Below are 72,089 nucleotides of genomic sequence, written 5' to 3'. Positions count from 1 at the left end.
CACCACATGGCTTTTTAGTGAGGAACCAAGTATATTATTCAGCTGAACATACAGTCTGGAACCAGTGATTTTTCTTTAAAATCTATAAAGGTAACCCTTTGGGCCTCTGCTTATCCTCTCTAAAACAGAAAAAGTGAACCAAAAGATCCTAAGATTCCTTTTAGCCCTAAAATTCTATGACATCTGAATCTCTTGTTGTTGTTCAGTCAGCAGGTGTTTTGTTGAGAGCTTCCCCTGGAACCTGTGGATCATATAAGGGAAAGTAGGTGTAATCTACCTGGGAAGAGAAAATGAACAGAATCATCTGGCGGGCAATAGCGAATCCTAGAAAGGCCAGGTGGAGCATGGGCTGCAAGTGGAGGAGGAGTTGAGAAGAGTGAGACCAGTGGGTGCCAGAAAATTGCTGGTGCCCGAGACTTAGGAGGGGAATTAGATGCTTGATAGGACTTTGTTAGACACAAGAGAAGGGTTCAGGAAATGTGTGAATCCTGATTTTTCTCTTTTTTTTGTTGTTATTCTTTATTTTTTCTTGGCTGCACTGAGTCTTCATTGGTGCACGAGGGCTTTCTCTAGTTGCAGCGAGTGGAGGCTACTCTCTAGCTGCAGTATGTGGACTCTAGGCCGTGCAGGATCAATAGTTGTGGATCACTGGCTTAGCTGCGCCAAGGCATGTGGAATCTCCCCGACCAGGAATGGAACCTGTATGCCCTGCATTGGCAGGCAGATTCTTAACCCCTGGACCACCACGAAAGCCCTGAATCCTGATTTTTCAGTCTTCTGAAAAATTCTATAGGTTTTAAAATTTTATTTTATGGCTCTCTTCTATTTTCCTTTTCTTTGTTTGCTTGTTTTGACCACTTCATTGGCCTGTGGGACCTTAATTGCCCAACCAGGGATTGAACCTTTGCTTTCTGCAGCAGAAACACAGAGTCTTAACCACTGGACCACCCGGGAAATCCCCTCTACTATCTCTATTATCTAGAAATTCTGAGATCATCTGTCACTGTTATTTGAGGGTCCTAGTAGCCCAAGGGGCAGTTAATTAGGAGGGAGGAGAAAATGGTATTCTTGTTCTTTTTCTCTAAATTATAAAAAGTGTCTACCTGTGATATATGATATTCCCTGGTTAGTAGCAAATATGGCATTTTCGGCCTTGAGGTTGTTGTTGAATCAATTATTTCAGTCTCCATTTTGCCTGCCCTTTGAAAGAAGAATTTGAGAGTCTAAAAAAAGAAAGGAAAACAGATCTGTTGGAAGCATGAAACCAGCTCCTCATCCTCCTCCACAAAAGCGAAGAAATAGCCCTGAGCTAGTTTCTAAATAGGAATAGTGCAAGAGAATTTAGAAAGTGCCAGGAAGAAGGGAAAACATGGAGCCCGATTTTGAAAGCCCACAGAGCACAGGGTGGGCGCCAGAGAGACAGTCACACCTGTTACCTGCTGTCTCTTGCTTCCTGGCTCCAGCTTGCCCTCCTCTGCCAAACCTTCTTGGTCGAGTTGTCCCTTCCTCACCCATTCAGATAGATACACATGTGACTGAAGCTCAGGAAAACACCTCTCCACTAATACGTAAATACACTCACATGGTAGCGATACATCCAAAGGATATTCATTTGTCACAAGCATATTCATTCCTTCCAGCAAGCTTGAGCACCTGTAATATGCCACATACAGCACTCTGCAGTGGAGAAGTCAAGGTGAATAAGACATAGTTTCTGTCCTCAATGGTATATAACAACAAACCTATACACTGAGCTATAAGCCCAGAGGTGCACATATGCAAACATATATGTAACGTACACCCACTGGTATGTGAACTCATGAAATAAAAAAAACAGAGCTACTCACTCATAAATTTCACAAGTTCTAATACTAGTCATGCTGAAATATTTGGAGGGAGGTTGTCCGTTTTCCAATTTTTCCTTTGTCAGTTTTGTCATTGCCTTTCATATTCCAAAAATGATTTCACTTTATAGTTCCATTCTTTTCTTATTTCTTGCCTTTAAAAAATTATTTATTCTCTAAGATGAATTGTCTCACATGGAGAAACTGAGAAAAAGGAAAGTTTGCCCAAGTTATAAATAAAGTTACCCTTTCAGGTACAAAATCTGTCTCTTTATACTCAGTTGATAAAATGGAAAAGACTGGCAATATTTAGTGATTGATCCTTTAATGATGTCTTTTTAAAAATTCATTTATTTTATTTTTGACTGTGCTGGGTTTTCATTGCTGTGCATGGGCTTTCTTTAGTTTTGGCAAGCAGGGGCCACTCTGGCTGCAGTGAGCAGGCTTCTCATTATGGTGGCTTCTCTTGTTGGGGAGCAGGGGCTCTAGGGCATGCAGGCTTCAGTTCTCGTAGCACTTGTGCTCAGTTGCACCTAGGCATGTGGAATCTTTTGGAACAAAGGATTGAGCCAATGTCCCCTGCATTGGCAGGCAGATATTTAACCACTGGACCATCAGGGAAGTCCTAATGATGTCTTTTTAATGGGTATTTTGAACCACAAAATATGAAATCATTCCATCTTTATTTTTTTAATTGTAGGTATTTGAAGAAAGAAGAGCTCTGCTTGGAAAATGGGTACCTATTTAAAGTATACTTGATTCTAAGTCAGAAAGAGAAAGACAAACACCATATGAATATCACTTATATGTGGAATCTAAACTGTGGCACCAATGAACCTACCCTCAAAACAGAAACAGACTCACAGACGTAGAGATCAGACTTGTGGTTGCCAAGTGGGAGGAGAGGAGGGAGCAGGACAGACCGGGTGTTTGGGGTTGGTAGATGCAAGCTATTACATTTAGAATGGCTAAGCAACAAGGTCCTACTGTATAGCACAGGGAACTATATCTAGTATCCTGGAATAAACCATAATGAAAAAGAACATAACAAAGGAATGTATATAAATCTATATATCCATATCTAAGTTACTTTCACACTTCCTCAAAGGAAACACAGTCTCAATGACCATTGTCCATGATCAAAGTACAGTAAGTCCGCTCTGTATGAATGAGTTCTGTTCCAAAAGCGAATTCATAGGTCCAATTTGGTCGTAAATCCAACACAGTCAGCCTCGGTACCCAACTAACACAACTGGCTACACCCCGCTGTTTGTAAGCTTGCTTCCAGACATCCTGGGCTTGAAATTAAAAAACTGCTCTGCTGTACTGTAAAGTACACAAAAGCACAGCCACCTGTAGTGGATGGACACACATGACCGTGCACGCCAGACGCATGAACTAATGTGATTGGACATGCGAACACACATTCGCATCTTTGAAAGTTCGAAACTCAAATGTTTGTATGAGGGGACTTACTCTATTCCTCTCTGGCTAATGTGTATTACTCATCAAATTCCTCTACAGTTCTCATTGAGAGTCTCTTCCACCCAAGAGAACTGGAAACATGGTCATACAAAAATGTGTACACTAATGTTCACAGTGGCATTATTCATAATTGTCAAAAATGTAAACACCCAAACGTCCATTTGGTGAGAAATGGATAAACAAAATGGGGTCTAGCCAAACAATGGAACAGTGTTCAGCCTGAAAATGAAAGGCAGTTCTGTTTCAAGCTACTCATGAATGAACTTTGAAGATATTGTGCTACGTGAAATAAACCAGACACAAAAGGACCAATATTGGTTGACTCCACTTTTATGAAGTTCTTAGAATAGGCAAATTCACAGAGAAAGAAAGTAAAATACAGGTTACGAAGAAATAGGGATGTTACTTAACCGGTAGAGTTTCAGCTTGAGTTTTAAAAACAGTTCTGCAGACGGATGTGGGGATGTTGCACAACAGTGTGAGTGTGCATCATGTCACTGAACTGTACACTTAAAAATGGTTAAATTTTAAAAAGCACGGGCAAGAAAAAAGAATGAAGTACTGATATATGCTACAACATAAACTTTGAACGTAGTATGCTGAGTGAAAGAAACCAGACACCGAAGCCATCTAGCATACGATTCCATTTACATGAAATATTCAAAATAGACAAATCCATACAGACAGAAAATAGCTGAGTGGTTTCTAGGGGCCAGGGAGCAGGGGGGGAGTGACTGACTGTAATGGGTGTGGACTTTATTTTGGGGGTAATGGAAACGTTCTGAAATTAGACAGTGGTGCTGGCTTTACAGCCTGTGAATAGATGAAAATGCTGGGTGGGGTGGTGCATGAATCGTACCTTCATTTAAAAAAACAAATCAGGATCCCTTTTAAAAAATTATGCTTTGATTTCTTTAACTCTAGATGTATATAATGAACTTGAAATAGTCCATCTTTAAAGCATACAGTCAAAGCCTTCTTTCCTTTTAATGGAGCATCTTTGCCCCAGAATACAGCAGTAGACAGAATATCCTACCTTGTGAGTTACTGAGATTCATTTTCCCGTATGTCTTAGTCCATTCCAGGTGCTATAACAGAACACTGGTGGGGGTGGGGGCTTATAAACAGCAGAAAATTCATTTCTCATAGTTCTAGAGGCTGGAAAGTCCAAGATCAAGGTGCTAGCAGACTCGGTGTCTGCTGGGAACCTGCTTTCTGGCTCAGAGACTCTCCATGTGTCTTCACATGACAAAAGGGCTAAAGGTCACTCTGTAGTCTCTTTAATAAAGGACACTAAACCCATTCATGAGGGCTTCCCTGGTGGCTCAGTGGTAAAGAATCCGCCTGCCAATCAGGAAACTCTGGTTCGCTCTCTGGGTCAGGAAGATCCCCTGGAGTAGGAAGTGGCAACCCACTCCAGTATTCTTGCCTGGGAAATCCCATTAACAGAGAAGCCTGGCGGGCTACAATCCATGGGGTGGCAAAGAGTCAGACACAACTGAGCGACTGAGCATGGATGCTCGCAATCCCATATGTGAATGCTCTCCCTCATGACCTAATCCTCTCAAAGGCCCCACCTACCTCCCTGGGTCATTACCACAGGGTTAGGGTTTCAGTTTCGGAATTAGGGGTGACATAAACATTCAATCCATCATAAAGCTCTGTATCTTACTGGTGTTGTTTGTCTGATTTAGTCACCACTTCTTTTCTGTGCTGGTCTACAAGCTCCAGTCTAAAGATATTTACTAACCTAAAGAAGGAAAAAAAAAGTCATGTACACAATGTTTCTGGAAGACTTTGCATATCCTCTGGAGAAAGAAATGGCAACCCATTCCAGTATTCTTGCCTGGAAAACCCCATGGACAGAGGAGCCTGGCAGGTTACAATCGTGGGGTCGCAAAGAGTTGGACATGCCTGATCGACTTCACTTTACTTTTACTTTTACAAGAAAAGGGGCAATATTGATTTCCTTCAGACAGGAAAACTGTCTAAAGGGTTGAAGAGACTCTTACCTGGAGAGTGTTTTGTGTCTTTTGAATTTTTAATCATATGAATGTTTTTAATCATGTGAAGGTAATATCTATTCAAAATAATAATAAAATTTTATAAAATAAATTCACTAAAAATGGCAAAATGAGACATACCCGAAATTTAAAATCTAGCTAAGTTTTTCTCATATTGTATTTGTGTTTTTAAACTAACTTTCTTACCAACAACTTAAAAAAGAGACTTATAAAAAAAGCAAATAGATAAAATAAAAAGGGACATATTTAAAATGACTATCTTTGCATTTTCATTCTACTTACTATGAATGTGAATCCCTAAATTAATATAACCAGGGCTAATGTTCAGGCAGAATTCATTGGTATGGCTGAGCAGCCTCTGCCGATTTTGATTGGTTGATAGCATTGCCAGTTGTTAAACATTTTTAAGATCACCCTGGATAAAATTGAAGGTCTTCAAACTTTTAAAAAGATCTTGTTAATTCTTTTCTTTTACCATAACTAATAGAAGCATATATTTCAAAGGTCACTGATATTTGCAAAGATCACTAATTATCTCTCTACTCCAATCAGCCAAACTATAGGGTCAGGCATGGTTTTACCATGCTCCTTGTTGTGCATTGCTTGATGCTGTCAGGCATCTAATAAATATTTTCTAAATGAATAAATGGTACTCACTGGTTTTTCTCTTTTGCCCAACAACAAACTTATTCCATAAATTCACTAGATTATATGGTAATCTTTACACCTCCATGAAAGCCACAGGAATTAAGTTTGAAGGGGATATTTCCGGTTTATTTTTATTCAGTTTTCTCTCTCCAGTTTGGGTTTAGGCTTTATTTGTCTGTGTGTTTTATGAACAGCATAACAGATTGATAGCATAAGGAATGCATTTTCAATAAAAAAAAGAAAGGAGAGAAGTAAGCAAGCATACAGGTTTTTTTTTGTTTTTAATTTTCCTTTATTTATGGCTGTGCTGAGTCTTCCTCGCTGCACAGGCTTTTCTATAGTTGTGGTGTGCAAGCTTCCCATTGCCAGGGCTTCTCTTGTTGCAGAGACTGGGCTCTAGAGCCTTCTCATTTAAGTTGTGGTGCATGGGATCAACACAGGCTCAGTAGTTGTGGCACACGGGCTTAGTTGCTCCACTGCATGTAGGATCTTCCCAGATCAGGGATCAAACCCATGTTACCTGCGTTGGCAGGTAGATTCTTTACCACTGAGCCACCAGGGAAGCCCAAGGATACTGATTTTTAAACTTAGCATTACTTGGGATTTTCATTGTACGAGTCAAGTATTGGCTTTAAAGCTCAATCTCATATTAGAAGTAAAGTCAGCCATTAAAAAGAATACACTTGAATCAGTTCTAATGAGGTGGATGAAACTGGAGCCTATTATACAGAGTGAAGTAAGCCAGAAAGAAAAACACCAATACAGTATACTAACGCATATATATGGAATTTAGAAAGATGGTAACAATAGCCTTGTGTACAAGACAGCAAAAGAGACACTGATGTATAGAACAGTCTTATGGACTCTGTGGGAGAGGGAGAGGGTGGGATGATTTGGGAGAATGGCATTGAAACATGTAAAATATCATGTATGAAATGAGTTGCCAGTCCAGGTTCGATGCACGATACTGGATGCTTGGGGCTGGTGCACTGGGACGACCCAGAGGGATGGAATGGGGAGGGAGGAGGGAGGAGGGTTCAGGATGGGGAACACATGTATACCTGTGGCGGATTCATTTTGATATTTGGCAAATCTAATACAGTTATGTAAAGTTTAAAAATAAAATAAAATTAAAAAAAAAAAAAAGAAGTAAAGTCACTTTTAAAAACAATCTGGATAGTAAAGGGCAAGATGTAATGTGAAACCTATTCAATGATAGACAATCCAAAAAGTATTTTATATTTAGCCATGTGTGCATGCTCAGTCGTGTCTGACTCTTTTGCGACCCCATGAACTATAGCCCGCCAAGTTTCTCTGTGCATGGGATTTTCCAAGCAAGAATATTGGCGTGGGTTGCCATTTCCTTCTCCAGGGGATCTTCCCAACCCAGGGATCAAACCCAGGTCTCCTGCATTGCAGACAGATTCTTTACCAGCTGAGCCACCAGTAAAGCCCAGGATAATATAACCAAAAAGCAAAAAAAAAAAAAAAAAAAAAAAACAAAAAAAAAACAGCCTCTTCCTTCATCTTGACCTCACTGCCTGAGAACTTTCCTCTCCTTGCCATTTGGTGTGCGATGAGTGGCGCTGATGCCCTAGCAATGGTCCTCACATCTTGAAAGTGCAGCAAGAATCCTCGTAACAACTACTCTGAAAATGGGATTTTCACAATCCTATTGTCAAGAAATCCGGAAAGGCATTAAAAGTAACTATAAAATATAATTATGATATGATATAAGATAGTATTGTTGCTGTTTAGTAACTAAGTCATGTCTGAGTCTTTTGCGACCCTGTGGACTGTAAACCCACCAGGCTCCTCGTCCATGTGATTTCCCAAGCAAGAATACTGGAGCCAGTTGCCATTTCCTTCTTCAAGGGATCTTCCTGACCCAGGGATTGACCCCCTGTCTCCTGCTTGGCAGACGTATTCTTTTCCACTGAGTCACCCGTGATGGTCATAGCATATAAGATAGTGTAGCATAAAATAATGTAGCACAATGTCGTATACTAATTACATGGTATTAATATTAAAAAGGAACTAACTGTAAAATGAGGTATCATACATGGTACTAGGATAAGAAAACGGTCTTAGCTGCTCCCCTACCTCACACATTAGATCCCTGGCTGTGATGGTATGGCTCTTTTTTCTTGAAGAGCTGAAGCAAGAGATGTGGGACAGATATATATACTACTATATATATATAATAGATTTGAAAAAAAAAAAAACAAACCCAGGAACCTACTGTATAGCACAAGGAACTATATCCAATATCTTATTATAACCTACAGTGGAAAAGAATCTAAAACAGAATATGTGTGTGTGTGTGTGTGTATACATATATAAATCAATATGCTAGATACCTAAAAGATTGTAAAATAACAATGCTTCAATTTAGAAATTTTTTTAAAAAAGAGAAAGATACTGGGCGATTACCAAATTCATGTACAGTTAATTCTTCCATGGATTATCTACTTTTTGGATTATTCCCAGCACCTTTTAAATTCCAAGGGTTTTCCCCCAGCTGTTAAGCATTCTTCTCAGTCATCTACCCACCTTCAACTGGTAGAAGTTCAAGGAATGCAAATTTGTTTTCTATTAGACTAAATAAACACAATTAGAAAGGAGAAACCCCCAAGACAAGAACACCTATCAAAGCCAAATATAAATTATCTTTGACTGTTATAATCAGGGAAATAAATGAGAAACCAATGTAATTATCTTTTTAATCTCTAGAGGAAAAGGTTTGAATATTTTCTTTTATAGATTTCTTCAGCGCTTTATAATCCTAACGTTCTTTTATATTCATTCTAAATCACTGTTCTTCAATCTGAGCCTGTTCTCTTCTTCTGGGCATCCGTGACAATAATTGAGCTGACCTCAATCCTTGCAAATGTGCTTCCTGTCCTTGTTAATGTACAAACATGGTAACTTTATGCTTTGTAATTTAATTATTATATATCTAATGATTTACCCCTCATGCTTATTATTTTTAACATCACTATGATATTTTCTAACAGGGGTCCCCAACCTCTGGGCCACAGACCCATTGGTACCTCTCATCAGATCAGCAGTGGCATCACATTAGAAATAAAGTGCACAATAAATGTAATGCTGTAGTTTTTCCAGTAGTCATGTATGGATGCGAGAGTTGAATCATAAAGAAGGCTGAGTGATGAAGAATTGATGCTTTTGAACTGTGGTGTTGGAGAAGACTCTTGAGAGTCCCTTGAACTGCAAGGAGATCAAACCAGTCAATCCTAAAGGAAGTCAGTCCTGATCGTTCATTGGAAGGACTGATGCTGACGCTGAAACTCCGTACTTGGGCCACCGGATGTGAAGAGCCGACTCATTAGAAAAGACTGATGCTGGGAAAGATTAAAGGCAGGAGGAGAAGGGGACGACAGAGGACCAGAGGGTAGGAAAACATCACTGACCCAATGGAGGTGAGTGTGAGCCAGCTCCAGCAGATGGCGAAGGACAGGGAAGTCTGGCATGCTGCAGCCCATGGAGTTGCAGAGTCAGACATGACTGAGTGACTGAACTACAATAAACTGCAATGTGCTTGAATCACCCTGAAGCCATCCCTCCCTGCCTGTTCCCCCTGTCCGTGGAAAAATTCTCTTCTATGAAACTGGTCCCTAGTGCCAAAAAGTTTGGGGACCACTGTTTATAACATTAGCTACCATGAGTTCAAAGAGTCATACACTCTTTCAGGAATTTTATACATATTTTCATTTCTTTAATCTTCCCAGTAACTCTAAATTTTGATATAATTATTCAATGTGTAAAGGAAGGAATTAAGAGATTCTTAGTGAGACTCTGAATGGCCTCACTCCCAAAGCCCCCATGCATCCTTAATGCTGTATTTTCTCTTATCATGTTGCTGAGCTGATTCACTATTGTGAGGCATTTGGGGTTATTTCTGATTTACTGTAGTGATAATTATATCCCATAAACATTTCTTCCCTCATCATCCTGGGTCCCCACATAGCTCAGTTTCTACAGAGTAGCACGTAGCACTGCCCAAAGTAATTTTAAAGATGAATACCAATTTTCATGTTGTCTCTCAAAGAAAAATCACAGGGGATCCAATTCAGAACTCATAACACTACTTACCAGATCCCCTTTCTTCACTCCCCAGTTCTCTCACACTGTATAACTGCTGGAAGGGCAGTTACAGTCTGAACCGCCACAAACTGCCTATACGCCAAAACCCTGCAGCTCTCCTATCTCCATATGCCCCCCACTGGCTCCTTGTTTTACAGATCACCGCAGCATCGTGGGCTGGTCCTTCCCCCAGCCCTCACCACTCTGGTCTGCCTTCTCTATCATTCTAATAACCCATCCCCAAAGGAAAGAAGTCTCATATTACGTTAGTTAGAAATATGGACTGTGCAGAAACAGGCGGAGAGGAAATCTGGGAACATTCATACATGAATACATTTTATTCACTTATTTGTAAATTAAGGTTTCTGATGTTTTTTTTTTCTTTTTATTTCATTTGAGAGTCCCCCCTCCCCCTTGAATGATAGTGTTCAAAGTGAGATTGATGAGCGCTGAAAAGATCTTGTAACAGTGAATAGTTTTTGTTTTATTTAAAAATCTTTGGTTTGGCTGCACCGGGTCTTTGTTGCAACACAGGCTTTCTCTAGTTGTGGCATGTGGGCTCTTAGTTCCCTGAGCAGGTTATCAACCCTAGTCCCTTGCATTGGAAGGCAGATTCTTTTTATTTATTTGTTTATGGCTGAGCTGCGTCTTCGTTGCTGTGTGCGGGCTTTCCCTAGTTGTCGTGAGCATGGGACCACTCCTCCCTACTTGAAGGACGCAGTCTTCCTACTGCAGTGGCTTCTCTGGTTGCAGAGCACAGGCTCTAGGGTGCTTGGGCTTCAGGGGCTGTGGCATGTGGGCTCAGTAGTTGTGGCTCTCAGGCTTACTTGCCTTGCAGCAGGTGGAATCATCCCAGACCAGGGATGGAACCCATGTCCACTGCACTGGCAGATTCTTAACCACTGGACTTCCAAGGAAGTCCCACAGTGAATGGTTTTAATCAAGAAGTACTCCAACTAATTAAAAAAAAATAGATCCTATGATTACAAAGAAGTTGACTTGTCATAAGGCTTAAAATACATTTTTACTTTATATGCCTTTTTTTTTTTTTTAAAGGGCCTCCCTGGCGGCTCAGATGGTAAAAGCGTCTGCCTGTAATGTGGGAAACCCAGGTTCGATTCCTGGGTCGGGAAGATCCCCTGGAGAAGGAAATGGCAATCCACCCCAGCACTCTTGCCTGGAAAATCCCATGGACAGAGAAGCCTGATAGGCTACAGTCCATGGGGTCGCAAAGAGTTGGAAATGCCTTTACTTGCACTTTCATGCCTTTTTAGGTGGTCAATGTATTTTATGATTAAAACTAAAGTATTATAAAATTCTGATTACTTTATACTAACTAGCAAATATCTATTGGTGAAATGCAATAGTGTATAAAATACAAGTAGCCCCAAACTTTCCTGTTTTCTCTCCTCTAATGGACTAAAGAAGAAAACCAGAGGTTTAGACTCTGATAACAGCTCCTTCCACTGCTAGCTGTTCCCATAAGAACCTTTCTTTTGATTTTGGCCAGCTCTCACACTCTCATCTTTGATTAGTCACTAATCTTGGGACTGGTTGGGGGTCTTCACTGGGGAAAATTGTGAAGTAACCCAAGCGTTTGTTTGGTATGCCCCAGATTGCTTTGGCATGTACTTCCTGTCTCTGGCACTCTTTTTTTTTTTTCCAGGTCCTCCTATCAACTTTTCCTTTCCAATCATATCAATCATTTACATATTAGTAGGACTTTAACTCAGAGAAGGCAATGGCACCCCACTCCAGTACTCTTGCCTGGAAAATCCCATGGGCTGAGGAGCCTGGTAAGCTGCAGTGCATGGGGTCGCTAAGAGTCAGACACAACTGAGCGACTTCACTTTCTTTTTTCACCTTCATGCATTGGAGAAGGAAATGGCAACCCACTCCAGTGTTCTTGCCTGGAGAATCCAAGGGACGGGGGAGCCTGGTGGGCAGCCGTCTATGGGGTCGCACAGAGTCGGACACGACTGAAGCGACTTAGCAGCAGCAGCAGCAGGACTTTAACTGGAGCTTCCCAGGTGGTGCTAGTGGTAAAGAATCCACCTGCCAATGCAGGAGACCCAAAAGACACAAGTTCGATCCCTGGGTCGGGAAGAGCCCTTAGAATAGGAAATGGCACCTCATCCCAGTATTCTTGCCTGGAAAATTCCATGGACAGAGGAGCCTAGCGGGCTCAGCAAAGAGTCAGACAAGAGTGAGTGACTGAGAACACACACACACACAGGACTTTAACCCTATATACTCCCCCTTCTCAGAGATATTTGCTTGTATTGCCTTATCTCTAATTGTGAATGCAAAGGTTTGTTTCTGGTCCTGGAGTTTTAATCACTAATGAGCTGATGTAAACTATGGGGGAAGACTGACTGCCCGGGTGTCTTCTCTTAAGGTTGTACAGACAGTCTGTGGCTTAAGATGCTTTGGCTTAGCAACTTTTTGGCTTTACAGTGATGCAAAAGTGATAGACATTCAGTGGACACCATATTTAAAATTTTGTATTTGGGTTTTTTTGGGAGGGGTGGCTAGCCATGTGCAGTAGGATACTTATTTATGGTTCTGGGCAGCCAGTGAGCCACAGCTCCCAGTCAGCCACTCAGTCACAAGAGTACAGGCCAAATACACTTAAAACCATCAGTACCCAGACAGCCATTCTGGTTTCACATTCAGTGTGCTTGTATATATGCTAAGTTGTGTCAGTCATGTCCAACTCTGTGCAACCCCATGGCCTGTAGCCCCCCAGGCTCCTCTGTCTAGGGAACTCTCCAGGCAAGAATACTGGAGTGGGTTGCCATTCCCTTCTCCAGGTGTAGTAGTCAATAAATTACATGAACTAGTCAACGCTTTCTTCTAAAATAGGCTTTGTGGTAGATGATTTTGCCCAACTATAGGCTCATGTGAGGGCTTCCCTGGTGGCTCAGTGATAAAGAATACTTCTGTCAATGCAGGAGACTCAGGTTTGATTCCTGGGTCAGGAAGATCCCATGGAGGAGGGCACGGCAACCCACTCCAGTATTCTTGCCTGGAGAATCCCATGGACACAGGAGCCTGCTGAGCTACAGTCTATGGGGTCGCAAAACAGCTGGACATGACTGAGCGACTAAACAACAGCAAGGAGCATCAGGGTTCATGTAAGCGTTCTGAGCACGTTAAGGTAGACTGGGCTAAGCTAGGATGTTTGGTACGTTAAGTGTATTATGTGCATTTTTAATTTATGATACTTTCAACTTAGGATGGATTAATTGGGATATAGCCCCATCAGAAGTTAAAGATCTACATTTTACAAGTCTGTATATATTCTCAGTTTACGACTATGACCAGCTCCCAAATTTTTCTGTAACTCCAAGTTTTGAGGTCAAGTGCATGTCTATGTCAACACTGGCCTTGCTTGGCCTCACACACACACATGTGAGAAAGAACAGGTAGGTGGCAAAACATGGGGTGTACTTGTTAGGGAAAGAAATGCATGCAATTCGTTAAGAATAAGTTACTAAACTCACTTTCTATGCAGTTCTTTATCTCTTTCATAATGCGTCTCTGGTGTCAGACTAAACCTGGAGCTTTTTTTTTTTTTTTTTTGCTTTGCTTTTTTTTTCCTCCAGTTTGACAAATGGATGGACACTCAGAGGAGAAGAATCCTGACAGTCCTGTTAGAACACTGCTCCCTGTCACAGCAAAAGTTCTGCTGTTGAAAGCTTCAGGAGAAAATTCCAGCAGAAGCTCTGGATTTTACGACCAAGCTCCCAAAGGTGTTATCTTTATACATCTTTTCTTTCCTGGACCCCCAAAGCCTTTGTCTCTGTGCACAGGCACAGATAAAGAAGCAGGGTTCAGTGTTTTGTAAAGACAGCCTAGAAAACACTGAACCTTGAGGGAAAAAGGAAAGCACGCATACAAAACCGAGCACCGACAAGACGCTCACCGCGTTTCGTTTGCACGGTTTGGATTGGCCCCAGCTCTTTGTGTCTGGCTGTGCACTTAGTGCTCAAAGGGGAGAAAAAGTAAGCCATCGCTAAGTGTCCGTAAAATAGTATTAGCCAGTTGGGGAAATATATACACATGTATATAATGGTTCATCATCAGAATAGCCTTATATTGCACAGCAGAGGACCATAGTAAAACTTAAGAGTGTAGAGTGCAGGCCATTCATAAATAGAAAAGCATGAAATAAGGTGCTAATGTGATAAACACAGAAGCATGTGAGACTAAAGGAGTTCAGAGTGGGCAAATGTGCTCACAGGTTGGAAAAGCATCTGACCATTATTTTCTTACAAATAATTTCACGGTGTATTCAAGTATATTTTTTAAGACATAAAATTGATAGTCATTTTGTTGATTTCTTTTCATAGTCTAGAAAGACCAGAAATTCCCTGTTACTGTGCATTCACAGGGTAACTTTAGTTTTTAAAATTAAGAAAATGAAAAAAAAATTAAGAAAATGAATGCAGTAAGATAGATGACGTATTTAATAATTGGTGCTGGGACAATTGGGCAGTATCTGGAAAAAAATTCTAGAAGGATAAAAGATTGATATGAAATTATGGAAAACCATTCCCTACTCAAAGGAGGGAATTCCCTGGTCCAGTGGTTAAGTCTCTGCTCTTTTACTGCTGAGGGCAGAAGTTCAATCCCTGTTTGGGGAACTAAGATCCTGTAAGCCACCAGGCATGACTAAAGGGGGAAAAAATGTAATTAAAGGAAATCTAGGGAAGGAAGACTTTGTGAGTAATCTATAATATTCAGAGCCTCAAAAGAAAATGTATAACTTAAAATCTTTCTTTATTTATTTTATATATTTTGTATATATATTATATATGCTTTATAAATAAAGAAAGCAAGATTTTAGGTTGTGATTATAAAAGTTAAAATTTTCTCCATCGAGAAGAAAACTGTAAATAAATACAGACAGTAAACAGGAGGGAGCTCCCTGGGAGTGGTTAGGACTCAGTGCTTTCACTGATGAGGGCTCAGGTTCAGCCCCTGGCCGGGAGACTATGAACCCACAAGCTGCTGCAGTGTGGCCCCCCAAAATTAAAATAAACTGGGGGAAAACATATTGCCAGCAAAGGGGTAATTTTCTTATTTTTTAAAGGACAACTATAAATCTACATTAAGAAGAAAAAAAAAGAGCAAAGCCTAGCAGAAAAATGAGCAAAGGAGGCGAACAAATAGTTCACAGAAAGAAAAGCAGATGTTTCTAAAATAGATAAAATGCTTAGCCTCATTTTCATGCCATCGTTTGTGACTCAGATGGATTGAGTTTCTTTTTTTCTTTTTTTTTTTAATGATAACATTTTATATTGTTAGGGGTGTGGGGAAACAAGCACCTTCATATGTTGCACCTTCATAGATAAATTGATGCAAACACCAAGGAGAGCAATTTGGTAGTACCCAATTTTTAAATAAAGATTCCTGGACATTCCCTGGCGATCCAGTGGCTTTCACTACCAAGGGTGTGAGTTTGATCCCTGGTCAGGGAACTGAGATCCTGCAAGCCATGAGACATGGCTAAAAACTTTAAAAATCTTTTTAATTAAAAAAAAAAAAAACAAGATTACCTTTGGCCTGTAGTTCCACTTCTTGGAATTTGTCTGATGGGTATACTTCAACACATGCAAAATGTATGTCTATATAAGAATATTGCATCATTGTTTGTGGTAGCAAAAGGTTGGAAACAATGAAAATGTCTGCTAATAGCAGACTGGCTGCAACTATCTCCTCAATATATCATCAATAAAACAACAAAGGTGCAGAATTATCCTACCACTTTGGAAGAATAAAAGAATGCATCCATATTTCTTGCTCTTCTGGAATGGCACACAAGAAGCCAGTAACAATGGTTACATTCACAGAGGGAAATGAGTGGCTACATGACAAGGATGAGAGAGGCTTTTTTTTTTTTTACTTTTTTTACAGTGTGCCCCTTGGTATCTGTGATTTTAGTATTGATGTACACATATTATTCTAAAACTGAAACAATTTGTTTTTAAAAAAAAACATAGTGTTTTAAATGCCCAGTAATAGAGTATCATTCTGCCATATAAGGAATTATTAGGCAGTCATTAGAAAACATGTTTTGCAAGAACAGAGATGCTTATTATGTGTAAAATGAAGAAAGCATGATTTTAAATTGCATGCAGTTTCCCAATTTTGCTTTCATATATACCTGAAAAACAGAAAGGAAAATAACTCTACCAGCTTGTTGATAATGTTTGGTCATCTCTGATTGACAGGGTTCTGGGTATTGTTTTTCTTCAGGTTTCTCAGAATTTTCCATGTTTTTCACAATGAGAATGTTATCATTCCAGGGAGATGTGATACGAAATAGATAATCTTATCATCTATGTGTACCATATGTCAATCTTGGTAGATTTCAACATTTTATTTTATTTCCCAGAACTGACTGTGAGGCAATTGTTCTTTAGCTAGATTTAAAGTAAACAATAAAGTCATTGCACCAAGATGAGCTTTGAGCTGTTTAAAAATGTGGTGGCGGTTGTCTTACAGTTTTGAAAGAGCTTCCCCACCCTCAACTTTCCTCATTCCTGTTTAGTTTTAAACAAACAAAAAGCAGCAAAAATCAAAAACAAAGCAAAATTTTATCTATCCCCAGTGCGGGGGTGGTGGGAACCCCAACTTAACTACCCAGGTCTAAACCCGATCTAAGTCAAAAGAGGAAAAGGATGAGAGTTGAGAAAAACTTTCTCCCCATCCCCTCCCTCCCAAACCCCACATCTTGATTGAATTAACTAACCATATGAGGTTTAAGGGCAGTGCAGTTTCATTCTGGGTTGCACAAAGTGGTTGTGATCTCTGTTTCTGCCTGCAGTGTTGTATAAGATCCTCTAAGCCTTTTCCTCCATCTAGATCCTGAACCTACTGTTTCTCCTATTTGTGCCTCACTTCTGCTTCCCTCTCCCCTACATGTCTTATCTTCAGCCCATAAAATAATCCTGGACATAACACATGGGCCACCTGATGCAAAGAGCTGACTCATCTGAAAAGACCCTGATGTTGGGAAAGATTGAAGGCAAGAGGAGAAGGGGACAACAGAGGATGAGATGGTTGGATGGCATCACCAACTCAATGGACGTGAGTTTGGGTAACTTTGAAACTCCGTACACAATGGATGGAAGGAGGGAGGAAGACAGACAGATAGATAAACAGATGGATGGGTAGTGAGTTCCATTACAGAGTGTTCTGCTCCTTTTGGGGGCACTCAAACATTATTTATTATTGAGTTAACCTTGAAAAAGAGGCCAGTTTTCCAAAGATGGAATGAATGTGAAGACTAGCTACCATCTCTGCAATTCATGTTAAGAGATATGGAATGCCTAGTCTGAACTTTATCTATGGACTTGATTCTAGTTTCTACTAAGACTTATTTAAAACCTGGAATAAATTATTTTAAAAACTACTACACATAATAGGGTCACCTCCACCATTTGCTGGATATGTAGGATTGACCATAATGCTATGAAAATGGAATGTACAGAATACTTTTTAAAAAATGTATTAATTTGGCTGCACCAGGTGTCAGTTGCAGCACGTGGAATCCAGTTCCCTAATTAGGGATCAAACCCTGGCCCCCTGCACTGAAAGCATAGAATCTTAGCCACTAGACCACCAGGGAAGTCCCCAGGACAAATACTTAATGCTTCATTGAATCTTAAAGGCTATTTAGGACACATCAATATAGTATTAGTCATTGTGTTCCCTTTATATATTGAGTTAAATCATAAGCATGGAGGGAAAACAGAAGCATATCATGAAAAAAATAAGCAATGTGCCAACTGGAGTTTCTGTAGCCTTCATACAACGTTCATATGCAGACTCCCAGAGATCCTTCAGTTCAATTCAGTTCAGTCACTCAGTAGTGTCTGACTCTTTGTGACCCCATGAATCGCAGCACACCAGGCCTCCCTGTCCATCACTAACTCCCGGAATTTACCCAAACTCGCGTCCATTGAGTTGGTGATGCCATCCAACCATCTCATCCTCTGTTGTCCCCTTCTCCTCCTGCCTTCATTCTTTCCCAACATCAGGGTCTTTTCAAATGAGTCAGCTCTTTGCATCAGGTGGCCAAAGTAATGGAGTTTCAGCTTCAACATCTGTCCCTCCAATAAACACCCAGGACTGATCTCCTTTAGGATGGACTGGTTGCATCTCCTTGCTGTCCAAGGCACTTTTAAGAGTCTTCTCGAACACCACAGTTCAAAAGCATCAATTCTTTGGCGCTCAGCTTTCTTTATAGTCCAACTCTCACATCCATACATGACTACTGGAAAAACCATAGCCTTGGCTAGATGGACCTTTGTTGGCAAAGTAACGTCTCTTCTTTTTAATATGCTGTCTAAGTTGGTCATAACTTTCCTTCGAAGGAGTAAGCACCTTTTAATTTCATGGCTTCAATCATCATCCGCAGTGATTTTGGAGCCCAGAAAAATAGTCAGCCACTGTTTCTCCATCTATTTTGCCATGAAGTGATGGACCGGATGCCATGATCTTAGTTTTCTGAATGTTGAGCTTTAAGCCAACTTTTTCACTCTCCTCTTTCATCAAGAGGCTCTTTAGTTCTTCTTGACTTTCTGCCATAAGGGTGGTGTCACCTGCATATCTGAGGTTATTGATATTTCTCCCAGCAATCTTGATTCCAGCTTGTGCTTTCTCCAGCCCAGCGTTTCTCATGATGTACTCTGCATATAAATTAATAAGCTGGGTGACAATATACAGCCTTGATGTACTCCTTTTCCTATTTGGAACCAGTCTGTTTTTCCATGTCCAGTTCTAACTGTTGCTTCCTGACCTGCATACAGGTTTCTCAAGAGGCAGGTCAGGTGGTCTGGTATTCCCATCTCTTTCAGAATTTTCCACAGTTTGTTGTGATCCACACAGTCAAAGGCTTTGGCATAGCCAGAGATCTTTACGAAGTTCCAAAGTCTTATCTGAAGCTTAGTTTCCCCATTTGCAAGGGAAGAATATTAATTATACTACCCTTCAGGTTGTGACGAGGATGGTTAATAGGTGCTTGATAAATATTAGTTGACTTGGATTCTGTCTGAATTAACATTAAAGAAAAGAAAAGAAAAAGGGGTACCCAAAGCCAGTGCTCTGTGAGAACCTGGAGGGATGGGATGGGGAGGGAGGTGGAAGTGGTGTTCAGGTTGGAGGCGACACATGTATACCTATGGCCAATGTATGGCAAAACCATCATAATGTAATTATCCTCCAATTAAAAAAAAAAAATATCTTCCTGCCTTGTTAAGAAGCACTTCAGGTAAGAGGTAACTTGGTTGTGATTTGGAAAAAAGGACCAAAAAGAAACTACTTGTGAATTCCAGGTCTGGTTTATCAAGTTAAAATTATGTTTGCTCTGATTCATTCATGAACGAATCCATGAATCCACTTCCCCAGTGGCTCAGTGGTAAAGAACCTGCCTGCAGTGCAGAGAAGTGGATTCGATCCCTGGGTCAGGAAGATCCCTTGGAGGAGGGCATGGCAACCCACTCCAGAAAAAAAATAAAGAAGTTCTCTCAGTACCAGGGTGATGGCTCAAAACCTAGAGAAAGTGGACATGTAAGCTGAATATTTTTAACATTGTTTCTCCAGGTGAGCTGGCATTGGAAGAATTTAACTGAACTGGATCAGCTCTGGATGCTAAAATGTTTACAGTTTAACTGGTATATCAATGTCTCCCCAACTCCCTATGAGCAGGGTGTATGGAAGAAGCATTATATTCAAATGGTGAAAGAACTCCATGTTACCAAGCCCAAGGTAGATTTGGGAAAAGAAGAATTACTAACATCAGCTACTTAAGAATTCTAGAACTAAGTTGGAGAAGGCCATTGTTTCAAAAGAAATATACCATGACTTCAAAATTCCCTTGTTCTAAGAACTTAACAGCTCTTTTCAAGATATCCATGTTAGTTGAAAGTAATCTGACACTCACAAACCACAGTTCCACCAGGTTATGACTTGGAGCTCCTCATTCTCTCCAGATTCCTGGATTTCTGTGTCTCTGATGCCTACAGTACACAATTCTGACACTGGGATTCTGTGGGTAATGTGCAGTATTTATTACCTATGGGTCATCAAATTTTACTTAACTAATTCAAATTTTCTATGATTCTCCCAGGCAAATTGAAGTTTATGTTTCTATCATTAATAAAGAAAAGTTTGCAAAACATTAGTAACTAGGAAATGGCATAATGGGCATATTAAAGTTCTTTTCACTTTAGAAACTAGCAATGTAAAGTCCTTACATAGAATTGTAAACAGTAAACAGTATGAGCATAAATTTTTTATAGTGGTTTTCTATGCATTGCAACCAATGTTTATGTTCATTCTTATAGTCAGAGTTAATTAGATAACTTATGGGAAATTTGTATGAGCTTTTTCTTTATGGCATGATCTATATACATGCAGAGTTGTGCATCGTTTTGTATAATAGAAGAGTTCCTGAAAATTATGTGTAAATTACAATTTTAAAATTATTTTTAAAACCACAGGGATTTTTTTTTTTTATAGAAAAGCTGCAGTGAGTCCTTTTTGAATTGGAGAATCCTTTTGAAATATGAATAGTTGGCTCTTAACATGCTGATTTACGTTTCATTTTATTGTGTTTACTTGAAGTAGAAACCCTCTACATTTAATATAGTAATAAAGTGCATAATACTATTGTTATAATTACAATGATAAAAGCAGTCTTTCTGATTTCAATGATGGCTGTTCTTCGTGAGAATTTCTTTTAAAAAGAAAAATGTAAAGTGCAGTGGTGGAAGAGTTATTTTAAAAATTACAATAGCTATGACTCCTTTTATCACAAGGTTTTCCTTAACTCTCCTTCAACGTCACTCATAGCCAGGGAAAGGCTTCAATAGCTGACGCGTGGGCTGTTCTGGGACAGAGGAGAGAAAAGTGATCCACCAGGTTGTAGAATGAAAAAAGGTTTTGAGTATTGTATGTAATACTGATTTTAATACTTGGTCTTCAACAATAACTCTTTTTCCAGAAACCATTTATGGACTTCCCTGGTGGCTCAGATGGTAAGGAATCCACCTGCAATGCAGGAGATGCAGGTTTGATCCCTGGGTTGGGAGGATCCCCTGGAGAAGAGAAAGGCCACCCACTCCAGTATTCTTGCCTGGAGAATCCCCATGGTTGGAGGAGGTTGGTGGGCTACAGTCTGCAGGATCATAAAGAGTCGGACATGACTGAGCAACTAACACACACATATTTTAAGACGATGAATAGTTCTGATACAAGAAAATTGCCACATTGTTGCTTAGTATTTCATTTCTTTAGGGAGTAGTTTGTTATAGTAAATTTCAGTTTTTCTATTAAAGAAAAAATTGGCAAATTAAACCTGGTAAGATATAAAAAAGGAATAATACATGATGACCAAGTGGGATGTATCCAAGGAGAGTAAGGTTGGCATAATATTAAAAAAAATCAGTCCATGTAATTCACAGAATAAAAGAGAAAAGATGTCTGGTTATTTCAATATATGCAAACAAAAGCATTTAAAATTTTTTCATCATTTGCCATTTAAAAAAGTCTCAAATGGCTTTGGGTAAAGGGAACAAAGTTTTTGTTTACTTAACAGAAAAGTCATCAGTTTTCATTATTATCTATTCTGTTAATGGGTCAAATACTTTGTACTTTTCAGAATTAATGTTTATGTATATAGTTACGAGCATTCATGCCTAAATTTTCTCCCCTGAAAATGCTTTTTTATTATCATGTATTCTTTATTACCAGTGGTGTTAAACAAGACCTCTTCCAGCAAAAATAGATTTCATTCAATATAAACTCAGAAAAATGAAATGAATGCCCATCTTATTTTATTTATTTTATTTTTTTGGCCACTCCGTGTGACTTGGGCTCTTAGTTCCCTGACCAGGGATTGAACTCCTGCTCTCGGCAATGAAAGTGTGGAGTCCTCACCACTGGACCACCAGGGAATTCCTTGAATGTCCATTTTAAGTGAGATCCGCACTGTGCTGTGCTTAGTTGCTCAGTCGTGTCCAACTCTTTTCAGCCCCATGGCCTGTAGCTCACCAGGCTCCTCTGTCCATGGGGATTCTCCAGGCAAGAGTACTGGAGTGGGTTGTCAGGATTCACACAAAACACTGAACACTAATCTTGTAATGAGCCATCGATTATATAAAAGTAAAATGTCTTCTTACTCTACTACTTACAATCACCCACTAAATCAGTAAATATGTATTAAATACTGTTATGTGCTAGCTGCTAAGGGTACAATGGTCTTAACCCCACTTTCTGGGAGCCTAGTCTATGGCCCAGGACACAAACAGCTAGTTACCACACTGAATACGAAGTACTATCCTGTAAGAGAAATATGCACAAAGAAAGAGCAGTTGAAACAAGGATAAGAAACTAACTGATTCTGCTTGGAGGAACTTGGGGAATTTTTAAATTTTCACAAACAATTTAAGCAAATCAATTTACTGAGCAAAGCTTCCCTAATCTCTTAAAGAAAAAAAAAAAATTAAACCTTTAATGGCTTCTCAACGTAGCAGTATCTCTTCCCTTAGGCTACAACCGCATAAAAACCTTTACAAATTTTATATACAAAAGAACAAGTCTTTCATTTTGGGCAATTAAAAAATAGACTTTCCAAAAAAAAAAAAAAAAAGATTTTCATTTCCCAATTCTTTAGGAATGGCTGAAGTTTTGATAATTGATAAAATCTATAGTTTACCCCTACATAATGGAAATTGTTTCTGTGTTTTAGATAGGTAGAACAGGGTACTGTTTTTAAGAACGTATATTGTTATGAACAAACTAACTGCAGTTGTGGAATAGCTGTATAATGATATGGTAGGAGAGGTGGCGACACAGGATAGAGAAGCTCACTGTGTGGCCTGAAGCTGGAGAGTCCCGGATTCAAATTCTGACCCTGGGTCTTACTGCTTATGTCTTCACAGTAGCGGTGGAAAAATTTATCAGTTTATCCTACCTTCAGTTTTCTCTTCTGTAAAATGGAAGCAGTTACAATTACCTTTTAAAGTTATTATGAAGGTTGAATAAAGTAATGTAGGAACGGGACTTTCCTGGTGGTCCAGTGGTTAAGACTCTGTGCTTCCAATGTAAGCGGTGCAGGTTCGATCCCTGGTAGGGGGAACTAAGATCCCACATGCCTCACTGTATAACCCCCCTCAAAAAATAATAAGGTAGGAGTACTTCCTGAGACAGTGCCTGGCACATACAAGTACCTCTGGGTTGGTGGCTGCTATAATCACTGCCACCATTATCAGTGCCATCATGGTGATGATGATAATGATTCTTTTAAAGGATTTATTTATTTATTCATTTTTGGTTACAAAGGGTCTTCGTTACTGCCCTTGGGCATTCTGTAGTTGCAGTGAACAGGGGCTACTCTTTACCTTCCGTGCTCAGGATTCTTATTGCGATGGCTTCTCTTGTTGTAGAGCACAGACTCTAGAGCTCTGGCTCAGCAGTTGTGGCACACGGGCATACGGAATCTTCCTGGACCAGGGATTGACCCAGTGTCCCCTGCATTGGCAGGCACATTCTTAATCACTAGACCACCAGGGAAGTCCATGTTCTTTGTTTTACTTTTGTTATTATTATAGTGTTTTGAGAACAGAAATAATTTTCTCCTTCTGCTGCTGCTGCTGCTAAGTCTCTTCAGTCGTGTCTGACTCTATGCGACCCCATAGACAGCAGCCCACCAGGCTCCCCTGTCCCTGGGGTTCTCCAGGCAAGAACACTGGAGTGGGTTGCCATTGCCTTCTCTGACAAACTATGAGCACAATCGGACATTTCTCTGGCTTAAAAAACAAAACAAAAATCAAAGGCTAAACAGAAACCCTCTCTCTGGGTTTTTGACATTCACCATCTGTCACCCTCTAGCAGGGCTTGCTTAAGTTAAAACAGTCATAAATTAAAGACTTCAAAAGTTGTGCTCATTCAAGCTGAAAGGGAAACCAGGGCAAAGTAAACACGGATGGAACACCATTAAGCTACGAGTAGGTGAAGTGTGCGATTATATGGACCTACTTGTGTGTGTTATTTGCTCAGTCATGTCTGACTCTTTGCGACCCTGTGGACTGTAGCCTGCCAGGCTACTCTGTCCATGGAATTCTCCAGGCAAGAATACTGGAGTGGGTTGCCATTTCCTCCTCCAGGGGATCTTCTGACCCAGGGATCGAACCTGGTTCTCCTGCATTGCAGGTGGGTTCTTTACCATCTGAGCCACCAGGGAAGCATACTTGTGTGGTTTCTGTAAATATGCTAATTAGAATCACTATTTCTGTTTAATTATGATAAAGAGCATTAAGGCATAATTAAACCCTCCAAAAGTGAGCTGGGATGTTTGACTCAACATTGGTGTCTGTGATATGCGTGCATGCTCAGTCTTGTCTGACTCTTTGCAACCCCATGGACTGTAGCCTGCCAGGCTCCTCCTTTCCATGGAATTTTCCAGGCAAGAATACTGCAGTGGGTTGCCATGTCCTACTCCAGGTGATCTTTCAGACCCAGGGATCGAACCCGAGTCTACTGCATCTCCTGCCTTGGCAGGCAGAGTCTACCACTCTGCCACTGGGGGAATCATCGTGGCTGTTCAGGCTGCAGACTGCAGGTGGCTAAGGCCCCCTCCCTCCACTGCGCCAGTTTGCCACCCCACCCCCCACCACCCACCACACCCCTACATGAGGCAAGGTGATTGTGAAAATGAAATACTAGCTATGGGGCCTGAGAGGAGAGGAACTGGGTTTTGAGGAAATTCATTTAGGGGACATAAAGAAAGTAAGGAGTAAATAAAATCTGACAATAAAATGGATAATGAAGGACCTACTGTACAGCACAGGGAACTCTGCTTAATGTTATGTGGAGGCTGGATGGGAGAGGGGTTTGGGGGAGAATGGACACATGAATACGTATGTCCGAGTCCCTTTGCTGTCCACCTGAAGCCATCACAACATTGTGAATTGGCTGTGCTCCAGTGTAAAACAGAAAGCTGAAAATGAAACAGAAATGACAAGTGCAGCTGTGGAGAGAGTGTGGTAGACACGGCCCAGGTGTGATTAAAGTGGAGAAAATTGCAGATTCATTAGATAGAAAGTTCTTGCATCATTTAGACAGGTTTATCTAGGAAGATTCAGGAGGAACTAGAGAAACAGGGGAGCAGGAAAAACTTAGGGGAGCGCCTTACAGAGCCAGGATGAGAAGGACAGATCACCAGCGCCCAGGGAGGACCTGAGGCCTGAACACTGGTGTGCACCCTGCTCCTCAAAGTGGGAAGAGGCATGTGATGCTAGGGGAGGTTAAAGCTTTGTGAGATGGGGCAGTTAGAAGACAAACAGCGTGGGTGTGAAGGACAAAGAACATTCCTTTGAATATCCCCAAACTTTTTGGCACCAGGGACCAGTTTTTTTTTTTTTTAATTTTTAAACTTTAACAAATTGTTAGTTTTGCCAAATATCAAAATGAATCCGCCACAGGTATACATGTGCTCCCCATCCTGAACCCTCCTCCCTATCATCCCTCTGGGTCGTCCCAGTGCACTAGCCCCAAGCATCCAGTATCATGCATTGAACCTGGACTTGCAACTCGTTTCATACATGATATTTTCATGTTTCAATGCCATTCTCCCAAATCTTCCCACCCTCTCCCTCTCCCACAGAGAAAGATGGTAACAATAACCCTGTGTACCAGACAGCAAAAGAGACACTGATGTATAGAACAGTCTCAGGGACCAGTTTTATGAAAGGGGATTTTCCCCATGAATTGGAGAAGGGGGGATCGTTTCAGTATGATTCAAGTGCATTACATTTATTGTGTACTTTATTTCTATTATTATTACATCAGCTCCACCTCAGATCATCAGATTAGATCCCAGAGGTTGGGGACCCCTTTCTCAGCTCTCTCTCCAGGGCATGGCTATCAGGTCACTGAGGCATCTTCTCTGTTTGCCTGTCATTACTTAGAGCCTTCAAATAAGAGAATTATCCCCCCAAACAGAAACATTCTCAAAGAAACAGTTTCAAATCTGTGTATATTTCTGTGAATGGGTGATGTTTTCTACTATTATTAGGTTTGAGTTTCAAGGGTACCTGATTCCCCTTTGAATTCTAGCACTGCCTCATCATAGCTGCTTCATTGAACCACCTTTTGGTGTGAATCATTGATAGAAGCTAGCCTTCCCATGTGGCTCAGTGGTAAAGAATCCACCTGCCAATACTGGAGACACGGGTTTGATCCCTGGGTCACGAAGATTCCCCTGGGAGAGGAAATGACAACCCATTCCAATATTCTTGCCTGGGAAAATCCTATGGACAGAGGAGCCTTGTAGGCTACAGTCTGTGGGGTCCCAAAGAGTTGGACATGACTGAATGAATGTCTGTTTGATTACTAACGTTTTATCATTTTGAAGATGATTTATTAAAATTATGTAAACATCAAGGTATGTTCATTCCCATTAGTTTTTTGTTGTGGTGGTTGTTTGTTTGTTTTGCTTTTTGGCCACACCATGTGACATGTGGGATCTTAATTCCCTGACCAGGGATTGAACCTGTGACCCCCTGCATTGGAAGCTCAGAATCTTAACCACTGGACCATTAAAGAAATCCCATCATTAGTTATTATAATAAAATTCCAGACAGAACAAAGCCTTGAAAAAATACAAGCACTACAGAACAGCCAGGTGCCACCTTAAACTTCAGAGATTTTCCCATGTTGAGTAAAGACGCGAAAAAAATAATTGTTTGAAATCTTAACAGCTGGCCCCATGATTCCTTTTTGGGAAGAGGAAGGAGGGAGCTGTCTCCTTGGGGGAAAGCCACTGAGGAGCAAATGCTACAGGCACCTGGACTCCAGGGGAGGGAAAACCTGCCACTAATGCAAAACTAATGCAACAAAACTACTTATTTCCTGATTCTGAATCTATTCTTTATATTATAAATAGTATAATAATAAAAACATAGCACAGGGAACACTGTGGATGTATAGATAATACAAATGTGCTGGTAATTCTTCCTTTGTCAGCCTAGCTCTTTTAGACTTATTCTCTTTTTTTCTCAACTTGGTTTTGTCCATTTGGAGTTTATTCTTTAGATTCCATCAATATAGGTACTTTGATGTCTAGTTTCCATCAGAGTTTGGCCAATGGGAGAAACCAGATGTATAAAACAAGTGAGAGGAATGGAAAAAAAAAATTCCCTCTAATTGTCTCCCAGTTTCATAGGGAAGTGCTAGGGTGGCTGCATCTTTGCAAGGAAAATTTCGGCTGAGGCTTGTGTTGAGAAGGTAGCAGGGGACATTCTTCCTGGATCTAGGTTCACTGGACTCGTGACCTTAGCCCTGGTGTTCGCTGTTTCAGGACGGGGATGAAACTGCTTTCTGAACTTACCCTCCAGGCACTTCAACTTCTTGGATTGACTTCAACACTGCCTGTGTTCTCTTTATTAAATTCTTTCCATCAAATCCTCTTCAGTTAAACCATCTGAATAAAATTCTGTTTTGTGTCATGTCCCTGACTTGGAACAGAGTTCACAAGATAGTTAATAAATGTTGCAGTGGAAGACACATTTCTGGCTTTATCATTGCTGGGTACTACAGAGGCCACTGAATCACCATAATGGATCACTGGCAGACTCACACAGGAGGCAGAGATTAGCGTTACTAGCATTATTGTGATTAAATTGGATTCCGAATGTGGCTTAGCCATGCTTTTCTGCCACTTTCTTGAGAACTGGAATCACCCAGACATAGCAGAGCAGTGAGATAACTCTTGTTCCTTCCTCCCCTTTCCAGAGCCATGACCAAGCACCATGTCTGATTGAGGAGACACATGGATATCAATCACACGAAGGGCATTTTGTATTGATGGTGAGGTACCTGTAATGATATTTTTCATAATGTTATCAATCTCCATTTACCTTACCAGGATAAGTTCATGGGAGTCTATGGAGAAGATCTGAAGTGTCCTTCAAAATAACCACTGCTTTTACACTTGCTTCCATTTATCTTTGACTCCAACTAAAGATACTGTACCACCGTACGCTATACAGTACAGTACAGCAGTATGGCATTATGCTACTGAAATAAAACAGATAGAGAAAAAAAACAAATGACAAATATTGTATGATATGACATATATGTGGATTGTAAAAAAATACAACAGACTTGTGAATTAAACAAAAAAGAAGCAACTCACAGATACAGAGGCAAAACTAGAGGTTACCAATGGGGAGAGGGAATTAGGAGAATGCAGTATTGTGTTGTGGGGGAGGGAGGAGTTATTATGGGAATATAAGAAGTCATGTGTATGAAACTTGAAAATTTTAAAGTACTACAGAATTTTAAGAAACATTCACTCAATAAAAAATATAATAGAATTAATATGATATCCATGGAATTCTCCAGGCAAAAATACTGTAGTGTGTTGCCTTTTCCTTCTCCCTTTACATATGCATATGTGTGTGTGTGTGTGTGTGTAAAAATGCTATATGTGATCATCCTTTGGAGCTTGTAGGTATGTGTGTATGCATACATTTCATACAAAGCACTGCAAAAAATCATAAATGAGATGCTCCCTCAAACACAATAATTTCACTTCATTGAGAGCGTGATTCATCTCTACCTATAAGTTTCCTACAAAGATATCATAATCTTCACTGGAGAACAGGAGTTGGCCCTGAGTTACAGATGCTATTAAAGAGGTGTTTGGGAGGAAATACTCTGAAAACAGTGTATAACAGCATCATGATGGTTTAGAAAATTTTTCAAGCTCTTTAACACACAAGAAACCCAAAAGAAAGAATAAGTGATGATTACAGGAACAGAGAAAAATGGAAAGATAAAGATCAAGACATGGAAATTTGAAATGCATAAAGATGTGGCAGGAAACTGAAATAGAGAAGTTCATTTGCAGAATTCATTTATTACATGCACTTGATGATTGCTTGTGGGAGAAAAAATGGCCTTGACTCACAAGCTCAGTGACTTGTGTGAGATCTAGACATATCCCAAATGAAGCAGAATAGAAGTACTGATAAGTGGAGAGAAGAAAATGTGTAGTCAGTAGTCAGAGAATGTGTTTACAGAGAAAGAAAAATCACAGTTGACTTGGCTGCCTGGTCGGACTAGAGTGAAGATGAGTATCTTCTGAACAAAGTACTTATGCATTTACTAGTGCACAGCCAAGAAGAGCCTCTTCTGATGGTGGAGTATCTCAAGGGCTGTAGAAGGCTACAAACTGTTAAACCTGGAACTAGGACATTGTATGGTCTTCTCTGGTGGTTCAGATGGTAAAGAATCTGCTTGCAATACAGGAGACCCATGTTCAATTCCTGAGTTGGAAAGATCCCTGGGAGAAGGGAATGGCAACCCTCTCCAGTGTTCTTACCTGGAGAATCCCCATGTACAGAGTAGCCTCGTGGGCTACACTATAGACAGAATCCAGTACAAAAGAAAATGTACTCATTGTTCAAAAACTATCAAGCATATGAAGACAATGAGAGCAGAGCATAACAACTAATTTAAGGAGCTTCTGACGACAAAAACCTGTCAACTGCGCGAGTTGTATGTGCCTGAATCCTGCCATTCCTGCAACACAGAGGTCAGGAGAGCTGCCAATGTAGGGTATGGAAGGGAAATGAGCGCTTCCTAAACCCCACAAAAAATGGAAAGGATTAAGGAGAGATAAGCTCCAAAGCAAGGGTTAGTGCTTGTGCAGGGTGTGTGCTCAGTTGTTTTGTTGGGTCTGGCTCTTTGTGGCCCCATGGACTGTATCCAATCAGGGTCCTCTGTCCATGGGAGTTTTAGTTGCAAGAATACTGGGGTGCATTGTCATTTCCTCCTCCAGGTGAGTGCTTGTGAGATTGTCTTAAAGGGGAATCTACCTGTCTAGATGAAGTTTGTAGGGCATTCGTTATAAATGAATGAGAAAACAAATTTGTCCAAGAAAAGAGCAGTGAATATAAACTTTTAGCAAGAATTCACTGTAAGAATGGTTCTCAAGCTTACTCTGCTTTTATTTATTTATTTTATTTTTTGTTTCATTTTGTTTTATATCTCATGAAAGACTATGGAAGGGTATTAAAACAATGGATCCTCATTAAAATAAAGCATCTGCACCCAATCTTAGTAAGAAATCAAAATCAATATGCAAGTGGTTGTTAGGTTGTACGCCTCTAATGATAAGATCTCTGGTACTAGGATCAGGTCCATCCTACACCTGAGAACATGTCCTCACATTTGTGTGGGGGAGCAGAATGTTTGCCTTTCTTTATTCTTGTGCAGTAGTGACAGCTCTGTCATACAGTGTTCAAAGAGATCAGTAGAAATGTCACTAACTATGTTGTCCAGGAACTTAGTTGAATTTGACACTGATACTGAAAACAGAAAGGATTGCATGTACTTATTTTGAGCAAACAAAGTGCAAATTTTGGGCATCAGATTGAGACTTTACTAAAATTTCCTTTCAACTGAAAATAGAAATTAGAAGCACAAAGTTTTACTTCGGCTTGCATGTACACTTGCTTTCTTTACCCCTGCTTAAGATAGTTCATTAACCCTCTCTAAGCTGGGAGATATAACCACATTTCTAGCAGGATATGGGAGTTGGGGACCCATTCTTAAAGCAAATCTCAGAAGGAATTAGGAGCACTAGCCATTTACTGCAACCCCTGGATCAGAAAGCACATGGTACTCCTCAGGCTTATTCTCCATAATTTCAAATCACTATTTGCCCTAAGAGAGGTATTCAGTCACTCAAAAAATATCAACTTGAAATTTTGATGAGTGTTTGATTTGCTATATTTTCCTTTTCTTTTAAACTGAAACTGCTTCCTCTCCAAAATCAAGAGCTCGTATCTTATCCTTCCTGATATACATGGATGTCTTGGGCAGGTCAGGCATGAATAGGGCTTTGAAACAGACTAGTGGATTGACAAACACCTTTTCTGTAGGTAATTTCACTGATGCCTCAAAACAACCTGAAGAGGAAATGACTTACTCTTGAAGTTTCAGCTAAACAGATAAAGGTTCCTCTAAAGGAACAGTCAGTCTCTAACTCACCTGTGCTATGTGGCTAGTATGTGTCAGGGTAGGATTTGAACTCCTGACTTCACAAACCCAGTTGACTGCTTTTTCAGCCTAGGTCATTTCCCTACCTTAACCTGAAGACATAGTTTGTCCTTTCTTCCCTCATTATTTTTTTAACATGTTCCCTTATCTTTCCCTGTGTCAGTGCTTTCCTGGTTCTCATTGGGTTTAGGTTGGTCATGGCACTAACTGAAAGGTGCAAATTGAAAATTTTTAAAAGACACTTTCTGTGCCTCCACAGAGATTGACTTCCATCCTCCACACTGTCTTAACTCTCTGCTGCATCCTTGGCTGAAACACTCTGTTTTCATTACTTATTAATATTGCTATGGTCCCAACCAGATTTCAAACCCTTTTGAGCAGAGATGCGATTTCCACAGCTATCCTTGGAGATAACAGTTGAGAACAAATATCTGCTAAATAATTCAAGAGTAGGCAATCTGTATTTAATTCAATGACTGTACAATAATTCTTATTTTTCCCCTCAGGTCAATCTGTATTTAATTGAACACATAATCTCACCTGTCAAAACTGAAAGTTTACAGGGAGAGGATGTGGGATGTGTAACTAACTCATTTAAAAACCATAGGAAGAAAACAGAATGGGAGTCATTATTTATAGGTAGCATTAACATTATTTATATGTAACTTTGAGTACATCCTATGTGCCAGCATTAGACTTAGTATTACACAACCATTAGTTCAGTTAATCCTCACAAGCACTGTGGGTGCTTAGTATTAGTACCTTCATTTTACAGATGGGAAACTGAAGCAAGTAGAGATTAATAAGCTTTCCCTGGAACCTACAGTTAATAAACTGTGAGGCTGGGATCCAACAGACTATTAGACAGTATTTTATAACATATTGCTTAGGGAAGAAATGCAACAAATTCACCCAATGCTACACATTCGCTGGGTAAAATGGCATTTGCTTACCCATTAATCCATTCATTCATCCATGCATATAGTTAACAAGGGGGTTTCCCTGGTGGCTCAGAGGATAAAGCATCTGCCTGCAATGCAGGAGACCCGGGTTCGATCCCTGGGTTGGGAAGATCCCCTGGAGAAGGAAATGGCAACCCATTCCAGTATTCTTGCCTGGAGAATCCCATGGACATAAGAGCCTGGTAGGCTACAGTTTATGGGGTCGCAGAGTCAGACACGACTGAGCGGTCAATGGTATAGTTAACAAATATTCAGAGAAAATTATCTGTTTGCCACTGTATCGTCAATGAAGAAAGTGTCAGAAAAAGACAGATGATTTTTGTCCTTCAAATGCTTCTGTTTCATGGTGGGAGTGAAGAGGCATTGAAGTTGCACAGTCAGAATTATATATTTAAGAATGAGTGAAAATCATGTTGGAAACTGGAAGGGAGTAGATCTTGCACTGCTCAAAGAACTGTAATGCATAGGGCATAGTGATATTTTATTAACTCAAATGACATATATTCAGAACATCTACATTCTAGGTTTGGGGATAAAGTCTGACTTTAAATAAGTGATCAAAGTTAGACATGGTTTATTGACCTGGTCCTCACGAAGTTGAGAATATTGATGATAATATATGAGTCAATCACACTGATAATATTAAAATGGCAGTTGCAAAATTTATCTGAATTAAAGTTATATGATATTATGAGAATATATCCTAAGAGAATATGACTTTAAGAAATCAGCCACGGAGGCACTGAAAATACTAAAGGGTAGATACAACTAAATCCCAACTGACATTAAACTGAAAATTGATAATTAAAAAGATAATACATTACCCATAGAAAAATACCAAATAATCTGGTAGAGTGTCAGTCTGTATAAACAAGATAAAAGAAGACAGAAAATAAAATACTTTAAGTCCTCTAGGCAAGTAACTGTCTTTCTACATTCATATCCAAATGAATTCTCCTTTGAGAATGGACAAGTGATATTCTCAGATAAGTGGAAAGAGAGACACTCTACTGACAGATGTGATTAAGGATTTACATCACACTAAAGAAAACTAAGCCATAAACAAAGAGCAAGAGCAAGAAAATTGTGAGAGAAACATTGATAAATGTCACTAAAGTTAAAAGAACATGGACATGGAGTCAAAATTTCATATAATTATAATTTTAGTCATAAAATATAAATAACATTTAAACTTCATTATTGAAAATTTGTTATTAAAGATATATTCTCAACCTTCAAATGATAGTTTATAAGTAAGAAGCAGGATTTATTCATAATTAAAATATTCTAAGTTCCTTTTATTATTTAAAATCAAAGTAGATGCATTGAATAATGAAGACTAAGTTAAGACAAGTATGCATATACAGTTTAAGGGAATTTATTAAAAGTGGTAATAGAACGTGTCATATTCAAACATGGAGTAAAAAGAAAACAAACTTAAAATATGATTTAATTCACAGTAAGTAAAGGGAAAAACACATAAAGTAGTTTGTGAACAGCATAAGTTAATTATTAGAAAATATTCAAAAGTGCCAATATTCACAATAAAATAGAGAACACAGTAATTAAAAGGACTCACGACTTGAAAATCAAAGTCAAAATATACATAATAGCCATAACCAAAAGCAGTCTGTACCTTTTTGAGTAACATGGATAGAATAATCTCTCCTTTATTAATTTTATACAGCAATAACAATGTTATTTGGTCTTGTGTTTTAATTTATATGTAGTATTATTTTAATACACTGAGTCACAGCTAACAATTTAAAAACATTGTTCCAAGTCTTATTCGTGAATTACACAAGTTAAGAATGGTCAATAGACAAAAATGATTTGTTAGAGTGCTCACTACTTGATCAGAGACTATGTATATGTTACATACCTGTGACCAAAACGTCTATTCTATTTGACAAAAATTTCTCTTGAATCACTCTCCTTATTGCTTTTTTAACATCTTTGTTCCGAAGGCTGTAGATCAAAGGGTTTAGCATAGGACTCATGAAAATATAAAAAACAGCTACAAGTTTTCCCTGTTCTACAGAAGTCTCAGAAGGGGGCCTCAGATACATGCAGAACAGTGTCCCATAAAAGACAGTGACAGCTGTCAGGTGAGACCCACAGGTGGAGAAGGCCTTGTGCCTCCCTTCTGCAGAGCGAATATGCAGAATGGCTCTAAAGATGAAAATGTAGGAGATGAGGATGACGGTGAGAGAACACGTGAGGTTGGAACCAGCAACTACAAACATGGCAGTCTCTGTGACATAAGTATCTGAACAGGCCAGGACTAGGAGAAGTGGGTCCGCACAGTAAAAGTGGTTGATTTCATTGGGTCCACAGAAGGAGAGATGAAGCATCAGGATGGTCTGGGCAAGACCATTTGCAAAGTCGTAAGAATAAGGAGCAGCAACAAGAGAAAGGCAGACACCTCGGGACATCTTGCTGCCATATAACAATGCTTTGCAGATGGCCACGTAGCAATCGTAAGCCATCACTGTGAGCATATAATAATCTGCAATCACCAAGGCAATGAAAAAGTGGAACTGTATAAAGCAGCCAAGGAAGGAAATGGTTTTCCTCTTGCATAGGAAATGAACCAGCATCTGAGGAGTGACAGTGGTGGCATAACAGAGATCTACAAAGGAGAGGTGGCTGAGGAAGAAGTACATTGGAGTCTGAAGCTTTGAGTCAGTTCTGATTAACAAAATCATGCTTACATTGCCTATGACTGTGATCAGGTAGATGACTAGGAAGACCACAAAAAGGACAGGCTGCAAGTCAGCTCAATCTGTCAGTCCCAGGAGGATAAACTCGGTCACCTCTTTATAGTTTTCCTTTAACATTGTGTTTGCTCAGCTTCCAATGAGATCTAACATAAAGGAAATAAAAATGAATTTATCTTTCATTGTTTTTCCATTGTTCACATCATTTCATCAGATGCCTACTCCTCTCAAACTTGTAAATACTTATGGCATAAAGAAATAATTCAAGGGACATCCTTGGTAATCCTGTGGTTAAAATTTCACCTTCCAATGCAGGGGATAAGTTTGATCCCCAGTTAGGGATCTAAGATAGCACATGCCTCTTGGCAAATATTATAGGAAATTCAGTAAAGTCTTCAGAAATGGTCCACATAAAAACTTTTTTGAAAAGCAGAAATCACTTAGTAATATGCATTAATGTTTTCAATATTTAACTTTAAAAGTAGAGTTCCTTTCAGCTTCACTGGTGGCTCAAGTTGTTCAAGAATCTGCCTGCAATGTGGAAGATACAGGTTTGATCCCTGCTTGGGTAAGAGCCCATGAAAAAGGAAATGGGAACCCACTGTAGTAACCTTGCCTGGAGAATTCCATGCACAGAGGATCCTGGTGGGCTACAGTCCATCGGGTCGTAAATGCTTGCTTGGACATGACTGAGTGACTAACAACAAAAGGAAGGAGAGGTCATTTGCATAAAAAGAGTCATATTTTCAAATGTGTTTTTACATTTCTTTTCATAATTGAAGCTTTTATCTTTCTTAAAAATCATTATCATTAATTGGTCACTTTCAATTCCTTTAATCATTACAATTCTTTGAAATTATAATCCTTTGTTTTCAGTATAATTTTTATGTGGTACCTAAAACATCAGTAATTGAAATATTTATTCACAGTGGAATGAATTTAGGGTATGGAATAAATAGATCCTTATAGAACCAGTGTCTGTCTATCTGCCACTCTAACCTCAAGGTCATTTTCAACCTAGTCCCTCACCCTGTGTTACATGTTCATTTTATGTACTCCTGCCTACCTCCAGAGGCCCTCATATCAAAAAACCATGCTTAATTTTTTGACATCTCTGGATATATTTAGATTACTATATTACAGAAAATTATTGAGGGCAAAAATTGGTTCATGGGACATAAAAGTAAGTAAGTTATTTTCTATGAAAACAGATAAGCATATAGTATATAAATACTATGTGTATATTTTTATACAAATTAGTGGTATCAACTATTAAAGGAGGGAGTGATTAGGGGAAAATAATGTATCAAAAATTTCATTTTGGGGGAGGAGACAATTACTTAAAAAGATTGACAGACACATCCCCAAACCATAATGATTTTGTTGTAACTCTACCTCATTTTAACTCTTGCAGAGAATAAGAGTAAACTTTATGACAAGAATTCTACTTCCTTAAATCATGTAAAAGATCACACTGATAATAAAATAATCATATTACCTATAAAACTGAGACAGTAGGTAAAGAAATCACAAAGTTCACTTCTCAAATTTTGTGCATGATAAAGGAGACCATGAAGGCCATACTCAAAAAATCTACACTTTCCTTCAATAGCACATAACAAGGTATGTCATTGTTATAAGACTCATTAATAGCTACAAGGTTAGGGATGGACATGGGTCACGTGTAATGCACTTTGTAAATGAACCACTCCTGCTTTCTTACCCATTTGAACTATTTCATTATCTACTTGAGATATTTGAACTTACTAACCAGGGTGATAAAATGCAAGGCAAGTCATTTAAATCTATGAAACCACAATCGTTTGGTTTTTCTAAATTTCTAAGATTAGAGTTATGGTCATAATAAGCAAGCATTCTTTGTTTCTGGTTTGTGTCTTTAAGGTTTGTATTTATTCAATCATCGATCAAGATATTTAACATCTCCATTCAACTTTTACTGCACGGAAATGAGGCAGTGCAAGCAATGAACATTTAAGATCATTTACCTCAGTAGTTTACAGTCATGATCTTTCTTTTCAAAAACAGAACACAATATCCTACATGACTGGGCAAGAAAAACTCAGAAGTGGACAGAAATGGCCTTGGGGACTAATGAGATTTGTGCTTTGACAATCACACATACCTTGAGGCTCTGTCTGTGACCTATGATCTATAGCTTTTTCCAATATGATACCCCTGCATGGTACAGTTATAAATTTTCATACTATGAGAAAAATAGAAGAATTTAAGCCTGCTCAGGTTTTTTTTTTATCTGTATGTTAATGAGGGTTGCACTTTTCACCTAATGAAATCTTGCACTTACCTCTCCATAAGGGAAGTGTTCAAAACAACCAACCTAATACTTACAAATGACTGTTGAATCTGAGTCACATTTTAACATTTCTCAAAGTGAATTGTGTCTTATATTTGATGTGTGTGTTTATGATACCCCTTTTAGGGGGAAACCTATCACCTTCACCAGGTGAAAGTTAGTGGCAATTAGAGAGGCAGTATAGAAGAAACTGGGCTTCCCTGTGGCTCAGTTGGTAAAGAATCTGCCTGCAATGTAGGAGACACAGGTTGAATCCCTGGATTGAGAAGATCCTCTGGAGGGAATGGCTACCCACTCCAGTATTCTTCCCTGGAGGATCCCATGGACAGAGAAGCCTGGTGAGTTATAGTCCATGGGGTACCAAGTAGTTGTACATGACTGAGTGACTTTCCCATTTTTTTTCACTTTTATACCAGAAGGAACTCAATAAGTAGTAATTACTTAGGTGATAATCTTTATAGCACTACTTCTTTTACCCACGTTATAGAGAAAAAGAAGAAAAATAACTATTTAAAAAGAAATTTGCCTGACATAAAATAATAATGATTTCCACACAGTGGAAATTATCAATCATTCTTCATTTTCAGTGAAGAAATTTTGTCCCATTGTATTTATTCTAAATATGTACTGCTCTTTTCAATATAATCCCAGAAAAGTCAATTTTTTTGGGGGGGAGGGGGGCTTCCCTAATAGCTCAGTTGGTAAAGAATACACCTGCAATGTGGGAGACCACAGTTCAATTTCTGGGTCAGGAATATCTGCTGGAGAAGTGATAGGCTACCCATGCCAGTATTCTTGGGCTTCCCTGGTGAATCAGCTGGTAAAGAATCTGCCTGAAATGCAGGAGGCCTGGGTTTAATCCCTGGGTCAGGAAGATCCACTGGAGAATGGAATGGCTACCCATTCCAGTATTCTGACCTGGAGAATTCTATGGACTGTATAGTCCATGGGGTCACAAAGAGTTGGACATGACTGAATGACTTTAACTTCACTTCACTTTTCAATATAAACTCAGAAATTTTATTAAAATTTTTTAAAGAATTGTTTAAAAATTGCTAATGGATGAGAATACATTTCAGACCATAATTTTATTCTAATTGATTAAAATATTTATTTCTAGATTTCACAATGTATTTTAACAATACCTAGCCTTACCTGTGAAAGAAGTGTGATTTCTCAGTGACAGCATGGGCGTCAAGAACCTGAGGAGTTTATACCAGAATTGCCACAGAGGGACAAAATCCCTAGGGCTGAACTCCTTCTCAGAGGAAATCATTTAGATTATAAACAACCACAAGTGTTTTACTGTTTTAATAATCTTAAACCCACTGAGAACATAACTTCTTGTCTCTCCACAATATCATCAGGGAATCAAATCTCCTGGAATGGTGAAGCAAAAGGATTCATTTTTGTTCAAAGCTATGTTTCCATGTCTTGATATTTTGAAACATAACTTGTGGGAAATAGTAAACTCTCCTGTTTACAATATACAAGATAGAAGAGTGCATGATAGAGGGAAACCATTGGATGATCAGACAACATTTGTTGCATTAGAACTACTTATTTCCTGATTCTGAATCTATTCTTTATATTTTAAATACTATAATAATAAATACATAGCACAGGGAACACTGTGGATATATAGATAGTATAAATGTGCTGGTAATTCTTCCTTTGTCAGCCTAGCTCATTTAGAGTTTTTATCTTTTTTTTTAACTTTTTTTTTTTGTCCATTTGGAGTTTATTCTTTAGATTCTATCAGTAGAGCTCCTTTGATGTCTAGTTTCCATCAGAGTTTGGCTAATGGGAGAAACCAGGAGCATAACACAAGTTACAGGAAGGGAGAAAAAAAATCAAATTTCCCTTTAATTGTCTCCCAGTTTCACAGGGAAGTGCTAGGGTGGCTGCATCTTTCCAAGGAAAATTTTGGCTGACGCTTGTGTGCAGAAGGTAGCAGGGGACATTCTTCCTGGATCTACTTTCACTGGACTCCTGACTGTAGCCCTTGCATTTGCTGCTTCAGGACAGGGATGAAACTGCTTTCTGAACTTACCCTCCAGGCACTTCAACTTCTTGGATTGACTTCAACACTGCCTGTGTTCTCTTTATTAAATTCTTTCCATCGAATCCTCTTCAGTTAAACCATCTGAGTAGAATTCTGAGTAGAAATTCTGTCATGTCCCTGACTTAGAACAGAGTTCACAAGATAGTTAATAAATGTTGCAGTGGAAGACACATTTCTGGCTTTATCATTGCTGGATACTACAGAGGCCACTGAATCACCATAATGGATCACTGGCAGACTCACACAGGAGGCAGAGATTAGCATTACTAGCATTATTGTGATTAAATTGGATTCTGAATGTGGCTTAGCCATGCTTTTCTGCCACTTTCTTGAGAACTGGAATCACCCAGACATAGCAGAGCAGTGAGATAACTCTTGTTCCTTCCTCCCCTTTCCAGAGCCATGACCAAGCACCATGTCTGATTGAGGAGACACAAGGATACACATTTTGTATTGATGGTGAGGTACCTGTGATGATATTTTTCACAATGTTATCAATCTCCATTTACCTTTCCAGGATAAGTTCATGGGAGTCTATGGAGAAAATCTGAAGTGTCCTTCAAAATAACCACCTCTTTTACACTTGCTTCCATTCATCTTTGACTCCAAATAAAGATACTGTACCACCATTCTCTATACAGTACAGTACAGCAGTAGGGCATTATGCTACCAAAATATAACAGATAGAGAAAAATACACAACAAATATTGTATGATATCACGTATATGTGGATTGTAAAAAAAATACAACAGACTTGTGAATTAAACAAAAAAGAAGCAACTCACAGATACAGAGGCAAAACTAGAGGTTACCAATGGGGAGAGGGAATTAGGGGAATGCAATATTGTGTTGTGGGGGAGGGAGGGGTTATTATGGGAATATAAGAAGTCATGTGTATGAAACTTGAAAATTTTAAAGTACTACAGAATTTAAAGAATCTTTCACTCAATAAAAAATATAATAGAATTAGTATAATATCCATGGAATTCTCCAGGCAAAAATACTGTAGTGTGTTGCCTTTTCCTTCTCCTTTTACATATGCATATGTGTGTGTGTGTGTGTGTGTGTGTGTAAAAATGCTATATGTGATCATCCTTTGGAGCTTGTAGGTATGTGTGTATGCACACATTTCATGCAAAGCACTGCAAAAATCATAAGTGAGATGCTCTCAAACACAAATATATCACTTCATTGAGAGTGTGAAACATCTCTACCTATGAGTTTCCTACCAAGATATCACAATCTTCACTGGAGAACAGGAGTTGGCACTTACAGGTGCTATGTATTTTCAAGATCTTTAACACACAAGAAACCCAAAAGAAAGAATAAGTGATGATTACCAGAACAGAGAAAAATGGAAAGATAAATATCAAGACATGGAAATATCAAATGCATAAAGATGTGGCAGGAAACTGAAATAGAGAAGTTCATTTGCAGAATTCATTTATTACATGTCACTTGATGATTGCTTGTGGGTGTAAAAATGGCCTTGACTCACAAGCTCAGTTACTTGTGTGAGATCCAGACGTATCCCAACTGAAGCAGAGTAGAAGTACTGATAAGTGGAGAGACAAAAAAATGTCTAGTAAGAGAACGTGTTTACAGAGAAAGAAAAACCACAGTTGATTTGGCTGCCTGTTTGGACTAAAGTGAAGATGAGTATCTTCTGAACAAAGTACTTATGCATTTACTAGTGCACAGCCAAGAAGAGCCTCTTCTGATGGTGGAGTATCTCAAGGACTGTAGAAGGCTACAAACTGTTAAACCTGGAACTAAGACATTATATGGTCTTCTCTGGTGGTTCAGAAGGTAAAGAATCTGCTTGCAATACAGAAGACCCATGTTCAATTCCTGAGTTGGAAAGATCCCTGGGAGAGGGGAATGGCAACCCTCTCCAGTGTTCTTACCTGGAGAATCCCCATGGACAGAGTAGCCTTGTGGGCTACACCATAGACAGAATCCAATACAAAAGAAAATGTACTCATTGTTCAAAAACTATCAAGCATATGAAGACAATGAGAGCAGAGCATAATAACTAATTTAAGGAGCTTCTGAGAACAGAAACCTGTTAACTGCATGAGTTGTATGTGCCTGAATCCTGCCATTCCTGCAGCACAGAGGTCAGGAGAGCTGCCAATGTAGGGTATGGAAAGAAAATGAGCGGTTCCTAAACCCCCCCAAAAATGGAAAGGATTAAGGAGAGATGAGCCCCAAAGCAAGGGTCAGTGCTTGAGCGGTGTGTGTGCTCAGTTGTTCAGTTGGGTCTTTGTGGCCCCATGGACTAGCCAATCAGGGTCCTCTGTCCATGGGAGTTTTAGTTGCAAGAATACTGGGTTGCATTGCCATTTCCTCCTCCAGGTGAGTGCTTGTGAGATTGTCTTAAAGGGGAATCTACCTGTCTAGATGAACTTTGTAGGGCATTCACTTACAAATGAATGAGAAAACAAATTTGTCCAAGAAAAGAGCAGTAAATATAAACTTTTAGCAAAAATTCACTGTAAGAATGGTTCTCAAGCTTACTGGTTTTTTTTTTTTTTTTTTTTTTGCTTCATTTTGTTTTATATCTCATGAAAGACTAAGAAAGGGTATTAAAACAATGGATCCTCATTAAAATAAAGCAGCTGCACCCAATCTTAGTAAGAAATCAAAACCAATATGCAAATGGCTCTGAGATTGTCTGCCTCTAATGAGAAGATCTCTTGTACTAGGGTCAAGTCCATCCTACACCTGAGAACATGTCCTTACATTTGTGTGGGCAGAGAAGAATGTTTGCCTTTCTTGGTTCTTGTGCAGTAGTGACAGCTCTGTCATATAGTGTTCAGAGAGATCAATAGAAATGTCACTATGTTGTCCAGGAACTTAGTTGAATTTGACACTGATACTAAAAACAGAAAGAATTACATGTCCTTATTTTGAGCAAACAAAGTGCAAATTTTGGGCATCAGATTGAGACTTTACTAAAATTTCCTTTCAACTGAAAATAGAAATTAGAAGCACAGAGTTTTACTTCTGGCTTGCATTTACACTTGCTTTCTTTACCCCTGATTTAGATAGTTCATTAACCCTCTCTAAGCTGAGAAACATAACCACATTTCTAGCAGGATATGGGAGTTGGGGACCCATTCTTAAAGCAAATCTCAGAAAGAAGTAGGAGCAGTAGCCATGATTGTGACATTGGGAATCAACCCTCATGAGATTTACTGGAACACCTGGGTCACAGAGCACATCATACTCCTCAGGCTTATTCTCCATAATTTCAAATCACTATGTGACCTAGGAGATGTATTCAGTCACTCAAAAAATATCAACTTGAAATTTTGATGAGTGTTTGATTTGCTGTATTTTCCTTTTCTTTTAAACTGAAACTGCTTCCTCTCCAATATTAACAGCTCATATCTTATCCTTCCTGATATACATGGATGTCTTGGGCAGGTCAGGCATGAATAGGACTTTGAAACAGGCTAGTGAATTGACAAACACCTTTTCTATAGGTAATTTCACTGATGCCTCAAAACAACCCAAAGAGGAAATGACTTACTCTTGAAGTTTCAGCTAAATAGATAGAGGTTCCTCTAAAGAAACGGTCAATCTCTAACTCACCTGTGCCACGTGGCTAGTATGTGTCAGGGTAGGATTTGAATTCCTGACTTCACAAACCCAGTTGACTGCTTTTTCAGCCGTAGGTCGTTTCCATACCTTAACCTGAAGACATAGTTTGTCCTTTCTTCCCTCATGATTTTTTTATATGTTCCCTTAGCTTTCCCTGTGTCAGTGCTTTCTTGGTTCTTACTGCATTTAGGTTGGTCATGGCACTAAAGGTGCCATGAAAGGCACCTTTAGGTGCCATGAAAGTGCAAACTGAAAATTTTCAGAACATGCTTTCTGTGCCTCCACAGAGATTGACCTCCATCCTCCACGTGGTCTTAACTCACTGCCGCATCCTTGGCTGAAACACTGTTTTCATTACTTACTAATATTGCTATCAGCAGTGGCCACAGGACTGAAAAATGTCAGTTTTCATTCCAATCCCAAAGAAAGGCAATGCCAAAGAATGCTCAAACTACTGCACAATTGCACTCATCTCACACGCTAGTAAAGTAATGCTCAAAATTCTCCAAGCCAGGCTTCAGCTATATGTGAAACGTGAACTTCCAGATGTTCAAGCTGGTTTTAGAAAAGGCAGAGGAACCAGAGATCAAATTGCCAACATCTGCTGGATCATCAAAAAAGCAAGAGAGTTCCAGAAAAACATCTATTTCTGCTTTATTGACTATGCCAAAGCCTTTGTGTGGATCACAATAAACTTTGGAAAATTCTGAAAGAGATGGGAATACCAGACCACCTGACCTGCCTCTTGAGAAATCTGTATGCAGGTCAGGAAGCAACAGTTAGAACTGGACATGGAACAACAGACTGGTTCCAAATAGGAAAAGGAGTACATCAAGGCTGTATATTGTCACCCTGCTTATTTAACTTATATGCAGAGTACATCATGAGATATGCTGGGCTGGAAGAAGCACAAGCTGGAATCAAGATTGCCGGGAGAAATATCAACAACCTGAGATATGCAGATGACACCACCCGTATGGCAGAAAGTGAAGAGGAACTAAAAAGCCTCTTGATGAAAGTTAAAGAGGAGAGTGCAAAAGCTGGCTTAAAGCTCAACATTCAGAAAACGAAGATCATGGCTCTGGTCCCATTGCTTCATGGGAAATAGATGGGGAAATAGTTTTGGGGGGCTCTGAAATCACTGCAGATGGTGACTTCAGCCATGAAATTAAAAGACGCTTACTCCTTGGAAGGAAAGTTATGACCAACCTAGATAACATATTCAAAAGCAGAGACATTACTTTGTCAACAAAGGTCTGTCTAGTCAAGGCTATGGTTTTCCCAATGGTCATGTATGGATGTGAGAGTTAGACTGTGAAGAAAGCTGAGCACCAAAGAATTGATGCTTTTGAACTGTGGTGTTGGAGAAGATTCTTGAGAGTCCCTTGGACTGCAAGGAGATCCAACCAGTCCATTCTAAAGGAGTTCAACCCTGGGTGTTCTTTGGAAGGAATGATGCTAAAGCTGAAACTCCAGTCTTTGGCCACCTCATGTGAAGAGTTGACTCATTAGGAAAGACTCTGATGCTGGGAGGGATTGGGGGCAGGAGGAAAAGGGGACGACAGAGGATGAGATGGCTGAATGGCATCACGACTCAATGGACGTGAGTTTGAGTGAACTCCGGGAAATGGTGATGGACAGGGAGCCTGGCGTGCTGTGATTCATGGGGTCGCAAAGAGTCAGACATGACTGAGCAACTGAACTGAATTGAACTGAACTGAATAATGCTATTGTCACAACCAGATTTCAAACCCTTTTGAGCACAGATGTGGTTTCTACAGCTATCCTTGGAGATAACAGTTGAGAACAAATATCTGCTAAATAATTCAAGAGTAGGCAATCTGTATTTAATTCAATGACTGTACAATAATTCTTATTTTTCCCCTCAAGTCAATCTGTATTTTATTGAACACATAATCTCACCTTTCATAATTGAAAGTCTACAGGAAGAGGATGTGGGATGAATAACTAACTCATTTAAAAACTATAGGAAGAAAACAGAATGGGAGTCATTATTTATAGGTAGCATTAATATTATTTATATGTAACTTTGAGTACATCCTATGTGCCAGCATTAGACTTAGTATTATACAACCATTAGCTCAATTAATCCTCACAAACACTGTGGGTGCTTAGTATTAGTACCTTCATTTTACAGATGGGAAACTGAAGCAAGTAGAGTTTAATAAACTTTGCCTGGAACCAAAAATTTATAAATTGTGAGGCTGGGATCTAAACAGAATATTTGACAGTATTTGATAACATATTGCTTAGGAAAGAAAAGTGACAAAAGTCGCCTAATGCTACACATTCTCTGGGTAAAATGGCATTCACTTACCCATTAAACCATTAATTCATCCATATATATAGTTAACAAAGATTCAGAGAAAAGTATCTGTTTACCACTGTATCGTCAATGAAGAAAGTGTTAGAAAAAGACAAAAGATGACATTTGTCCTTCAAATGCTTCTGTTTCATGGTGGGAGTGAAGAGGCATTAAAGTTGCACAGTCAGAATTATATATTTAAGAATGAGCGAAAATCATGTTGGAAACTGGAAGGGAGTAGATCTTGCACTGCTCAAAGAACTGTAATGCATAGGGCATAGTGATATTTTATTAACTCAAATGACATATATTCAGAACATCTACATTCTAGGTTTGGGGATAAAGTCTGACTTTAAATATGTGAGCGAAGTTAGACATGGTTTATTGACCAGGTCCTCAAGAAGTTGAGAATATTGATGATAATATATGAGTCAATCACACTGATAATATTAAAATGGCAGTTGCAAAATTTATCTGAATTAAAGTTATATGATATTGTGAGAATATATCCTAAGAAAATATGACTTTAAGAAATCAGCCACGGAGGCACTGAAAATACTAAAGGATAAATATGACTAAATCCCAAATGACACTGAAACTGATAATTGATAATTAAAAAGGATAATACATTACCCATAGAAAAATACCAAATAATCAGGTAGAACATCAGTCTGTATAACCAAGATAAAAGAAACAGAAAATAAAATATTTTAGTACTGAAAGCAAGTAACTGTTTTTGTACATGCATACCCAAATGAATTCTTCTTTGAGAATGGACAAGTGATATTCTCAGATAAGTGGAAAGAGAGACACTCTCACTGAAAGAGGGGATTAAGGATTTACATCACACAAAAGAAAACTAAACCATAAACGAAGAGTGAGAGCAAGAAAACTGTGAGAGAAACATTGATAAATATCACTAAAATTAAAAGAACATGGACATGGAGTCAAAATTTCATATAATTATAATTTTAGTCATAAAATATAGATAATATTTAAACTTCATTATTGAAAATTTGTTATTAAAGATATATTCTCAACCTTCAAATGATAGTTTATATGTAAGAAGCAGGATGTATTCATAATTAAAATATTCTAAGTTCCTTTTATTATTTAAAATCAAAGTAGATGCATTGAATAATGAAGACTAAGTTAAGACAAGTATGCATATACAGTTTAAGGGAATTTATTAAAAGTGGTAATAGAAAGTGTCATATTCAAACATGGAATAAAAAGAAAACAAACTTAAAATATGATTTAATTCACAGTAAAAAAGGGAAAAACACTTAAGTTTGTCAACAGCATAAGGTAACTATTAGAAAATATTCAAAAGTGCCAATATTCACAATAAAATAGAGAACACAGTGATTAAAAGGACTCAGGGCCTGAAAATAAAAGAGTCAAAATATACATAATAGCCATAACCAAAATTTTTTTTTTTTAAAATACTGCCTAGTATATGTGAATATCAGACAAATTTGACTTTTAGACTTTATACATCATAGAAGGGATAGAAATGATAAATGTTAAAAGGAATTATACTAGCTCAATACTTGACATGTCATAATAATATAGCCTAAATGTTTTTTTAGAAATACAAAGAAAAAAAAATAGGCACATCCACATCATGTTTCTCCATTTTTATATGTGTAAAGTCAAACATCTGTAAGGACACTGAAGATCTGAAAAAGAGAAAATTCACTAGATGGACTTAATAGGACCCTTCTCTGCTCAGTTCCCATCTCTTCTAAGCACTTTTCAGCATCATAGTCTTTCCCGGGGTATGCCTCAGGAGGAGATGCCAAAGATGAGCAGTAGAGTCCATGACATGGAGAGATGAGGGATTTGAGTTTCTAAAATATATGAAACGTAAGGACCTGCTGTTATAGCAGGGGGAACACTGTTCAATACTCTCATAACAGAAATGGGAAAACAATTAAAAAATAGATATATGGATATATATAACTCAGTCACTTTGCTGTATATCTGAAACTAACACAATATTGTTAATCAACTCTGCTCCAAAATCAACTAAAAATTTTAAAAATAAAAATTGTGGCTATGCTTGAAAATATTAATTTGTAGTTATACTGACCCTGGTGTTCTTTATATTAGTTTACAATTTGGCTGTGTGTTGGAAATCATTCATAACAACAAAAAGTGAAATTCCAAAACTAGTTTTATGATAGGGATGTAAATTAGTTTAAAACAGGTAAAATAAATAATAAAAAATATTCTAAACAAGTGCAGGTGGCTGCGACGGGCACGCTAAAGTGCAGGCGGCTGCGACAGGTGCGCTAAGCGGGGCCGAGAGGAGCTACCCCACATCCGAGGTCAGGGGCAGAAGCCAGGAGGACCCCATGCCCAAAGGGCAGTGGCCAAGAGGAGTTACCCCACATCCGAGGTCAGGGGCAGCAGCCGAGAGTGCCAGACTGCAACGGCACAGGAATGGCCAAGAGGAGCTACCCCAGGTCCAAGGTCAGGGTGGTGATTAGAGGAGTTACCCCGTGTCCGAGGTCAGGGGCGGCAGCCAGGAGGAGATACCCCAGCCCTTAAGCCCGAGGCCAGGGGCGGTGGCCGAGAGGACCAACCCCACACCGTGGCTGCACGGGCACAGGAGGGCCTAGAGGAGCTATCCCATGTTGAAGGTCAGTAAGGGCAGCGGTGAGGAGATACCCCTAGTCCAAGGTAAGGAGCATTGGCTGTGCTTTGCTGGAGCAGCCATGAAGAGATACCCCACATCCAAGGTAAGAGAAACCCAAGTAAGATGGTAGGTGTTACAAGAGCGCATCAGAGGGCAGACACACTGAAACCATACTCACAGAAATCTAGTCAATCTAATCACACTAGGACCACAGCCTTGTCTAACTCAATGAAACTAAGCCATGCCCTTGGGGCAACCCAAGTTGGGCGGGACATGGTGGAGAGATCTGACAGAATGTGGTCCACTGGAGAAGGTAATGGAAAACCACTTCAGTATTCTTGCCTTGAGAACCCCATAAACAGTATGAAAAGGAAAAATGATAGGATACTGAAAGAGAAACTCCCCAGGTCAGTAGGTGCCCAGTATGCTACTGGAGATCAGTGGAGAAATAACTCCAGAAAGAATGAGGGGATGGAGCCAAAGCAAAAATAACACCCAGCTGTGGATGTGACTGGTGATAGAAGCAAGGTCCAATGCTGTAAAGAGCAATATGGCATAGGAACCTGGAATGTCAGGTCCATGAATCAAGGCAAATTGGAAGTGGTCAAACAGGAGGTGGCAAGAGTGAATGTCGACATTCTAGGAATCAGCGAACTGAAATGAACTGGAATGGGTGAATTTAACTCAGATGACCATTATATCTACTACTGCAGGCAGGAATCCCTTAGAAGAAATGGAGTAGCCATCATGGTCAACAAAAGAGTCTGAAATGCAGTACTTGGATGCGATCTCAAAAACGACAGAATGATCTCTGTTTGTTTCTAAGGCAAACCATTCAATATCACAGTAATCCAAGTCTGTGCCCCAACCAGTAATGCTAAAGAAGCTGAAGTTGAACGGTTCTATGAAGACCTACAAGACCTTTTAGAACTAACACCCCAAAAAGATGTCCTTTTCATTATAGGGGACTGGAATGCAAACGTAGGAAGTCAAGAAACACCTGAAGTAACAGGCAAATTTGTCCTTGGAATATGGAATGAAACAGGGCAAAGACTAATAGAGTTTTGCCAAGAAAATGCACTGGTCATAAGAAACACCCTCTTCCAACAACACAAGAGAAGACTCTACACATGGACATCACCAGATGGTCAACACCGAAATCAGATTGATTATATTCTTTGCAGCCAAAGATAGAGAAGCTCTATACAGTCAGCAAAAACAAGACCAGGAGCTGACTGTGGCTCAGAGCATGAACTCCTTATTGCCAAATGCAGACTGAAATTGAAGAAAGTAGGGAAAATCACTAGACCATTCAGGTATGACCTAAATCAAATCCCTTATGATTATACAGTGGTAGTGAGAAATAGATTTACGGGCCTAAATCTGATAGATAGAATGCCTGATGAACTATGGAATGAGGTTTGTGACATTGTACAGGAGACAGGGATCAAGACCATACCCATGGAAAAGAAATGCAAAAAAGCAAAATGGCTGTCTGGGGAAGCCTTACAAATAGCTGTGAAAAGAAGAGAAGAGAAAAGCAAAGGAGAAAAGGAAAGATATAAGCATTTGAATGCAGAGTTCCAAAGAATAGCAAAGCAAAGAAAGCCTTCTTCAGAGATCAATGCAAAGAAATAGAGGAAAACAACAGAATGGGAAAGACTAGAGTTCTCTTCAAGAAAATCAGAGATACCAAAGGAAAATTTCATGCAAAGATGGGCTCAATGAAGGACAGAAATTGTATGGACCTAACAGAAGCAGAAGATATTAAGAAGAGGTGGCAAGAATACACAGAAGAATTGTACAAAACAGATCTTCACGACCCAGATAATCACGATGGTGTGATCACTGACCTAGAGCCAGACGTCTTAGAATGTGAAGTCAAATGGGCCTTAGAAAGCATCACTACGAACAACGCTAGTGGAGGTGATAGAATTCCAGTTGAGCTATTCCAAATCCTGAAAGATGATGCTGTGAAAGTGCTGCACTCAATATGCCAGCAAATTTGGAAAACTCAGCAGTGGCCACAGGACTGGAAAAGGTCAGTTTTCATTCCAATCCCAAAGAAAGGCAATGCCAAAGAATGCTCAAACTACCGCACAATTGCACTCATCTCACATGCTAGTAAAGTAATGCTTAAAATTCTCCAAGCCAGGCTTCAGCAATATGTGAACTGTGAACTTCCTGACGTTCAAGCTGGTTTTAGAAAAGGCAGAGGAACCAGAGATCAAATTGCCAACATCCGCTGGATCATGGAAAAAGCAAGAGAGTTCCAGAAAAATATCTATTTCTGCTTTATTGACTATGCCAAAGCCTTTGACTGTGTGAATCACAATGAACTGTGGAAAATTCTGAAAGAGATGGGAATAACCAGACCACCTGATCTGCCTCTTGAGAAATTTGTATGCAGGTCAGGAAGCAACAGTTAGAACTGGACATGGAACAACGGACTGGTTCCAAATAGGAAAAGGAGTTCGTCAAGGCTGTATTTTGTCACCCTGTTTATTTAACTTTTATGCAGAGTACATCATGAGAAATGCTGGACTGGAAGAAACACAAGCTGGAATCAAGATGGCTGGGAGAAATATCAATAACCTCAGATATGTAGATGACACCACCCGTAAGGCAGAAAGTGAAGAGGAACTAAAAAGCCTCTTGATGAAGGTGAAAGTGGACAGTGAAAAAGTTGGCTTAAAGCTCAACATTCAGAAAACGAAGATCATGGCATCCGGTCTCATCACTTCATGGGAAATAGATGGAGAAACAGTGGAAACAGTGTAAGACTTTATTTTGGGGGGCTCCAAAATCACTGCAGATGGTGACTGCAACCATGAAATTAAAAGACGCTTACTCCTTGGAAGGAAAGTTATGACCAACCTAGATAGCATATTGAAAAGCAGAGACATTACCTGTCAACAAAGGTCTGTCTAATCAAGGCTATGATTTTTCCTGTGGTTATATATGGATGTGAGATTTGGACTGTGAAGAAGGCTGAGCACCGAAGAATTGATGCTTTTGAACTGGGGTGTTGGAGAAGACTCTTGAGAGTCCCTTGGACTGCAAGGAGATCCAACCAGTGCATTCTGAAGGAGATCAGCCCTGGGATTTCTTTGGAAGGAATGATGCTAAAGCTGAAACTCCGGTACTTTGGCCACCTCATGCGAAGAGTTGACTCATTGGGAAAGATTCTGATGCTTGGAGGGTTTGGGGGCAACAAGAGAAGGGGACAACAGAGGATGAGATGGCTGGATGGCATCACTGATGGCATCACTGATCCATCCATCGATGGACGTGATGGACATGAGTGGGTGAACTCCGGGAGCTGGTGATGGACAGGGAGGCCTGGCGTGCTGGGATTCATGGGTCGCAAAGAGTCAGACATGACTGAGCGACTGATCTGATCTTATCTGAAACACATTTGGCATTTACATAAAAAATCTTATGAATGAGAATACTATTCAATCAGTATTATCATCTAAGAAATGTCCTGGAATAATAACCTGAGATTCCCCAAAATTTTCATTCCTATATAATTTGAATAATAGAAAACAAAAGAGACAAACCAACAGACAAATACACATGCAAAGTTGACAAGTTACTAGAAAATAAATTAAAAACCCATTAAGCCCTGGAAATCTAAAACATTGTCATTCCTTTAGCATCATTTTTAAATTCTGTCTGTTAAAAGTCTATACCTTTTTGAGTAACATGGATAGACTAATCTTTCCTTTATTAATTTTATATATCAATAACAGTGTTATTTGGTCTTATGTTTTAACTTATATGTGGCATTATTTTAACACACTGAGTCACAGCTAACAGTTTAAAAACATTTTTCCAAGTCTTATTGGTGAATTACAGAAGAAAAGAATGGTCAATAGACAAAACGATTTGTTAAAGTACTCACTAATTGTTCAGAGACTATGTATACATTACATACCTGTGACCAAAATGTCTACTCTATTTGACAAAAAATTTCTTTTGAATAATTCTCCTTATTGCTTTTTTAATATCTTTTCTCCAAAGGCTGTAGATCAAAGGGTTTAGCATAGGACTCATGAAAATATAAAAAAACAGCTACATTTTTGCCCAGTTCTACAGAGGTCTCGGAAGGGGGCCTCAGATACATGCAGAACAGTGTCCCATAAAAGACAGTGACAGCTGTCCGGTGAGACCCACAGGTGGAGAAGGCCTTGTGCCTCCCTTCTGCAGAGCAGATATGCAGAATGGCTCTAAAGATGAAAATGTAGAATATGAGGATAATGGTGAGAGAACACATGAGGTTGGAACCAGCCCCCACGAACATGGCAGTCTCTGTGACATAAGTATCTAAGCAGGCCAGGACTAGGAGAGGTGGGTCCGCACAGTAAAAGTGGTTGATTTCATTGGGTCCACAGAAGGAGAGACGAAGCATCAGGATGGTCTGGGCAAGACCATTTGCAAAGCCATAAGAATAAGGAGCAGCAACAAGAGAAAGGCAGACACCTCGGGATATCTTGCTGCCATATAACAATGCTTTGCAGATGGCCACGTTGCAATTGTAAGCCATCACTGTAAGCATATAATAATCTGCAGTCACCAAGGCAATGAAAAATTAGAACTGTATAAAGCAGCCAAGGAATGAAATGATTTTTCTCTTGGATAAGAAATGAACCAGCATCTGAATAGTGACATTGGTGGCATAACAGAGATCTACAAAGGTGAGGTGGCTGAGGAAGAAGTACACTGGAGTCTGAAGTTTTGAGTCAGTTCTGATTAACAAAATCATGCCGACATTACCGACAACTGTGATCAGGTAGATGACTAGGAAGACCACAAAAAGGACAGGCTGCAAGTCAGCTCGATCTGTCAGTCCCAGGAGGATAAACTCGTCTCCTCTGTGTAGTTTTTTTTTTTTTTTTAACATTGAGTTTGCTTAGCTTCCAACATGTTCTAAAGTAAAATGAAATGAAATAAAACTCGTTTGTCATTTTTCCATTATTCACATCATATCATCTGATGCCCACTCCTCTCAAAATGTGAAATAAATGGCATAGTAAGCATGAAATTAATACTTTGAATATCTAAATTAATACAGAGCTTCTTTACATAAAGACAGACAGATATACATGCAGATGCTTTTCTCCAAGTCTTTTCATAGTTGAAAAATCTTTATATTTTCTGAAAATTGTTTTCATGAATTACTTCAGTTCAGTTCAGTTGCTCAGTCGTGTCCGACTCCTTGCAACCTCATGAATTGCAGCACGCCAGGCCTCCCTGTCCATCACCAACTCCCGGAGTTCACTCAAACTCATGTCCATCAAGTTGGTGATGCCATCCAGCCATCTCATCCTTGGTCGTCCCCTTCTCCTCCTGCCCTCAATCCCTCCCAGCATGAGAGTCTTTTCCAATGAGTCAACTCTTCACATGAGGTGGTCAAAGTATTGTAGTTTCAGCTTTAGCATCAGTCCTTCCAAAGAACACCCAGGACTAATCTCCTTGAGAATGGACTTGTTGGATCTCCTTGCAGTCCAAGGGACTCTCAAGAATCTTCTCCAACACCACAGTTCAAAAGCATCAATTCTTTGGCACTCAGCCTTCTTCACAGTCCAATTCTCCCATCCATACGTGACCATTGGAAAAACCATAGCCTTGACTAGATAGACCTTTGTTGACAAAGTAATGTCTCTGCTTTTCAATATGCTATCTAGGTTGGTCATACTTTCCTTCCAAGGAGTAAGCGTCTTTTAATTTAATGGCTGCAATCACCATCTGCAGTGATTTTGGAGCCCAAAAATAAATTCTGACACTGTTCCCACTGTTTCCCCATCTATTTCCCATGAAGTGATGGGCCAGATGCCATGATCTTAGTTTTCTGAATGTTGAAAACTAAGCAACCCCATGTCCAAGGAGCAGTGGCTGCACAGTGCAGGAGGGCTGACAGGAGCTACTCCACGTTCAAGGTCAGGAAGGGTGGCAGTGAAGGGTGAACTCCAAGGTAAGGAGCAGAGGCTGTGCTTTCGCAAACCACTTCAGTATTCTTGCCTTGAGAACCCCATGAACAGTATGAAAAGGCAAAATGATAGGATACTGAAAGAGGAACTCCCCATGTCGGTAGGTGCCCAATATGCTACTGGAGATCAGTGGAGAAATAACTCCAGAAAGAATGAAGGGATGGAGCCAAAGCAAAAACAATACCTAATTGTGGATGATTGGTGATATAAGCAAGGTCCGATGCTGTAAGAGCAATATTGCATAGGAACCTGGAATGTTAGATCCATGGATCAAGGCAAATTGGAAGTGGTCAAACAGGAGATGACAAGAGTGAACATGGACATTCCAGGAATCTGTGAACTAAAATGGACTGGAATGGGTGAATTTAACTCAGATGACAGTTATATCTACTACTGCAGGCAGGAATCCCTTAGAAGAAATGGAGTAGCCATCATGGTCAACAAAAGAGTCTGAAAATGCAGTACTTGGATGCAATCTCAAAAACGTCAGAATGATCTCTGTTTGTTTCCAAGGCAAACCATTCAATATCACAGTAATCCAAGTCTATGCCCCAACCAGTAATGCTGAAGAATCTGAAGTTGAATGGTTCTATGAAGACCTACAAGACCTTTTAGAACTAACACCCCAAAAAGATGTCCTTTTCATTATAGGGGACTGGAATGCAGAAGTAGGAAGTCAAGAAACACCTGGGGTAACAGGAAAATTTGGCCTTGGAATACAGAATGAAGCAGGGCAAAGACTAATAGAGTTTTGCCAAGAGAATGCACTGGTGTTAGCAAACACCCTCTTCCAACAACACAAGAGAAGACTCTACACATGGACATCACCAGATGGTCAACACCGAAATCAGATTGATTATATTCTTTGCAGCCAAAGATGGAGAAGCTCTATACAGTCAGCAAAAACAAGACCAGGAGCTGACTGTGGCTCAGACCATGAACTCCTTCTTGCCAAAAGCAGACTGAAATTGAACAAAGTAGGGAAAACCACTAGACCATTCAGGTATGACCTAAATCAAATCACTTTTGATTATACAGTGGTAGTGAGAAATAGATTTACAGGCCTAGATCTGATAGATAGAGTGCCTGATGAACTATGGTTGGTGGTTCATGACATTGTACAGGAGACAGGGATCAAGACCATCCCCATGGAAAAGAAATGCAACAAAGCAAAATGGCTGCCTGGGGAGACCTTACAAATAGCTATGAAAAGAAGAGAAGCAAAAAGCAAAGGAGAAAAGGAAAGATATAAGCATCTGAATGCAGAGTTCCAAAGAATAGCAAGGAGAGATAAGAAAGCCTTCCTCATGAATTACTTATAATTCTTTAAACATTGCTTTTCATTGGAATTATGACACTTTGTTTTTCAATATAACTTATGATGCGGTATCTAAAGCATCAGTCATCAAAACTCATGTGTTTTCACAACTTAGTGGAATTAATTTCATGGAATTTGTAGGTCTTTATAGAACCAGATTCTGTCTACCTGCCCCTTCAGACTCAAGATAACTTTCAGACTGGTCCCTCACTCTGCAATGCATATCCTCTTTCCCCACTCTTGTCTATCTGAGGGGGCCCTAAAATAATCAAATATTCCTCAACTTTTAAGACAGCTCAAAATATCTTTGCTTTGTGTTTTATAGCCAATTATTGGGGGCAAAATTGTTGTATGAGATACAAAATCAAATCCCTATTTTTGGATAATAACAGAGAAGCATATAGTACATAAATAATGTGTATATTTGTGTTGGTGGATGGGTATATATATATACACCATATTTCAGTGATATTAAATATTCGAGCATAGAGTTATTGGGGTACAGAAATATTGTATTAAAATCTTCCTGGTGTGACATATGTGAAACTAGATAAGTGGTACTGATGAACCTATTTGCAGGGCAGGAATAGAAATGCAGACAGAGAACTGGCTTCAGACACAGCAGAGGAAAGAGATGGTGGGATGAATTGAGAGAGCAGCATTGAAACATATACATAACCATATGTAAAGCAGAGAACTAATGGAAAGTTTCTGTACAACACAGGAAACTCAACCTGATGGTCTGGGACAACTGAGAAGGGGGATGATGTGCAAGGTAGGAGGGGGGTTCAAGAGGGAGGGTTCATATGTGTATGTATGGCTGATTCGCATTGTCCTATGGCAGAAACCAACACAATTTTGTAAAACATTTATCCTCCTATTAAATATAAATTTAAAAAGCAATCAAAAAAGATTGTCAACAATATCCTTGGATCATAATGATTTTGTTATAACTTTACCACATTTTAACTCTTGCAAAGAGTAAGTATAAATTCTAAAACTGGAATTTTCAATATAAAGTTCATTAAAGCATGCAAAAAATCATACTGAAAATAATCATATGATTCATATAACTGAGACAGTATGTAGGAAATCATAAAGTGCATCTCCCAATTTTTGTGCATGATAAAGGTGACCTTGAAGATTATGATGGAAAAATCTACACTTTTCTTTCATAGCACATAAAGGCATGTTATTGTTATAATGACTCTTATAATAGCTACCATTTCAGTGATGGACAGAGGTCCCTTGTAATGTACTTTGTAAATGAAACACTCCTGCTTTCTTGTCCGTGTGCATTATTTCATTATGCACCTGAGAAATTTAGACTTATTGGCCAGCTTAATAAAATACGAGTCGCCTAAATCAATGAAATCATAATCATCCTGTATTTGTCATAATAAAGCATTTTTGGTTCTGGGATTGTATTTTAGTGTCTCTATTTATTAAATTATTAATCAAAAGCCAAAATAACTAATACAGCAAACCCCCTACATACAGACATTCAAGTTGCAAACTTTCAAAGTGCGAACATAGGTGTCGGCTCCTGTTTGCCAGCCATTGCACAGTACTAGTGAACTTTAAAGGTACTGTACTGTAAGATTGAAAGTGTTGTCTTTATTTCTGTGTTTGTTCTTTATGTGTATATTATGTTTGTACTGTAAACATATTACTGTACCTGTTATGAACATATATTGCTGATTGTGTTAATTGGGTACTTAGGCTAACTTAGTTGGACTTACAAATTGTAATTACAAATGCACTCTCAGAACTGAGCTCATTCAAATGTAGAGGACCTTTTGTCTTGCCATTTGTTTTTACTATGGGGTAATGAGGGATTACAAGCAATGAGCATTCCAGATCATTTGAGTATTTGATGGTAATGACCTTCTTTTACAAAAATAGAACACAACATTTTATGTGATAGGGAAAAGAAAACTCAGGAAGAAGTATTTGCAAGTGGAAATAATTGTCTTTGGAGACGAACAAATTTGTATTCTTGACATTCACTTGAGTTTCTGTCTTTGGTCTAGTTCTTTTTCTACTATGATACCACTCCACTGTACGGTTATAAATATTTGTACTCTAACAAAAATAACAATTTAAATCAAGACATTTGCTAATTCATCAGAATATGTTTCAGGCCATCACTTTTTTTTTTAACTTTATTTTGCTATACCTTATCCTACCTGTGAAAGAAGAGGACTTCCCAGTGAGAGCAAAGATGTGAGAACCTGAGGAGTTTATATCAGAATTGTCACAGAGGGACTGACTCCCTAGGGTTTCATTATTTCTCACAGAAACTCATTCAGACTGTTAATAACCACTAAGGTTTCTTTTATTTTTAAAATCTTATGCTCATGAGGACATGACAACTTGCCACTTCCTAATATCATCAGGGAATCAAATCTCCTGAAATAATGAAGCGATGAGATTCACTCTTCATTTCAGTATGTACGCTGGTTGGTCTACATAATTCGAGACTTGACTTGGGGAGTGGGGGAATATTAAGTTTCGTTGTTTTCATCATGCAAAATAGAATAGTGCCTGGTATATGTAGTTTTACAGTCTAGAAAACCACTGGAAGATCAATTAAATTTTGTTAAGTTTGAACTAGTTATTTCCTGATTCTGAGTCTTCTCATTTTTTAAAAAATACATATAAAAATACAATAGCTAAGAGAATTTCATTGTTGTTCAGTCACTCAGTGGCGTCTGACTCTTTGTGACCCCATGGACTACAGCATGCCAGGCTTCCATATCACCATCTTCTGGAGTTTGCCCAAACTCATGTCCACTGAGTTGGTGAAGTCATCCAACCATATCATCCTCTGTGTCCCCTTCTCCTCCTACTTTATTTTATTTTTTAACTTTACAATATTGTATTGGTTTTGCCATGTATCAACATGAATCTGCCACAGGTATACACGTGCTCCCCATCTTGAACCCTTCTCCCTCCTCCCTCCCCTTACCATCCCTCTGGGTCATCCCAGTGCACCAGCCCCAAGCATCCAGTATCGTGCATTGAACCTGGACTGGCGACTCGTTTCATGTATCATATTATACATGTTTCAATGCCATTCTCCCAAATCATCCCACCCTCTCTCTCTCCCACAGAGTCCAAAAGACTGTTCTATACATCAGTGTCTCTTTTGCTGTCTCATATACAGGGTTATTGTTACCATCTTTCTAAATTCCATATATATGCATTAGTATACTGTACTGGTGTTTTTCTTTCTGGCTTACTTCACTCTGTATAATAGGCTCCAGTTTAATCCACCTCATTAGAACTGATTCAAATGTATTCTTTTTAATGGCTGAGTAATACTCCATTGTGTATATGTACCACAGCTTTCTTATCCGTTCATCTGCTGATGGACATCTAGGTTGCTTCCATGTCTTGGCTATTATAAACAGTGCTGCGATGATCTTTCACAGCATCAGGATCTTTTCCAATGAGTGGGATTTTCTCATCAGGTAGCCAAGGTATTGGAACTTCAACTTCAGCATCAGTCCTTCCAATGAATATTCAGGGCTGATTTTCCTTAGGATTGACTTGTTTGATCTCCTTGTCATCCAGGGAACTCTCAAGAGTCTTCTCCAATACCACAGTTCAAAAGCATCAATTATTTGGCATTCAGCTTTCTTTATGGTCCAACACTTACATACATTTACTACAGGAAAAACCAGAGTTTTGACTATATGGACATTTATTGACAAAGTAATGTCTCTGCTTTTTAATATGCTATTCTAGGTTTGTCATAGCTTTTATTCCAAGGAGCAAGTGTCTTTTAATTTCATCGCTGCAGTTGCCCTCCACAGTGATTTTAAAGCCCAAGAAAATAAGTCTGTCACTGTTTCCATTGTTTCCCCATCTATTTGCCATGAAATTATGGGAACAAGAGTATATCGTAAATATCCAGATAATGTAAATTGCTGGTAATTCTTCCTTTGTCAGCCTGTCCCACCCATATCTATTGTCTTTTTCCATCTGAGGTTGAATTCTTAGATTCCATCAATAGAACTACTTTAGTGTCTGGTTTCCAGCTGAGTTTTTCCAATGGGAGAAACCAGGAACACGACAGAGGTGGCAGGAAGAGAGAGGTATCCCAATTTCATTTTCATATTCTCTCAATTTCATAATGAAGTGGTAGGGTGGCTACAATCCTTCCAAGGAAAATTCTGCCTGAGGAGTGTGTTGAGTATGTGGCCTAGGACATTCTTCTTAGTTCTAGTTTCACTGGATTCCTGACACTAGTCCTTGTGTTGGCCACTTCAGTATTGGAATGGAAACTTCCTTCTGCAATTAACCTCCAGGAACTTCATATTCTTTGTTCTCTTTAACATTTCCTGTGTTCTCTTTATTAAATTAAATTAATTTTATTAAATTCTCTTCAGTTAAATCATCTGAGTAGACTTTTGTTTTGTCTCAGGTCTCTGACTCAGACCAGAAAGTTGCACGATAGTTACTCAATAAATGTTACAGTGGAAGAGAGATTTCTGTCTTCACCATTGAAGCCTTGCTTGGAGAAAGTTGAGCATTACTTTGCTAGTGTGTGAAACGAGTCCAATTGTGTGATAGTTTGAAAATTCTTTGGAATTGCCTTTCTTTGGGATTGGAATGAAAACTGATCTTTCCAGTCCTGTGGCCACTGCTACATTTTCCAAATTTGCCACCATATTGAGTGAAGGACTTTAACAATATCATATGTTAGACTTTGAAATAGCTCAACTGGAATTACATCACCGTCACTAGCTTCGTTCATAGTGATGCTTCCTAAGGCCCAATTGACTTCACACACTCCAAGATGTCTCACTCTAGGTGAGTAATCACACCATCATGGTTATCTGGGTTATTAAGATCTTGTGTAGTTCTTCTGTGTATTGTTCTCACCTCCTCTTAATATCTTCTGCTTCTGTTAGGTTCATACCATTTCTGTCCTTTATTGTGCCCATCTTTGCATGGAATGTTCTCTTGGTGTCTCTAATTTTCTTGAAGAGATCTCAAACTTATTCAACTTATTTCCCATCCTATTGTTTTCCTGTATTTCTTTTCACTGATTGTGTAGAAAGGCTTTCTTATCTATCCTTGGAGAAGATTCTCCAAGGGACTTGGAGAGTCCCTTGGAATGCAAGTTCAAAACAGTTAGTCCTAAAGGAGTTCAGTCCTGAATATTCATTGGAAGGACTGATGCTGAATCTGAATCTCCAATATTTTGACCACCTGATGTGAAGAACTGAGTCATTGGAAAAGACCCTGATGTTGGGAAAGATTGAAGGAAGGAGGAGAAGGGGATGACAGAAAATGAGATGATTGGATGGCATCACCAACTCAATGGGCATGAGTTTGAGCAAGCTCTGGGAGTTGCTGATGGACAGGGAAGCCTGGAGTGCTACAGTCCATGGAGTCACAAAGAGTTGGACACGACTGAAACAAACTAATCTGATATATATATATACACACACATATATATGTATACATGCATATAGGTATGTATACATATATATGTGTATATATACACATATATATACATATACATTTCTCCAGTATTCAGATTTCTCCAATATTCAGGATCTTCATCTGTTAGAAAGAAATCATAATTTCCTATCACAGGGATATTATAAATGTTAACGAAACTGTTGCTCCTTACTAAAGGACATGTATATTCATTTTGAAATGCTTAGCACACAAATGTCTGGTATCTAATAAATACTCAGCAGATGATACTAGCTGTCTTACTAAAAAAGTTGTAAATATATGAGCTCTACAACCTGGTAATGTAAATAAATTTTGAAAATACAGCTTTTTAAATTATCCATAACTGCTTCAATCTACCATATATGTCCTATTCAACTGAACAGGAATATAGGAAAAATAAGATTTTGAAATATATTTTATACTGAATTTAATATAAAGCCAACAATTCTATTTGTTCAACCTGAAGTAAGGAAAATCTCAAAATATTTGCAACAATTAAAAGGATGTATTCACAGTTGGTAAGGTTGAAGTCAATTGGAAAAACATTTGCAAGCTCATTGCAACTTATCAAGCATCATAGGATTAGTCAGCAAATTCAAATTTCCACAATAAAGCCTATGGATCACCTTAATGAAGAAACAATTTTTAAACTCCACATTAAAATATAATGTCTCCCAATCAAGATATTTAATATAATAACATGTATAAAAGCTAAGTGATATAAAATATGAGGTAATTATCAATATAATTTTATAGGTGAGCTTTTACCTATATCCACAAACCAACTGGACTGAAGAGCATTTTCAGAATGACACAATAGTTTATATGGATTTTGTTTTTCTATGAAGCAGGGTCTTTGTCCACTTCACAAAGACAGTGCATTAATTATTCTTTGCATGTTTATGATAACTGATATATAAATATTTTGCGTGTTTCTCTCTTATCTTTTGAGATAAGTATCTTAATGACCCAACATCTTTAATTATTGTATTACCTGGGTTCTTACATCAAAATATAATTATATAAAAGGACTTGTGTAGTATACCTTTCTTTGAAAGAGTAGTTTTGGACTTAGAAGAGTATATTGTTTAAATAAACTCTCTTGGTTGATCTTTCTCTTTAGGCAAATGCCTAGCCCTTCATATTTCAGTCCTTTTTCCCCTTACATGACTTATGAGAACTTCCAGCCCTGGAAAGAGAGTCTGTCATCTGCATCTGTTATCTTTGTGCTTCTTTCTGATCTTTCTTGGCCTCTAATCTGCAAGATTAATGTTTGCTCTGCTGTTGTCCACCAGGATGTGGGCATCTTGTGGGCATTACTCTCTCCTGATTGGACATAGCCTGCTAATCTTACCTGCTGACTCAGCTGCATCTTGACTCTTAGGGGAATTACAGACTTAAACCTGTTCTTTATATTTACTGGGACCTCTCCTGGAAAGTTTGCTGTGTAGGAATCAACTTCAATGGCTACATATCCCAGACTTCAAATGGTAGCTATCTTCATATTCCTCTATTTGGAATATACTAGAAATTTGGAAATCTGGCTACTGTTCATATCCCATAGAGACTGAAGTAACTGTGGGAGTACTAAGTCAAGTCCAAGTGTAAACTGTTTAAGTAAGCTGTGCACAAACTTCAGTTTGCTTTGGCTGACCAACAAATTGACTCTAGCAAGGAAATTGGGACAACTGGTCTCAGAGAGATCTGCTAAGGCTTTGAATCATCTTTTGCTTTTTCTATCAATTATTGGTATTTCTTTCCCCAAAGGTATGACTCAGGGGTCTTTATTTTTCTCTATCATAGTCCCTGCTTTTTAATGTGAAACATGAATGGAGGATAGAGATTGGAGAGGTAGATTGGCTTACTCATATGCAAGATATAAAACTACTATATTATTTTTGTTTTTCATAAGAGTATTATAAGGAAACTGTGTCAGAAATACTAGTTGACTGCTTTCAAATATTAATGTAGATATGATCTTAAATATTAAATATTATATGTTATCAGGAATCATAAATTAAACACATCTGTGCTAATAAGTCTAATTTTATTTAAATTAACTCCAATTATATCTCAATGTCTAAAAATAAATTCCTTGCAAATTGAATTGTAATCCATGAGATGAAATTATCTTCGATTATTAGTGAAAATGAGGTAAAGTACAGCTTACATGAAAAGCCAGTAATTCGAAACCTCTCTCTAGCATCATTGTTTGGTTATTTATTCAATGTTAGTGTTAGTTGCTCAATCATGTCTGACTCTTTGTGACCCCATGGACTTAGCCCACCAGGTTTCTCTTTCCATGGAATTCTCCAGGCAAAAATACTGGAGTGGGTTGCTGTTCCCTTTTTCAGGGATCTTCCTGACCCAGGGATCAAAACCAGGTCTCCTGTATTGCTGGCAGATTCTTTACCATCTGAGCAACCAGGGAAGCCCATGCTGGCTTACAGGCTTACACATACAAAAAAATAGGTGTTTATTCAATACCTCTGTATTAAACATTAACTACGCACTCAAAATGTTTATAGACTGCTACAGATTGCTACGCAGGATATTAGGGCTTCCTAGGTGACGCAGTGGTAAAGAATCCTCCTGCCAATACAGGAGATAGAGACCTGGGTTTGATCCCTAGGTCAAGAAGACACACTAGAGAAGGAAATAACAACCTACTCCCGTATTCTTGTGGGGAAATTCCATGGACAGAGGAGCCTGGTGGGGCTACAGTCCATGGGATTGCAAAAAAAGAGTCAGACACAACTTAGTGAATAAACAGCAAATGGAGCTCAGGATACTGAATTGACATTAATTTTGTCCTCACACACTTATTATCCTTAAAATAAATAGAATAGTTATGAAAGGAGACATGTACCACACAGAGAAACAACAATGTGAATTCAGAAGAAGGAAACACTATTCTAGCTGAAGATAAACAAAGGCCATTCATCATTTGGAAAAAAAAATCTGCCTGAGAATTATTCCTAGTATCAAAATCAGTACTATGTGTTTTTGTACTTACTAAAAAACACTTTGTGCATCTAATGATTAACCCATAAACAATGTTCCTGCTAATTAAGAAGTGACTTTTGTTGACGCCTCCAGAGGGAGCACTGATAATGTCTCTTAGGTGATTTTGTGATGAAATCTTCTGGCATGAATCTCCCAGAGTTAGCCAGCCTTTCTTGTATAAATCCTCCTATTTGAGGGACCTTCACAGAGCTAAGAAATCACAATCCCTTTGTAGGTAAGTCTGACAGTTCTGAAAATCAAGAATGCTTAAGAAACATTGTTTGATATTTCTTCTTTGGAGCATAAAATGGAGTTAGTAGTGAGTGTTAAGAATTGCCACATGAAGACCCAACAGTAGGCAGATCGACCCATCTTTTGGATGGAGGCAATAAGTGACTTGTGATGTATTGGGAGGTCAAGCAAGTCTTGCAACCATCCTTGACCTTAGTTACAGACCCATTTCACAATCTATGTGAATTTCTAAATCCAATTTCTAAATCACAGGTAGGATTTAGAGTAGGCTTACCTGTGGTGCTTTAGCAAATTCTAGGTATTCAAGAAGTTCATAGATCATACTTCCCTTATAACTTTTTTTCCCTCTAAGCTTAGAGCCTTAGAATTTGGCACAAGAAAATGTACTCCCAATTTATATGATAATTTTGTACTTATTTTTAAGGGATGAGTTTAAAGGAATTTGGGTACATGAGTGTAAGATTAAAGGTGAGAGGGAAAAAAATGTGAACACATTTCCTTCTTCACCTGTAAGGTCTTGCATCAGGTTTTCTGCATTGAAATGTGGTAGCTTTGGTGTATCAGAAATACCAAAGCAGGTGTACACTGCTTTACTCAAAAGGAATATGCTTTCTTCTGCTGTGCTTGTGTCCCTTTCCAACGCTGCTATGGATTTTATTGAACTTCCAGCTGAATCATCCCATTTGGCCAACATTCTTAGGAAAAAACTATACAGGATTTATGGTTTTTGTATTTCATCCCCCTGCATTGTATATAGAACTTTAATTCATACATACCCTAAGCGTAAATGTGGTTGTTTTCAGTAGTTCTACTCTTTGAACTGTAATGATGTTATACCTTTAACTGTTATCTTTTGGAAGAATATTCTTATTCCTCCCATTTTCTCACTCACCTTCCTCTTTGAATAAAGAAGAAGATCTCAAAAATTAACACAAGCAATCTGTACTGGCATTTTCACTACCCTGAACACTTTGTGCTAAGTCACTTCAGTCATGTCTGACTCTTTGTTCCCCATGGACTGTAGCCTGTCAGGCTCCTCTGTCCACGGGATTCTCCAGGCAAGAATACTGGAGTGGGTTGTCATGCTCTCCTCCAGGGGATCTTCCAGACCTGGAGATTGAACACACATCTCTTATATCTCCTCCATGGCAAGCGGGTTCTTTACCACTCAGCCAATACTTTAGTGAGAATGATAAAAATGAATCCTTTTCCTTCACTCCCTTACTTCTACTAGTAATTTGGAAAATAACTATACTAACTCTACGTTTGCAATGGGTGTTTCCCATGTGAATCCCAGAAACTAAGCCCTGAATTGCATGTAATGAATAATAGAATGGTGTGATCCTTAATAAGGTTTTCTCTTCTTTTCTATTTCTTGAATGCAAGGCAAAATTGTTGAGTCTCTCAGAAACATATTTTCTTTACAAGCTTTGTGAAACCAACAGAATATTATACAGACTAAAGTCAGAGGCTGGAATTTTGCCCTAATCAGAATAATAGAAAAAGAACTTTGTGTACTGTTGATGACAGCAAGTTCCATAATTAGGAGGAATTTGTGGCAATATCTCAGAAATCACTGAATGGGGAAAGCGTAAGTTTTCAGAGGGTAAATCTATGTGTTAAAAACTTACCTAATTCAAGCATATCATTTCAGTTGTCTCATGCAGCACTTCAGCCCTGGCCATGCATTAAAACCCTGTGGAAAGCTTGTTAAATGTGCCAATGTGTGTACTGACCTCAGTTGAGCTAAGGCTCAAGGTTTAGTGCTTTTAGAAACTCCACATTTGATTCCAGTGTGAAGCCAGAGTTGATTACCCTTACTCTGAGTATTATATTTATTAAAACATGAATTTAATAAAGCAATAGAGTTGGCTTTTAAGAAATGTGACCATTCTATGTCCTTCTGGACTTGTAAAGTTTACTGTAGTGATTAAAGATAACTCATTTTTTCAATCAGCTTTTACTTTTACCTGTTTCTAAGGATTCAATGTACAAATTTTAGCTGTTAATTATTGAGATTTAAAACATGTACAACTATCACTAGATTGTGTTATTAAAATCACCTCTTATTTGTGCTCCCTCTAGAGAATTTTGTAGTAACTCAGTCTCCATTGGCAACATCAGGGAGGCAAGAAACATACATATCATGGAAAATCAGCTGATGTGATTGCAGGATTACCCCACCAGTTCATCATTTCTGCAACTAATGGATACTGTTCTCCTGACCATGATTCAGGAACTCACCCAAATTCTGGGGATATAGCACAAATAAAGTTCCTCATGTGACTAGTATTCCAAGGGTGGAAGGGGTTATAAAAAATAATACTTTTAGAAGTGATAAATGATATAAGAAAAATAGATAATAATGCTTGATTAGAGAGCTATTTGGTTATTGAATAACTTAGACAAGAGGCCCAGACAAGCTTTCCAGAGGAGGTGTCACGAGAAGAGAGATCTAAATGAAGTGATGAAGTGAATAATTTAACAATCTGAGAGGAAAACATTCTAGGCAGATAGAACACTATGTGCAAAGTCCCTGAGGTAGTAACATATTAGCCATGTTTAAGGCACAACAAGACAGTCAATGTGGCAGGAAAAAAGGGCTGAAGAGAAATTGATGGAAGAATTTGGAGAAATGTATGAGAATACATCACACACCCCCTTGCAGACACTGATAAGAAGTTAAATTTCAAGCCCAAGTGTGATGGAAAGTGTAGTGCCATTTTACCAGGTCACCAACATGATGTAATATGTGTTTATAAAAGATCAGTGGCAATCTTATATTCGTGGATATGTTCCAGTGTCTTCTTATTTATACTCTATGGGAACTTGAATAGAATTTGTATCCCACTGTTATGTCAAAATTATTCAAATCTTAATTATATTGAATTGGTTCACAGTGCTTTTCAGTCTAATATATCATTCTACTTCTTTGTATATTCATTCAATTAATTTTTGAGAGTTTAATATTAAAACACCAACTAAATATATTAATATACCTATTTAAAAATTGTAATATATAGTGGAAATATATATAACTTTGCTATGTATTTTCCAAGTCTCCTGCAAATGTGTTAGCATCTTTTCATAATTTAAAAATTAAAAGAAAGAGTAAATATGCAAAAAAAAAAAAAAGATAATTGGCTTATGTTGGAGGATAGAAGATTTCAAATGTGGAAGAGGGAAAATCATTATAATAGCTTAGGCATTAGAGTAGCTTAGATTTGACTGGTAGCAGAGAAAATGCTGACAAGCTGCTGTAATATTCAATAAGTAATGTGTTAAAGGTAGAGCAGACAAGACTTTCAGATAGTTTAGATATAAGGTATGAAGTCAAAGGTATGAGATTAATCGAAATGTGAATCTGAAATACACACACACACATATGTAATATAAGATAAACTGAGATATGTGAATTAATAAGAAATTAGTGAGGTGCTTCCCTGGCAGTCCAGGGGTTGAGACTTCTCTTTCCATTTCAGGGACACTGGTCCAGCCCCTGGATAGGGAGCCAAGATCCCATGCCTCGTGGCTAGAAAACCAAAGCATAGAACAGAAACAGTATCACAGCAAACAATGAAGATGCTAAACACAGTGCACACCAAGATAAAGAGTGAGAGATCAGTGAGATCATAGTGGGGACCAGACAAAGAAATAACCCTAGACTACCTACTGTTGATTTGAAACAAAGGAAATAGGAGGGGCAGACTATCAAGGGACTGGGAGAAGTTTATTGCTGCTGGAAAGTAAGTAAGAAATAAGGAAGAAACTGAATCTGAATAAATGTACACAGGCTGTCAAGAAGAGTATACTACTCTGGTTATGGAATGTTCACCTTTACTGACAAAAATAGAATCAATGTACAGAAAACCAACCATTTTCTCCATTCCCTCATCCAGCATTATGTCATGATCAAACAAAGGCAGTAGTTTGAGCATCAGTGCTTCCTAGTCCATAGCCTAATAAGGGACACCAAAGAGTTAAGTCAGATTCTATATATTTTAGTAGAGATAGGTGAAGATTGCAGAGCAGCCTGCATTGATGCTGCTTGGACTTCAAAACATGCTAATGAAATAGATTATCCAGTTTACTCAGCACCACCAATCATCTGAGGCATTTAGAGAGACTCTTTCATCTCTCTCTAGCTTAGTTAGACCTCTCTTTTGAAAACCAGTTTTAGTGCTGATTTATTTTGTCTATTTTTGAATTTCATACAACCTATTTCTATTTATATCTGAGAACATTATTCTTCTCTTATTAGAGAGTCTGAAAATGGATACATTTCCCTCACACAATGGCACAGAGGTGACTGAATTTATTCTGCTGGGACTTACCAGTCAACAAGAGCTGCAGCCCATCCTTTTTATGGTGTTTCTCCTGATTTATCTCATCACCCTGACTGGTAACTTTGGGATGATTTTATTAATCAGATCCACTCCCCAGCTGCAAACCCCCATGGACTTTTTCCTCACCTATTTAGCATGTGTAGACATTTTTTACTCTACAAATGTCTCTCCTCAGATGCTTGTTAACTTCTTATCAGAGAAAAAAAACCATTTCCTACGCAGGGTGCCTAGCACAATGTTTTGTTTTTGTGACTCTGCTTCTAACTGAGTATAACATGCTTGGTGCTATGGCCTATGACAGGTACATGGCAATCTGCAACCCCCTGCATTACAAGATAAGGATGTCCAGGTCCCTGTGCATCTGCCTGGTCACTTTCCCCTACTTCTGGGGGTCTATGGTGGGCACAATGCAGGTAATATTGACCTCCCACTTGTCCTTTTGTGGATCCAACACCATCAACCATTTCTACTGTGCTGACCCACCCCTCTTAATGTTGACATGTTCTGACACTTACATAAAGCAAACTGCCTTGTTTGTGTCTGCAGGGATTAACCTCACAGGTTCCCTACTCATTATCCTCATCTTCTACTTTTTCATTTTCATCACCATTATGAGGATCCATTCTAGCAAAGGGCAGCACAAAGCCTTCTCCACCTGTGGCTCCCACCTGACAGCTGTCACTATGTTCTATGGGTCCCTGACTTGCATGTATCTGAGACCAGCAAACAAACAATCTGTGGAACAAGGGAAAATTGTGTCAGTGATTTGCATTTTTGTGAATCCCATGCTAAATCCATTTATCTATAGCCTCAGGAACAATGATGTGAAACAGGCTTTAAGAAGAATATTTATGAGAAACGTTGGTGCAATGAAGAAGAGTTCTCTTTTGACAGTTTCCCAGTTAAAAAAAAAAGAAAAGAAAAGAAAAAGAAAAAGTGTCTTGAAAGCAGCCCCAAAGTATACCATCTTGCCTGAAGAATCCAATCCACTTCAATATTCTTGCCTGGAGAATCCATGGACAGAGGAGCCTGTCAGGCATCAGACTCCTGTCCATGGAGTGGCAAAGAATTGGACCTGACCCAGCACACATGCACATTGACACATGTTTGCAGAGCTGGGGATGGAGTCTAATGTAAACAAAGAATGGAAGTGTTGCTTGGAAGAAAACACAACAGAAGTCAGTTTCTTATGATTAAGCAGGTTTAAGCTTTTAGCCTCACTTAAGGACTCATTTCCACTTGCTTGGCATATATTTCTTCCTTTTTCTTCGTAAGTCTTCAATATTGAGCATCACTGAGGTATTCTTACCAGCAAAGCAATCCGCATTACAGTATATTTCCTCAATAAGAAGCTAATTTAGTTCCCTGTGATATATGACATATTCCCTTAATGAAAGCTGATTATCCTCTCAAAAATCTCATTTCTCTAATCTTCAATGTGTGTTCTGAATAAACCTTTGATGAATGCTTGTCTATATCATTTGAATGTAAAGACATATATGTTTTATCGTTGTTTAGTTGCTCAATCATGTCAACTCTTTGTGACCCCATGGACTACAGAACACCAGACTTCCCTGTCCTTCACTATCTCCCAATTATTATTTGGAACAAACCCTGATATTGCAATTTTAATAATGCAATAATTTGTTTCATTAGCTTCCTTTAATCAAAGCAGACACCCTTATGAATGGGAGCTACACTTTGCTGACTTGGAGTTTTCATTTCTTATATATGAGATTTATATCATTTTCCCCTACAATATTAAAAATTATTGTGCCATAATTTTACATATTACCTTTTAGTTCTTGTCTATCCACAAACAATTTTAAAATAAAAGCTACTTTAATATGCATGGAAACTTGGTTTTAGTGTTCTGAAACTAAGTTGTATTTTCCAGACTGCTTGATAATCTTTGGAATTGATCTTTATTTAAAAGCATAATGTAAATTAACATTGATATGACACACATAGTTCACCACTTCGTTATAATATTTAAGGAGTTTTTGTTTTTTCTACCTTTAGGAAAATCTTTATGCATAGAAGTTATGGCTTCTAGTGTATAGTTATTACATTAAGGTAGATTTCCACCATTTTATTCTTAGTTACCTTTATATATATTTTTTCCTTTTGGATTTAGTCATGTATGACATCAACCCCAGCAAATGAGTACCCTAATTTTCTCATATCCTTAATAACACTGGAAATATCATTTCATTGTGTGAAGATAGTAGACACAAATGCAACAAAGAAAACATCCATGTATCAAAAACAACTTATTGGAATTCAACTTTTATTTATTTTGCTATTTCTCAATTTTATAGCATAGTATCATAGCTACTGTGCTAGTGATATTTAATCTCAAGAAGGAAAAGTCAAAGGATGAATTTTTTCTTGAGAAATAAAATAAAAAAAATGGTTCCATATTAAAAAGTAATAGTTATAAATATTGATACTCATTTGTCTTTGTCACTCACTCTTAACAAACAAATAAAGATGGCTTGTTTACCCTTGAAGATTTCAACCTATTCATAAGCACCATATTTTTAAAAGGAAAAGGGACAAACGGTAGCAGGTTGAATTACAAGGATCTTGGATCATCAACCAGTTGAATACTTTTAGAGAACAGATTTTGAACCCCTGCTTTTTTCTATTTTCATATTCCAATATTACTATTAATAAATAAAGATCCATTAATTTTATATTTTGGGATTGGAAGAGTTTGGAAATATTCATTTTCCATTTTTTTGCTTATTTAAATACAATAATTGATTATCATGGAAAATTGGTACACAGAAGGAACTAATTTTACTTTTCCTAAGCCTAGTATTTTACAAAGTCATCATCATGTACATATCAATGTGACCTTATTCTTCATAAAGTAACATAAAATACTTTGACCTTTTCTTAATTGAAAACTTCTTTAATGTCTGTGTAACATTCTAATGCAAAGTCCGTCACGTGATAGTCAAATTCCTCTTTATGATCACAACCAACGCACCCTTGCAGGTGTAATAGTTACATACATACAGCCTCTGGTCTGTCTGGCGTCTGACTGTGCCTAACCCAGTATTGAATGCAGGTGAAATTCCAGTACTTGGCCACCTCATGCGAAGAGTTGACTCATTGGAAAAGACTCTGATGCTGGGAGGGATTGGGGGCAGGAGGAGAAGGGGACGACAGAGGATGAGATGGCTGGATGGCATCACTGACTCCATGGATGTGAGTCTAAGTGAACTCCGGGAGTTGGTGATGGACAGGGAGGCCTGGCGTGCTGCGATTCATGGGGTTGCAAAGAGTCGGACACGACTAAGCAACTGAACTGACTGACTGACTGAGTCCTCACTTTGCACACTGCTGAGGTCACACAACGTGAGGACACATTCCCAGGTTCTATGGTTTCAGTTAGATGAGATCATGCAACATGAAGGCTGTCTGTTTTAATATATCACTTGTTTACTTTTTCTCAAATATGAAACAAATATTATATTAAAATCTTCACTTAGTTTTCTCATTATACCTCAGCACATGCTTAAAATTGGATTTACTGTAAGTGTAGATTTCTAAGACTCTTGAAACATGTTAAATAAATTTCTAGAAAAAATGTGTCTTATTCTTTTTCTTGATATAATCAGTGTATGAAAGCACCAGTCTTTTTAAACTCTCTTAAATACAGATACACAAAGCAGTATTTTAATTCATATTTTTATTAACAATAATTTTATTCACTAATTTTAACATTTGTTAATTTTTATCAATTCAATATGCATAGCCTTCAATGTCATTGTCCGTACGATTTCTATGAAATTAATAACATCATATTTTTGTACTATTTTCACTTTTTCTTAT

General features: G+C 38.6%; 1 long non-coding RNA gene and 3 pseudogenes across 1 annotated transcript; 2 read left to right on the top strand and 2 right to left on the bottom strand.

The window, feature by feature from the left end:
• The first annotated feature begins 13,744 nt into the window (after nt 1-13,744).
• LOC129635907 (uncharacterized) lies at nt 13,745-23,846 on the top strand. Its single transcript, XR_008706528.1, has 4 exons — nt 13,745-13,863; nt 17,054-17,206; nt 19,724-19,888; nt 23,698-23,846. It is a non-coding gene; the product is annotated as an uncharacterized LOC129635907 (long non-coding RNA).
• Nucleotides 23,847-34,051: 10,205 nt separating this feature from the next.
• Nucleotides 34,052-34,994, bottom strand: LOC129636140 (olfactory receptor 1030-like; annotated as a pseudogene).
• Nucleotides 34,995-51,810: 16,816 nt separating this feature from the next.
• Nucleotides 51,811-52,756, bottom strand: LOC129636323 (olfactory receptor 1030-like; annotated as a pseudogene).
• A 15,413-nt stretch (nt 52,757-68,169) lies between these two features.
• Nucleotides 68,170-70,283, top strand: LOC129636322 (olfactory receptor 5M11-like; annotated as a pseudogene).
• The last annotated feature ends 1,806 nt before the right edge of the window (nt 70,284-72,089 follow it).

This window comes from Bubalus kerabau, chromosome 21 (assembly GCF_029407905.1).
Source record: "Bubalus kerabau isolate K-KA32 ecotype Philippines breed swamp buffalo chromosome 21, PCC_UOA_SB_1v2, whole genome shotgun sequence".
Classification (NCBI taxonomy): domain Eukaryota; kingdom Metazoa; phylum Chordata; class Mammalia; order Artiodactyla; family Bovidae; genus Bubalus; species Bubalus kerabau.
This window is presented reverse-complemented; position numbering and strand designations above follow the sequence as displayed.